Below are 72,089 nucleotides of genomic sequence, written 5' to 3'. Positions count from 1 at the left end.
TTGGTTGTTGATAAGCGCTCTCTCCATGGGCGTCGGTAGGTCAGTCGACCCCTCCTCCCCCCTCTGGAAATTGACATCCTTCATTTCATGCAGGAAGTTTGTTATTTTTATTATTAATAACAGAAATAATGTTCACTTGGTTAGTATTCAAACAGAGTAATCAATGTAAAATATGCATTAGATCGAAACAAAATGAGTGAAAAATACAGGAACTAGGATATTTTTTCATATTCTACCATTTAACTCAAAGAATAAATGGTTCCACAGTTTGCAGATTTCGAAAAATTGTAATTTTAGGTGAGGTCACACAATATAAACTTTGTATTTTTTTCTAACTTCTAAAGTCCTTTCTTGAACGACATTTGCAAAAGTTAATAACAAAATACAATAACTGTTCATTGCAGTATAGTGCCTCCCTGATGGCGCAGTGGTAGCGTCGTCGCCTTGTAATCAAGGGGTCCCGGGTTCGATACCGGTTGGAATCACATAGTGGTTCGGATCCCACTTTAACCTGTAGGTCCAGTCCCGATTAGCCTTACTGTGCATAAAGTGGACTTAAAACACCAAATCAATCAATCAATCATTTCAGTATAGTAAATATGAAATGTAAAACTATTATTGGAAAATAGTTGTGTTGCGCATTCACTCGGCTTGTGGATCGAATAGCATGATAATAATAAACAACAACAATAATAATAAAATTCGAATGAAATTTATTTTATTAGGAATATATAATTAGAGTAGTAATTATTATTATTTCTTTTACTGTTGTGATCGAAGTATTTCAATGTTTATAATTAATGTAAGCTTCATTTCAACATGGAGAAGTCTTTTCAAAAACGAAACTGATGGTAGAAGATTAACATTGCCTTGGAAAATATTAGAATTGTCCCTTATATCTGCATCCAAACGATCCGGGAAATTGCCAATCTTTTCTAGGTACCTTTGTTTCGCCAAACCGGAAGTTCTTTCCCCGCCATAAATAGTCGAATTGTTTGATCGATCATTTTTTTTGTTTACTCAGGAATAACCCCCATATAAGTATCTCGGAGGACCTGGCCTGTGTCGCTTGTCACTTCGGTGTGAACCACCGCTGTCGTGTGTCGCTTAGACTTGAAACCTCACTAAGAGATGTACTTTTCACCACAACACAATACGCAGATAAACGATCAACATGCTTGTAACAAAATGCAAGTTTGGGGTGTAAGGGGTGCTCCTTCCACGTGGTGCACCCAATAGTCAACCTCACTTCCACGTAGTACACCCTGGACTTGACTAACGAGGCTCTGGCGACTGGCCCCATGGCCAGTATAATTTTGTTTGTGTTGTCCTTATTTGTGCTGAGTGCTCCTTTACAGTCTCAGCTTTTAACGAAAGTCAGAAGATTTTAATATTTTATGATTTTAGTTATGCAACGTTAGAGTTGTTATGTGTAACGATAAGGGGCTGGACCCCGTATAATGTGACGGGTGCAAAATAGCCTTAGTGCTGACGCACCCAAAATTTTAAAGTCAAATTCAAAATGCAAGCCGTACAAATCCTTTCCGGGTACCAATCCTTTCTTCGTTCAACTTGTATCCACATGTTTCGTCTCTCTACGTCCTTCGGAAACTAGTGTTGCCCACGGGACGAGACGGGACAGGCTTTTAAAAATTCGAGACGAGACGAGATTGACCATGTGTCATAAGACAAACGAATATTTTCGAGACGAGACAGCATTTCCACGAGACTCCACGAGAGGAGACAGGCCAAAGTCTCGTCTCGTGGGCAACACTATCGGAAACCTATGAAGTGATACTAACTTGACTCAATAAATTTGTTCCCGATCGATCTGTGCAACCATATGCTACACAGCTGACACCCTATTTCCTTGTAAAAGAATCTCCACTTTGCCTTTTCATATTAACGTCCATAGCACAGTAAGGGTAACAGGATGTTCGAGGGAAACCAGACGAGTGCGCATGCTCCGCAGTAGCTCCGCCTTTAACACCGTCTATATGCACTGCAAGAGATAACCATACCGAGCTCTCCAGCTCTCCGGTGGACGCGCTGGCGCACCGCTGATGCACTCTTCGGCTTTCCGTATTCCACCGGGGCGCACCAAAGCTTTCACCAGGATAAATCATGACGTCATCAATTTACACCAGCCTCAAGAGCTGGTGCGGTGGTGAATCAAAATGGCGTCGTCTGCACTGAAAGGTGTTCTGTTTATTGATATGCGTCCTGTAGGCAATAGTACGGAATGACACGCTGATTTTGTTGCAGGGAGGGCGAATAAAGTGGATGCAGGCATAAACTGTCGACATTTTAAATACTACTGCTCCTTCACTTGCACGCAAAGTGAAATGAAGTATGCCAATGCATCAAAACATGCATCCATCTTCTGCTGCAACATGCAGAAAGACATCCATTTGCAAAATTCGACATTTTTACAAAAGAATACCACTGAAATTCGTAGTGCACATTCAAAATAAGATGTCGTTAAGTGAAAATATAAAATATTAATGAAATATCTTCTGTGATTTAGTCACCATCAGTGATTTCTTCCTTATAAACGTGAATATGCGCGCGCATTCCGAATCTAGATTTCATTTGCTGCAGCATGAAGCTTTCCGTATTTCACCAAATTTGACGTCATTTTGACCAGTCTGATGCACGCTGGTGAAATCTGGAAAGCCGGCTACCGCGCATACAGCCAACGGGTCCTTGCCGTACACCACACGTAGACCTCCTGTGTGGCTTCAGCTGTCCGCGGCGAGTCAGCTATCTAGCTTCTATATATATCATTGGCCTAACCTAACCACCACAGATTATTTACTACCCCAAAAAGCTACCAGCCAAACGCAATGCTTAAAACAGTTGTAGCAGCAGCCAGCAATCACTATTTAATATTGCAACCACCTGCAATCGTGTGTTTAAAAAGTGGCTTGGTTGATTGGTTGTTTTAAGTCCAGTGTTTGGAAGTAACTAGTTACATGTAACTCAGTTACAAGTAACAGTTACTTTTTTTTGAGAAAATGTAACTGTAACTAGTTACTTTTAAAAGTGAGTAACTGTAACTGAGTTACTTTTTTACGATGGAAGTAACGTTTTAACAGTTACTTCTACAGTTACTTTGCGATACTTAAATTGCTATATTAGTGTCATAAATTATTGGCGATTTTGGACTCAGTGAGCCGGAATTTAGTTTCTACTGTGATATAAAAACACATTCTTTGATACATTAATTCTTGCAAACAATATGTTCTATGTGAGTGATATCTCTCTCTCTCTCTTTCTATACAGTTTCTAGAATAACCCCCCACTCCATAGGACATTTCTTAAGAACAAAAATGATAATAAACACAAATGTTTAAGTTGCAGTAGCTCAGGTCAACCTCCGTGGCGAAGTGGTTAGCACAACGCACTATATGTCAGGGGTCCCGGATTCTATTTCGTTTCGGACATGGATGTTTGTGTTTGTTCCAATGAGAATACAGAAAACAGGAAATTGACATACGACAAAACTGAGAAAATGTTAATAACGGGGATACTACCGCATAGTGGTATTCCTTTTAAAAAAATCGTTTGGGTGCACGACTACCATGCGAGAGACCTCGGTGGGGGAGAACCGAGATTTGTTCCCACCTGTTGAAGCGCCTCCAGCGCCCACCCAGCGTCGTATAAAGTGGGTATCTGGAGGAAACTGGGGGGTAAAGGATGCCAGAGACGTGGTGCTCATCACATCACCCCCACCTTCGGCCATGATCAAGAAAGTGTGGGGCTCTAACTCCACACCCCCTATACGCCTTCATGGCGTCGCGCAAAGCACTGGAGAGCACTTTATTTTGTAATAAATATAAATATACGAAGATTTATACGTATTATGTACCAGTAACATAAGTAAAAGACATGTTAATCTTCACAAAATATTTTATTACAATTAATGATTGATTCGTGTAATTTGGTTGCAAGAAAATTTTCAGAGAGAAAGTAACTGTAAAAGTAACTTACAGTTACTTTTGAAGTACATTTAACTGTAACTGGGTTACTTTTTAAAACGTGTAACTGTAACTGTAACTGTAACTAGTTACCTTTTTAAAAGTAACTTTCCGAACATTGTTTAAGTCCACTTTATGCACAGTAAAACTAATCGGGACTGGACCTACAGTTTAAAGTGTGATCCGAACCACTTGTGTCTCCACCGTTTAAAAGTGGCACTCGACTTCAAACACAATTTAACTTCTTTTGAATAAGATGACGTGAGGGATCACCTGTTTTTCAAGGAGATTGTCCGTCATGATGGATAATGGATTTCGCAATGGATAAAAAAATCATGAAAAATTTAGCTCCAGTTAGCACCTCCCCCCTCCCACCCCCCCCCCCCCCAGTGAACGGACGAAATTCCGACTATGATGATACGCTTAGCAGTGAATGTGGAGATCATTTCTGAAACTGAATTAATCAAAATAAAAACATCATCAGTTGTTATAAAGATAAAATTACTAAATTTTGCAGACTGCAGACAGGGTGGCTACAAACAAGCAGAAATTAAATTCCCTGACTTTTCCAGGTTTTCCAGGACAAAATTTACATTTTTCCCTGACAATTACAAACTAAACTAAATCGATTTTTTTTGCAAGTGGAAATAATAAACTCATACAGATCAAGGTATGGATTTCTTAAGTACCAATATTATCTTCTATGAAATTGACTTAAAATCTCTATTTTCTATGATTTGAATTCAAACAGCAGAATCGTGAATTTGGAAAATTATTACAATTCACAAGCTAGGGAAGGATTACGGAATTTTATCATACGCATTAAGTTTAAAACAAAATACTTGATTATTTTTAAAGTTACGACTAAATGAGATAAGAGTGAAGAGTGATTGATTAAGAAATACAATTTGTAATTTATCAGTCTCCTTATACATTCTCGTATTATATGTTGATATTTCCACTGAGGTTTGGAACCCTCTGCTTGCAAGAACTATGAGTGTGGACTCATTTTTCGATGCATAAAGCTACTTCTCTTTTCTCTGTAAAGCAAACATCCTAACTCTTGCATATAAGTGAAACAATTGAATTAAACCAAAGAAAGTGTCATATTTCCTTACATTATCAATGGGATTTCTGTTTCAGTACAGTATATCCAAGTGAAGTACTGCGAAACTGACAACATGCAGTTATACCGTTATTGCTGAAGAAAAGGGTATGTAGGTATTAGAAATTTAACGCAAGGAATTTATAGAATTGCATTGTATACGTACCTGATTTAGCTAACCACACATTAAAACAGAAAGTTCATATACGAGGGGCGTTCTTAAAAAAGCTCCAATGGTGCCTATACGCAGCACTAGTGGTCGGAGAGTAACACACATACATGCAGGCAGGAAGAAGTGGCATGTAGCTGTAATCTGGTACAGTTGCAATGCAGCCGTTTTAGGACAGTTCGAGGTTAAAGATTGTAGCTCTCATACTGCGATGTAGCCTACGTGTAGTAATCAGATTTTTGCACACTCAGAATTTTGCACAGAACCACCAGCAAACGTGTAAGGTGTGCAGACCGGACGTTGTGAGTGATAGTATGGTCAGACGATGGAGAAGACAATCCACGGACGGCCAATAGAATGTGCCCAACCTCATACAGATGAGTACATGCGGGCCCTTTGCATCACTTCCGGTGAGAGATCTTGGACCACTCCTTGTACAGTCCTGGCCTTGCAAGTACCGACTTTCATATCTTTGTTCAACTGAAGAGGTTTCTGGCATTACAAGGATTTGACAGCTGCACTGCGGTGGAGATAGTTCCAGTCTTTGCTGTCAGACACATATGCCATGGGCATACTAAATTTAGTGCCATGCTACGACAAAAGCCAGAACAACGGTGGTGATTATGCCGAAAATCAAGTTAGGACTCACTGTTGCTAATGCAATAAATTACAAATAATATTCTTGTTTTATTTATGCTTAATCGGTAGGGACCTTGATTTTTTTTTCAAATTGGTATATTTTTAATTTTTTTTTACTATTCAGTGTTATTTTACCCAAAATTCACATTTTCATTTTAGCACACTTTCTGGCAAATATCCGAAATGATACCCTCATGGTGTTTTTAAACTACTGTTTTCAATTGTAAGTCACATGGCCTACGCATCTTCGTGAGAGTTTGATATCTTGAAAGTTATTTTGGGAAAGTTATTTTCCATACCCCCTTTTTAATTTTAAAGTAAGCTTTATAGATAGAGGAATTTTCCTCATATATACTGAAGGGTGCATAATGAGCATCGTATCAATCCATAGTATTATTCTTTATTTTTTACTTTAACTTTCTCTAAGCTTCATTTCACCTAAGTTCATTCACTTGTTTACACGAGCTGTCCAGTCCTCTCAGGTATTTGCATTATGCACAGTCGTGTGTTACGCAGACTTCCACTTCCTGATATATTGGGGCTGCAAGGTTTACATCAGGTAAACAAGAAGCAGCTGACTGATCAGCGGATAGGAAGTCTGCAGTGTGAGGTGTTGAGAGGGACGGACAGACTGGGAAGAGTCTGACTTTAGGTTTTTTGATTAGAGACAGGCAACATGACTTTGGAAAGGAGAGAAGGAGCAGTCTGACTGACTTAGGTGAACTACCTACGAAGCCTAGAGAGAGCTTAGTTTATTTTACTCTACGTTTCCTTAAAATTCATCATCGTTCTTCTAAGTGTAGACAGGTAATTATCCTAACCATAACATGCATGATTCAAGTTCAAAGGTTCACTAAATCGAACAAGTGACAATTTGTCATTTCTAGTAGTATAATTAGGTATTGTATTTCAGTTGTACCTTTCGCAGCCAAGCATTCAAATTGTCATGAGGACAAGTGGTCTCATCATGAACGAGGATGAATGGTGAATTGCTACATCTTCCATTAATCTATTGGGAGTGGTTGGTTCGATCCCATCATTCAGTAGAATGATACGCCATAAGTGGCGACGCATCCAAAAAATTTAAATCAATCAATCTCACGTGACAGATACCGATATACGAGAGCTATTTTTTTTCAACGTCCAATGGTGCCGCCAGGAGGCCCGTGAAGCGCTAGGAAGCGGGGCGTCCCGCAGCGTGATTAGCATCCCCCTGCCACTACTACCACCACTGCCAAGGCCAATGCTTCAGTTGAAGCTGAGCGACGGGCACGTAGAGATGTCGGCTACAATCGACTCTCCCGCCAAGTGCGAGGTGCGTAGTGTGATACGATTTCTACAGGCAGAGGGGCACAATGCAGCGAAAATTCACCATCGAATGAGCTGTGTGCCGGAGAGGCATGTTTTGTTTCATGACAATGCCCGACCGCATGTTGCTGCATCAACCCAAGACCTTCTTCATCGAATCCACTGGGAAGTGTTTGATCACCCTCCCTACAACCCAGATCTGGTGCAGTGACTTCCCACCTTTTTCAGGCGATGAAGAAGTGATTCAGAGGACGGTGCTTCCACACCAATGCGGAGCTTCGGCAGACCTGGCTCAACAGACGGGCGGAACTATTCTATGCAGAGGATATTGGAAAGCTGGTGCATCGGTACGATAAATGTCTGAATCTTCTTGGTGATTACGTTGAAAAGTAGATTATACGTAATACGTAACTTTTGTCAATAAACCCATTTTGCTATTCATTGTGGTTGTGATTTCATGTCCTATCGGAGATTGAAGAAAAAAATAGCCCTCGTATTATGGCACCAAAAATTGGCATTATCTTTTTTTGACTTGTTAGTGTGACATTTCCCAAAAGTCGCGTTTTTGTTTTAGAACATTTTCCTGCCAAATATACCAAAACTTAACACTCCATTGTGCTTTTAAACTATTATTTTAAATTGTACGTAATTTCGTGACAGTTTGATATGTTGGAACAGATTTTTGAGGAAGTAAAAGTAAAGTGCTCCCTTGGACTTTGCCATGAAGGTATATAGGGGTGTGGAGTTAGGGCCCCGCACTTTCTTGATCACGGCTGAAGGCGGGGGTGATGTGATCAGCACCACGCTCCTGGCTACCTTTATCCCTCAAAGTTTCCTCCAGGTGCCCGCTTGATATGACGCTGGATGGGCGCTGGTGCAGTTTGAATACGTGGAAAAGATCCCGGTTCTCCCTCGCAGGGGATCGACCCCGGGTCTCTCACATGGTAGTCAGACGCCCTAACGACTGAGCTCCATTAATTTTCGCTCAACAAATGCCGATGGAGCGCACTTAGTTTGGTAATTCAAAACACATCTCGCGCGACAAATACTGAAGATGTGGCTCTCGTGTGACGGTAGATACGCACTCGATCTCCTGTTAGAACCCTGCCACTTTGCTCTGTGATCAGGGTTGGCATGTTTAAAACATAAGTGTTAAAACACCTTGTTTTAAACGTTTAAAACACGCGGCTTTGTTTTTTTTTACAAATGTTGTAAACGTTTAAAACAATGTGTTTTAAACATGTTTCTTCAGAAGTGTTTAAAACACATTTTGGTACTTGATATTTTATAGTCTGTGATAATTTTTTTGTTTGGCAAACCTGTCTTTTCATTGAATCTGTGTGAATTAATCCGTGCATTACAGGTCTCACTTATCGCACAACACTGGAGCAACCTTATGTTCTGACGTCACGGGAGAAAGCATTTTAATTGTAGGCTATATGCCTACGTTGTTAGGTTAGGCATGCTACCTATGTATGCACAAGGTAGCAAGACTGTTGTTCTACAAGAAAGACTCGTGCTTTACTGTAGAAATCGAAACTTCTCAGTTCTTTGATCGTACCGTCCTGTAAGTTTGAGACTGGTGGAAGCTGGAAACTAATATCTGAATACACAATGCGTGATTTTGATCATGACGTGAGTTTTTTCTCTTGCGATACAATTCATTGATTTGTATAACTGAATCAAGCGCAGATGCTTACTTTTGATAACATAATTTTGTACTTGGAAAGATAAATTGATCTTGAGAATCTACTATGTCACTGCAGGTTGTTTTCTGCTATATAAACTGTTCAGGCAGCAGGAAATATTTCACCCTGATTTTTCGAGGACGAGGATAATTCTATAATATTTAGTTTATTGAAATTTAGATGAATATGAATCCTAACCTACTTCAGCAGTAGCGCAAAAAAGGGGTGCTCTTACCACCAACTTTTGTCGCTGCAGTAGAGGTATGCGGGATCCCGAAAAGTCGGGATCGGGAAAAAATTTTCCGTCGACTTCGGGAAATGACTTCCCGACTTTTCGGGATCACAAGCAGTCGGGAAATACCGAATGATCATTTTTAAAAAGTATTCAATTCTCGACGTTTTCTGCATTGTAAATGTCTGGAACTTATTGAAAATTGTTTGTTTTTGTACCAGAAGTGCAAAATCAAGCACTTAAGATGGAAAGTACAGTGGGATCCATGAGTATTACCGTGCAAATTGTCCATGACTATTTTCATTAACTCTTCTCTTGCATCCTATATGTTTTTAAGCGATGGATTTTTATGTATGCTGGTGCAGAAGTTGTGAACAGCTTGTTTTGAGTTTTCTTTTAATTCTTGAAGCTCTTATTGGGTCAAATAAAGTGCACGAACATGGTGATGGACAATTTGCACGGTAATACTCATGGATCCCACTGTACGTGTAGAATTCGAGATTTCAAGAGCTTTGGGAAATTTCGAACATATCCCGTCCCGAAAATTTCCCGACTTTGTCGGGAAATTGAGAATTTTCCCCGTACCGAATGTCGGGATTTAAAGAATTTCCCGTCCCGAACCAAAAAATTCTGTACCGCACATTTTTCTTTAACGACTTTAACTATAATTTACTGGAAAAAGGTTGACTTTTTTGTTTAAAACATGTTTTTTAAAGTCATGTTTAAACCTATGTTTAAAACAAAAAAACATGTTTTAAACAAAAAACAGTTTGTTTTGTTCTTTTTAAAAACAAATTTTGCCAACCCTGTCTGTGATGCAAATGGTTTTGATTGAAGTTGAAAAAATCGTGGGAAATACATGATTTAATGTGGCTATCGGAATTATTCCATGTATAACAAGCATTATAGTTTACTCTTGAATAAAATATTGGAAAACTTGCACATTTTATGTACAGAAACATGGCCTAGAAAAAAAAAACAAGAATGTTGGATTTCATTGAATTTTTCGTTGTTTTAGGACATTTTTTTAAAAAAAATCGCTAAAAACACCAGCAATTCGCATTTAATGCCAAATCCGCATTATTTTGATATTTCGAACGGGAGAAAAATGTGTCCAGACATCACTGCACATTCATAAACACAAGTTCGCAGCAAGACATCGAACAAAAATCAATTCCATACGAGTGCCATGCATGCAAGTTCTGTCGCACTTTGTAGTGAGATACTTTGTCGGGTGGTGATATTCGACAAAAATCGTATGTATCAATGGAGCCTATTTGTTTCCATATTCTTTCAGTTTGTCCAACAAAATGCCTTACTACGACGTCCGACAACTATCGGGCAGCGCCACCCGCTCCCTTCCCCTCCATCTGTTGACAGTTCTGTCATCTTACTACTCCCATACGGAAAAGAAAAAAAATGATAATTCAATGCATTTTCCACGTACTATTTAGAGGCTTAACACATTTTTATGCCCCTCCGGAAATTTCTCTCTCTCTCCTGCTGCCATCACTGGTTTCTGGCGTCGTGATGGTGTTGTGCGCAAAAGGGACCTAAAGGTTGAGGCTGAAACTTAGCAACAAGATTTCCTGATCCCGTGCAGAGTTAAAGAAAAATGCAATCAAGACAAAATTCCTTGACTTTTTTTTTGAGACCTCAAATTCCCTGACTTTTCCAGGTTTTCCAGGTCTGTCGCCAACCTGTCAGACTTCTGGTGACTGGCTCTCTCCAGAAACAACTCATGACAAAAAAAACGTATATTCTTGTAAAATCTGAGAAGTCGTCAATGTTATTTTCGTAGGTTTGCATTTATATACTTCATAGTTTGAGGGGAACTATAAATCCTTTGGCTCTCTCTTGAGGCCTATTTTCATTAAGGCAGTGTCTGCTGCCACGTTCTTTTTCTGCTGGAACCTCAAAAAAGAAGCGCGTGGCAGTAGACTCGGTCTTTGTTTTATCGTGATTTCATCATGCTATGATTACTTTCACAAAAATGTTTTAAGTTTAGGTCCCTCAGCATTCTTCTAATAATAAACCTATATGCTCTCGTAGTTAGGTTAAGTTCTATTAGCATTAAAATAATATCGCTAAATGCTTTCTAAAGAAAAAGGTTCTAAATTACCTGTACATTCATTCCCACTAATCATAAACTTGCATTTCTCTCGTCTTAATCTGTTCTTAAGATTTGTAACATCCTCTTAGCAGACTAATTACGTGGCAGCAGCAAATTTGATGCTTATTCTTACTGCTGACACGTGCGTGGCAGCAGACTCGGCCTTTCTGCTGCTGAATGCGTGTGTGAGATCGTCAGATCAACAGAAATATTCTGTGCCTCGCGAAGCTGAACGAGAACTTGTATTCTGTGAGCGATCAGGCCAAGAAGCCGAAGAAATTGGCAAGGTACTAAGCAACAGAGGTCGAAATATTTTTTTAAAATTCTTGCATCCTTTACGGTAAGATTTTTTTTTAAAAAACAGATTTATTGTATTTGTAAATATTTTGGCATATTTTTTTTAAACACTACCAACTTGTTATGTCCTGGATATACCGCAGAACGGTATGTGTTATGACGTGGATTTCAATAGTCAACACGACCCTTCACTTGTGAAAGCTTAGATATGCCCCAGTTGTCATTAGGATATTAACTTGCGCTATTAATTTCGACCGTTCAACTTCCGTTATTTATTTGAATAAGATAGTGACTGAAATGTGCAAATAATGTAGCTAGAAATAAATTACAGCGACACTAAATTCATGGTAGGGTAGAGCACGGTTATTAAACCAACGTTTGTTGGAAGTGGAGCGAAAGCTATTTCGTAGAATGGCTTAAGCATACATTAAGTTAAGCATACATTAAAGAAGATTTTCGGTAACGGTTCCAATTGTTTTAAGATTTTTTCAAATTCTCCTAGCAGGAAGACTAATTATCGTAGAATTTTGGTAATCATTGTCACACGAAATTTGAACCTTCCTTAAAGTAATGAGCACTGTTTGGATTTCGAAAAAAGTTATTTATGTTGAAAAAATAACTTACGCAAGCGTGCACGCTTCCCATGGACAATGTATTTTCCATTGAAAAGCGGCTGTAAGCATCGTAGACTAGTGGGAATTAATGTAAAAGTAAATCGGAACCTTAGTAGAATTCATTTAGGGACTTTATTTTAATGCTAAGAAAACCAAACCAAACCTAGCCTGCCTAACCTAACTACGAAAGCATATATTGAACAAAATGTTAAGTAATCGTTAAAACTCCTCAGTATGTGATAACAGAAGTAAATCAAAATCGAACCATGTTAAAATTTAATTTGTAGCATGATGAAATCGCAATAAAACAAAAGGAACTTGGGCCCGGAAATGAGTTTCTGTGGCATTTTCAAAGTTCGTGAAGGTATTTTCTTTCATCGTCGAATCTATTCGACCTGGAATTCGTGTATTTTTGACGAGATATATATCTCCGACGTACAATTACCGTTTCTTCGTACGTTTCATGAGGTAACCCCCTGTCAGTGTTTCCAACCATGCCGTTGTTTTGCAAGAAGTGAAGGTGAATTTTTTTTTTGGAGCGAATGAAGAATATAGAGGAATGTCTCCAATTTCGTTAATATTTGGTAAGTATGCTAACTAAATTTGGCCTTCTAATCACAAATCTGTTGTTGAAATGCCGCAGTCACGTCTGCAATTATTTTTTAAAATCTGTATCGCATTGTTTTATGAACAAAATTATAACTATGCTTGCCTAACCTAACCTTGCCAGAAATGGTTTGTGGGGCTTTTCTTGAATGTTTTTTGGGGCTATCCGTCAATAGTTTGTTGGGCTACCCATTCATAATGTACTGATCAGAAGGCAAAAATTAGTTAATATACCAAATATTAACAAAATTCAAGATACTTATTTACTCTAACCTTACCGGAAAAAGTTTCTTGGAGATATCAGTTAAATCTTTTCGCAATGAGCACATGTTGTTACAAAGTTATAAGTTGTGTAGCACTACCTTCCTCACTGCGCAAAACACCATTTTTCGAGAAGAACGCTTGAACACCATTGCCAAACCTACCTCTAATCAAAGTCCGCATTACACATAATCATCTACCTCGTTCTCACTGTCGTCATCTTGCTCATTTTCCTCGCAGGTTGTTGGATTGTACAGCATTCCGGCTAGCTTGAAAAATTCCAACGTGTGATCCCATTTTAATTGAATACACCTTTTCAGGAACATATATTTCGCTAGATAACCGGAGAAGAATTTTTTTTTGTTCTGGACGAATTCAAAGTGTCTTTAGCCTGCCTCAATGTCGACTCAATACTGTTTGTATGAGCGCCAGTCTCCATATCCACAAAGTTGACACTGTGATTTACCTTAAGATGCTCATAACCTTCTTCCTTAAGTGTGTCGTATGCCTTCCAGCAGTCTGAAATGATCGTTGTACCCGGCAGAATCCATTCTTATATCAAAGTGTCTGCATTCTGCATCCCTTTTTTCGACTGGTACTAAGAAGCACCATCCGCTTCCTCTTTCGATACCTCCGAAAAGCCATTCTCCCTCCACACGATGACCACCGTGATACTTTATTTTCCCGAACTTCGATTCTGACTTTTCCAACACCTCCAATTTTCTGACGGTTCTTGTAAAATTAATATTCTAAGACCTCCCGACAGAAGGAAGCCCAGTCAACTCCAGTATGGTACGGAATTTCAGCCTCCTCACAAATATTCAAATCACAGTTGGAGACCCATAGTCGCACGAAAATGCAAACCTGTACAAGGGACAACTTAGAATTTCCGAAAAATGTTCCTTTCCTGAGGGACACTGAGTAATTAGATGGCTTTTTTTTGCTTTCTGTAAGTAACAGTTGTGGAACACTTCCATGCATAGTTATCAAAGGACGAACTGTTTCTGTACAATTTCAAAACGTGGCCGTGTGGACACATGTAAACCCCCTCATTCGGTAAAACACCGAAATCCATTAATTTCTTAATTAGCCCATGTCCATCCTCTGCACTCCACTTAAGTAAATCTTGCACATTAACAATTTTATCACTCCTCTGCTCCGCCATGTTCTTCAAGTGCAACTCAACTACTAATGCTCTGCAAGTAATGAAGAAACAGTGTGGCAATGCTGTAGACAGCGCAACGAATGTCGAACGTCACATTTTCATATCATCAAAGATGGATGTTATGTTCACTTATGGAGAATGAATGCGGTAATGAAGAACGTAATTTTGCAACATATATAAATGTAAGTATACAATTTTTACACGTGATTGCTGCATTTCAACAATTAGAAGGTCAAACGTAGTTAGTATACCAAATATTAAAGAAATTGGAGACATTCTCCTTATTTTTCATTCATTCTTCGTTTCGTCACTTTTAACATTCGTACTTACCTATCTGCTTCGCGGAACATTCTTGAAGTTGTAATCACGTTTTTTTGATGAAAGTAATTTCAATTTTTCACATTACGAGTACTTCTTTATTTGCATTGTTTCGTTTGCGTGAGAAACAGTATGGTGCTTACACCTTCGTAGATCATCGCACGTCGTGCTTGTTTTTTGTCGATGCAGTGTTTCCAACCATCATAACCCATAAAATACTCGTCAATGGAATTTTTTTTAAGCTTCGCATTATTTTACGAACAAATTTTTTACATGCTTGCCTAACCTAACCTTGCCGGAAATTGTTCGTGGGGCTATGCGTGAATGGTTTTTGGGGCTACCCATTTTTCAGATACCCAATTACAAAATCCAGTTGATCTTCCACACCCAGTATGAATTTCACCACTCATCCACGACACGTCATCTTTTCGGAAAGCAATGGTGTAATTGGAAACCCTGCAATCGACAAAACACAAGCATGACGCGCGATAATGTACGGAGGTGTACGCGCCAAAGGCTATTGTGTGTCAGAGAATTACTTTTCAACAAAAATAATGAATTTCCGCTATGATACATTCCCACATGACAGAAAACACCTTCCACATGTTAGACAATGTTACAGAAACTTATTACCGTAAGTAGTTTTGGTAATACTATCATATGAAGGAAATCGCTCTAACTCATTCATTCTCTACTTTTTTACATTCTTACTTACCTATTCTGCATTGTGAAACATTGTTTAACAAGGGATTTTGCTTTTTTTTAATGAAATTGGTATCTATTGTCGACATATCAAGCAATTATTGTTCGTTCTTTTCTCGCTTCCTGAACATGCAAAATGTCGGGCAAATCTTGACTAGCGTTGTGTTTCAACCTTCTGAACAGAAACATTCCTGTATAGTCCTGAAAACCATTCATGCATAGCCCCAAGAACCATTCCTGCATAGCCCCAAAAACCATTCACGCATATCCCCAAAAACCATTCTGGATTGTATAACCATCCACGAATAGCTCCAAAAACCATTCACGATAGCCCCACGCACCATTACGGTAAGGTTAGGTTGCTTTAGGTTGGGCAATATAGTGAAAAAACTGTGAGTTTGGAAACACTTGCTGGGGATTACGTCATCAGATGCTCGCAACATCCAGTTCAAGTACATGGATGGAAATGCAAGCAACAGCTTTCGTGCATCGGACGGACATTATTATAGAAAAATACATGATTTAGCGGCCAAATACATTGAAAAATGTGAGAAAACACTTCCATGACCTTCCAAAATTGCACAGAAAGTCAATTCCGTAAGTACTTGCTCCTGTAAATTTGAGGAAATCCATTTCCTGCGTATGACATTTTTACCGTAGTTTCTTGTGTAAAAATGAAGAAATCTGTTTGTGGAATAGTAAATTAGTACCCAAAATTTTAACTATGCTTACCTAACCTAACCTTGCCGGAAATGGTTCATGGGTTTTAGGGGCTATCCGTCAATGGTTTTTGGTGCTATCCGTGAATGGTTTTTGGGATTATCCGTCAATGGTTTGTGGGGCTATTCAGGTATTTTTTGGTTACGAAGGTTGGAAACACTGCATACCCACATGATCCATGATGCGACTCAAGCTGTGCTCGCCATATTGTGTGTTATGGAAGCAGAAAAAGGAAGAACAATAATTACTGTTAATGTGAAAAATTGAAATTATTTTCGTGAAAAAAAACAAAACAAATTGCCACCTTAAACAATGTTTCACATTTCAGAATAGGTAATTATGAATGTTAAAAATGACTAAAGAAACGCATGAGAGGTGTTTTGCGGAGATGGAACAGGTAATCAAAGTAATTGTAGCCTTCAGTTTGTGAAGTAGTTAAGTCCAATTTTGATTCGCAAACATTAGTGCTTGATTTATGAGCTGGTGTAGAAAGTATTCATACACCTCGAATTGACGATTTACAACATTTCACAGTAATTTTGATTACTTTTACCAGATAACACTATAAAATATCACAGCAATCAGTGTTATAACTTTAGCTGAAGAAAATATTTACAAACGACTATCATGTGGGATAAAATGACAAAATTCTTCCAAATGTGAGACACAAATAGTATTTATACATCCAGTATGTTTCGGTGTTTTTACTATTTTTAAATTTAAAAATTCAGTGGGTATCTCTCCTCGAAAACTACATTGAATTTTTTAATTATTAAATTTCTGTTTTATCTTAACATTTTTGTTTTAACCCTAGCATAGCCTAGTGGGCCTTGTAAAGCCCACTTTTTTTTTTTTTTTTTTCAATTTTTCAACAGAAAATTTTTATGAAAAATTGAACATAATTTACATTGTTCCGTAGGGTGTTCTGAATATTCTCTATTAAATTTGTTCATCAAAAAAACATAAATCTAATGTGAATAGGAGGCAAAATGCACTTTTAGGGTGTATCAGGTGCCATCTTTGAATGTGTGTCATTCAAGACATTCATGCCAGTGAGACTGTACAATTGGTTGGTAATGATGGTATTTTTTTGTAATTATTATAATTAATAAACAACTGTCCCTCTATAAACAAAAAAGCATTACTTAAAAATTAGGTAACAGTTCGGTATATCGTAAGCACATTTCTTCATTTGTACAGAAGAAACTACTTACGGAAATGAGTTTGTCCAAGCTTTCCAACATTCGTCGAGCTATTTTCTTTCATCGTGGAATCTATTTGACCGGGAAATCATGTATTTTTGAAGAGAGATATCTCACCGATGCACAATTCGCTACGTGAACTGCATGCTGCGTACGTTTGATGACATAAGCCCTTCTCAGTGTTTTCAACCCTTTTTTTCACTATGCTTGCCTAACCTTACTTAACCTTATCGGAAATGGGTCGTGGGGCTATCCGTCAGCTACCCGTGCATAATGTACAATTTGCACACGTGACAAACACGATAGTAGGTATTTTTTGGTGAAGAAGGTTGGAAACACTAATATTCGAAAACAAAAGGGTAAAAATTTACTATCCTTGGGACACCTCTAATTTTTTCGTTTCATCAATTTTTGACATTCGTACTTACGTATCTGCTTCGCGGAACATTCCTGAAGGTGTATCAACGTTGTTTTGATGAAATTAATTGCAATTTTTTCACATTACCAGTACGTCTTTCTGGTAGGCCTTTTCGCTTGCCTGAGACGAACTAACCTAGCCACGTGCCAGTGGTTCGCAATTATTTCCAATTTCTAGATCCTGATACTAACACGACACCAAATTTTAACTATGTTTCCTAACCTAACCGAACTAACCTAACACGTGCCAATGGTTCGTGGGGCTAGCAGCAATGGTTCGCAATTATTTCCAATTTCTAGATCCTGATACTAACACAACACCAAATTTTAACTATGTTTCCTAACCTAACCACGCGCCAATGATTTCCTTACTTCACAATCCCGTGTTCAATTAGAAAATCCACTGGATCCTCCACACCCGGTACAAACTTCACCACGCATCCAGGACACGTCATCCTTCTAACTCTCGTTGCAAACGCAGACAGTTCGAAACACTGGATACCCAATGAACATGAACAAAACACAATCACGACGCGTCATAATACAGTCACGACACGTGATGGTGTACGAAGGTGTACGCGCCAAACGCTATTCTCCGTCGGAGAATTAATTTTCAACGAACAACATGAATTTCAGCTATGAAACATTCCCACATCACACAAAACACCTTCCCGATGTTCGACAATGCTACAGGAACTTATTACGGTAAGTAGTTTCTTCTGTAAAAATAAATAAATGTGTCCGAAGGATAGTAAACAAGTACCAACAAAAGAAGCGATATCATTCGCAAAGTAAGCGATATCGCACCGTAACGTGCGTTCGGTAGCACTTAGAAAAATGCGTTATTTAAGTAGAAGAAGTGTTTGTTTTTGTGTAAAAAGCATAATGGCACCTTGAACTATGTTCTGCAATACACAATTGGTAAGTACGAACCATGCGAAACACAAAATATCCGATTTTAATGTGTTTCTGATATACGGAACTGTTACCATAAATTATTATGAATTTTGTGAGCTTCAGCCAATTATAAAACATGCGCTAGCCTAATTGGTTTTAATTTTTTAATAATGATGGTAATTTTTGTAATTATTATAATTAATAAATAGCTAAATATATGTGAACAAGGTCGAAGTTCCTTTTATTTTATTGCAATTTCATCATGCTATGAATGAAATTTTAACATTGTTCAATATCATACTGTGGAATTTTAGTAATTACTTAAGATTTGTTCAATATATGCTTTCATAGTTAGGTTAGGCAGGCTAGGTTTGGTTCTCTTAGCATTAAAACGTAGTCCCTAAATGCTTTCTACTAAGGTTCCTAATTACTCCTTCATTAATTCCCACTAGTTTACTACACTTACAGTCGCTTGTTAACTGAAAATACATTGTCCATGGGAAGCACGCATTCTTGCGTAAGGTAATTTTTTTTTCCTCAACATAAGTAACTTTTTTTCATATCAAAACGCTGCTCATTACTTTTAAGAAGGTACAAATTTCGTGTGATAAGTTCTACTGTAATTAGTCTTCCTGCTGGGAGAATTTGAACATAATCATAAAACAATTGGAACTTTTATCCCTGTGAGGCCTCCCCCTCAGGTAAGTAAGTTTCTCGTACTGTTACAACCTCTTAGTGACAAAATTTAATGCCTTTTTTTTATGTCAATTAAATTTACGGTCCCTAAAAAATACATTGTGCAAGCATCTGCACTTCCGATTGACAAGACATTCTTGTTGTCTTGTTTGAAGACTTACTTCATTCATAAAAGGAAAAAAAGCATGGGAGAATAGTGGAAATCATTGAGATAGTAAATTTGATCCTTGATGAAAGTTCCAAGTTCCGATTTCATCATAGTACATAGGCATTTTTACATTGTTTAATTTTTATTTACATGTGATGACTAAAGCCCGGATTTCTATGTAATTACATATTTTTTCCTTTATATGTACAAGCGTGGAATTAAAATATATTGACGAATTACGTCAGTAGAGATGTCACAGTGAAGTTTTATATTACATATTTTTACATATTTTACTAAATGTTACATATTCCTAAGATATGAAATATTTTTTTTACATAAAACAGTCCTTAAGAGGAAAATCCAATGAACTTTTGGCTTACTAGTTAAAAAAGTATCTTCTCACTTCCCCTCCCCATTTCCAGGTCTAAAAAAATATAGTAACTTAAAAGTGCGATTTGCCTTCGTTGTACGTACATAGCAGTTCGTTGATTCGCCGCATCGTAACAATTACATCAAGATTCGACAGTGTTTCAGTTTCCAGTTTGTAACATGGAGCGGCAAGCAACACACAGCGAACGAAGAGAACCAACAATGGAAGGCGGCAAGTACAACGCTGAGAGGCACTTACCTTTCATCCGTACATTGTTGTGATCGTTTTGATTTTTGCAGCCGGCGGCGACAAATCTTGAATGAAGTATTGTTAAATCAACCGTAGAATTTCGTATATATATTTCGTCGCCTTTTCATTTTAACCATTGGAGTTTTAAGAAGAGCTTGCCTCAGTATTTAAACAGTGTTTTAGCTGTAGAAAGCTGGAATGGCTCCGTCTACCTCCTCGTTATCTCAAAAGTTGGATAGTTCCAGCAGGACAAACTGTGAATAAAGAGTTTTATGTGACCATTATGAGGCGTCTGCATGAGAATGTTTGCTGGAAAAGACCAGAGTTATGGATAAACAATTCTTGGATTTTACACTACGATAATGCGTCGTCGCACATGTCGACTCTTGTTCGCAAGTTTTTGGCCAAAAACTCAACACATGTTCTTGCCCAAGCCCAATATTCTCCACATATGGCTCCGTGTGATTCTTTTCTCTTTCTGCGACTCAAGTTACCACTTCGGGGAAGGCATTTTGAATCAAGTGAATCCATTACAGGAAATTTGCAGGAGGAACTCAGGGTGATACCGTCTTCTGCATTTGAAAAGTGTTTCGAAGACTAGATTAAGCGTTGGCATATGTGTGTTACATATGATGAGACCTATTTTGAAGGCGACAAAATACGTGTTGATGATTAACCACATATTTTGTGTATATTCACAAATTCCTGGTAGTAGTGTAGTACATAATAAATACATACAATTTATAATTCTCAATCTTGGATAGCAGTCGATGATGCATTTACTACGGATGGTAAAGTTATTTTTTGTCGAGTGTGCGATAAAAAAGTTGGGTGCACTATGAAGTCTCAATTAGATCAACATGTTCGCACTTCACTTCATGTGAAAAACGAACAACTACGGAGTGAAAAGAAGCAAGTTTTACTAACCCAGATGCAAGAGGATTCTTCATTCAGTGTGTTTTACAAGGAAATGTGCGAAGCAATGATTGCAGCAAACATCCCTTGGTATAAAATTCAAGTACCGAAGTTCCGGGATTTTCTGGAAAAATATTGTGGCCGTAAACTTCCTGACGAGTCAACCCTTCGAAAGCGATATCTTCCACATTCCTACAAAGAAACTTTAGAATCAATTAGGGCAGAAGTAGGCAGTTCCTATGTGTGGATTTCCATCGACAAAACAACTGATGCTTTGGGACGGTATGTAAGTAATTTCATTGTTGGAATGCTAATTGCTGATTCTCCATCTACACCACATCTCATTGCATGCAAAGTTCTAGAGCGTACTAATCATTCCAACATAGCACGATTTCTGAATGATAGTCTTAAATTGTTGTATCCGGATGGCGTACAAGAAGAGAGAGTTCTTCTCATGTTCACAGACAGTGCATCATACATGTTAAAAGCTGCTACGGCACTTAAAGTGTTTTATCCTAACTTGATCCACTTTACTTGCTTGGCACATGCTCTCCAACGCATTGCTGAGGAGGTGAGAGGCAATTTCCCGGAAGTCAACCAACTTATTTCTTCCACGAAAAAGGTGTTTCTGAAGGCACCACAACGTGTGCAAGTTTACAAGGAACAATTGCCAGGTGTATCACTTCCTCCGGAACCTATTCTTACTAGATGAGGCACTTGGATCCGGGCAAGTAAGTTTTACAACGAACATTTTGAAGAAGTGAAATCTGTGCTTTACTCATTTTCGGCAGACTCAGCTGTATCGGTACGCACTGCTCAAAATCTCTTCAAGGACACCAAACTTGCTTGCGATATGACATACATAAACAGCAATTTTGGTTGGATTGATACAAGCATAAAAAAAACTTGAAACTGTTGGGCTTCCTCTCCTGGAAGCCATGGATATATATGAGGATGGAAGAAAGAAACTGTCTGCTGTTGGAGGAGATGTGGGAGAGAAATCTCGAAGAAAATTTGACGCAGTCACTGAAAGAAACCCAGGTTACATCAGCTTATTTACAGTGAGCCGCATTCTCAATGGTGAAACAGTTAATCCTCCCAATGATATTTCTCCCGACCACATTCACCTCCTGAAGTACGCTCCGGTTACTTCTTGTGACGTGGAGAGAAGTTTCTCTGCGTAGAAGAACATATTATCTGATCGGCGACAAACATTTACTTCTGAACATTTGGAAATGTACCTGGTAACATATTGTAAGTTAAATAATTAAATACAGTGCCTGCCCCAAGATCAAAGGTAACCTGAATTTTTGTAAGTGCTTTTTGAGTGAAAAATTTGGGCAACGAAAATTTACTACTGAACATTTTGAATGGTACCTGGTGACATTGTATATTAAATATTGAATATATTCAAATTGTGGTTAATATTTTTGTTCTATAAGAACATACAAAATACTTAATGTAAGCATTGTAATATTGTAACTTCAAGTTTTGTAAGTCTTTTTGAAATAAACATATCCCTTTGTGAGGAAAAAATGTAACAACAATAGAAAGTAACATTTGGAATAAATATTTATAGTACATATTTCATTATGAATTTACATATTTTTTACATATTTCAGACATTTTTATTACATATTTATGTACATATTTGAGGGGTTGATATTACATAAAAATCCGGGCTTTAGTGATGACACACACTTTGGGTTTTAGTGGTTACATACTGCATGTTTTCTTTAGAATGGATTTTCCCTTCCATGTACTCCTGTATGATTCTTCTTTTGCCAACAACCATTCGCGTACTGTTGCATTGGTTACAGACTGCTATTACCATCTATGTCACATGTGTGGGGTATGATGAGGTTTCATGAATTGGCCCATCCACCATTCCACCAAGTGGAATCTTTGCATTCTGTATCTTTTACATCTTCTTTCACAATACTTTCCAATGTTTTGCGATACTTTGTCTTTATCCTAGGTCGAAGAATGCACAGGAAAAGTGCAAGGTATTTTTTTACAGATAAATTGCACTTTTTGGAACTAAAAACAGTGGTGATTACTTTCACCAAAGTTCTAAATTACAGTATCAATCATTTCCGCAATTCTGCAATACCTCATCTTTTCACTTGTGAATCTTTGGGAAAGTCTGTTAAAAAACTGTTTTTACAGTTCCAGAAAGTCCTATTTATTGGCCAAAGATGATGTAAAGGTACCTTATGTAAACATTCCTGCTTCCTTTTCAGCAAGGTATTCCACAGACTACTGCTGGAGTTCACATGAAACTTGAAGAGATGTTTGAGACCAGCATCAACATGATAAAAGCATTTAGGGAAATTATTTTAAGGCCAAGAGCCCTGAACCTTGTCCACGTAACCTAACCACGAAAATATTTAGATATGCTATTTGAATATGAAGTGATGTAAACCTATGTAACCTAATGCACATGCTGTCCTAAAATGTAGAACACAAATCATTCTCAGTAAATACACATTACTAGGTCATGTTAGATAATAATGTAAAATTGATACATTGTCAGTTTAAAAAATAATGTTTTTTAATGATTTCTATACAAAATCCCCAAACTTGTAATCAAAGCTAAACATTTCACTTTTTACTAGAGTCCTGCAATGAGCGCTTTTCGTTTGAGCACTCACTAGTTTACACTGGTGACGCTAGATGGCATACAGATTTAATAGGGTTTCCCCTCGAGCTAAAAACGCTCGAAAGAGTGGGATTCACTGGAATCCTAAGACTACAGTGCCCCGTGCTATCAGCTGGTGTCCATAAATGAGTAATTTTCTAAAATCTATAAAAACCGAACATTTTATTTTTTCCAAAACCATTGTAGGGGTTTTAGATTAGGCACACACAGGAGATGTACTAAGTGTGCCTAATCTACAATAATTAACGTCTCTACGCTGGGAGGAAGCAGGCAATGTCGAAGTCTACTGTGTTTCAAAGGCAACTGATCCTGTTTGTTGTAGCACTGGCAGAGACTATTCCACGCAGGTAAAACAGTGATAGCGAACAATCAGGCCAGGCCGGCTCAGTAGCTCAGTGGTTAGAACAATGGCACGGTGTGCCAGAGACCTGGGTTCAAGTCCTGGTCGAGCCTGCATTTTTCGCTAAAAACTTCTACATTGTAGTGGTTGTTATAAAAATAGAACGCCACCCCACCCGTTCAACAAAAATTGGTCTTAATCTGTGAGAGGTCACTCAGACATACCTGTTGAAGATTTGCTGTCCATGTTATTTCAGTGCTTTCAGCAAACTTTTGCTTTGTTTGCTAATTAGCATGTGTTGTAATTCATGAGATATTGCATATATTTGACTGCCGTGCAATTGTATTCTCAAATCACTTTATATTTGGGATGTTATTAAAATGGCACGACCAGTTATGATTTTACAGCCTGTCTCTTTCAGTGGCATGCCCAGGATTTTGCAATTTTGCAATCTTTTCCTGCCTTTGACTTTTTTTGGTGGGGGATACTGCCCCAGCCATACTTCCTTTGTGTTAGTAAATTACTTTTTTTTGTCAGTCACACATTGACATTACATTTTAATTTAATCATTACAATTTAATGTAAATCATAGCACATGTGCTTCTTTTTTTACAAGCTAACATTTTCTTTTTATTTCAGATTTCGGAATGGCACGGGGTCAGCAAAAAGCACAGTCTCAACAAAAGGCTACTGAGAAGCAGGCCAAGATGAAGAAGCAGCAAGGGCACAATGCCAACGAGCAGAAGAAAGCTGCACAAAAAGCTCTCATTCATGCTTGCTCAGTGTGTAAGGTGGGTTGATGGTCTTATCTTTGTTCATACACGATAAGAGTTAATGGGTAAAATTGTGCAGTGCAGTATCTTTGTTTTCAATCAGTTAATGATTAACATAATAAATCACATGTTTTATACTATTCTGGAGAAGTGTGCATATTAGGCCACAAAAGTTTCTGAAATTAGTCATTTTTGTTTGTGCAGCAATTTTTCATTATGAAATATTTGTTTGTCAATGTGTGCAGACATAATTGAAGTATTACTCTTTATGATTATACCATAATTTATTTATTAATGTTTAATTTCAAAGGCACATATTAAGGCCACGGTGGCTCAGTCGGTAACGCGTCTGACTACCATGCTAAAGGTCTCGGGTTCAATCCCCGGCCGATTCAAATCTGGGAACTTTTCTAACGTTGGAAGCGGCCCCGGTGCCCTCCCAGTGTCAAATAACATGGGTACCTGGGGGTTCATTCCACGTCAATTCATCCAGGCCATGTCACCCACTATCCCCGATTTTGATGAAATTCGGTATACTTATAGAACTTTTGATGCTTATTACAAAAATGACAACTTTTTAAAAATTGTTCAAGGGGTTCAGAAGTTACGCGCTTTTTAAGATCTCCGTGTACGCCACATGCGGCTCCACTTTGAATGACACGCATTAGGCTATAAACAATCGTATCTTCCCTCGGGTTTGCCGTAGAAACTTCAAGTTTGTTTTCTTTTGTTCAGAATAGTGTAAGCTTTTATTTAAATAACGTTTCAGATAAATGCATCAATAAAGATGTATTTTTATATATAGTTTTATGTATTTTTTTAGAAAAATAAATGACCAACTTCAAGAGCGAATTTCATACAATGCCCCCCCTTCAATTTCCCCCCAATTTTATATGTAGGTAGCTCAGAGTGTGTACTAATGCCTGATGAAAAAATTAGGATGGGCGGTTCAGAGACAGGGTGATAAAAAAATCATATGCATAAAATGACATTAAAAGTAAATCTTCTTAAAAATTAGCACAAAACCTGAAGTACAATATGTTTCAAGCTACAATATTCAAAATTTATGTTCACTATATGTGAATGTAAGCATAGGCGTAACCTGGCAGGGGCAAAGGGAAGCTCTTGCCCTCTCTCAAATTTATCGATTAATTTAAAATTTGCAAGTAATAATTACAGTGGAACTCCGATTGAAGTTCCTCGATTTTACATTTTCCTTCCAATCTTGGTGGTCCCAACATAGTAAATTGTTTAGAAATTTTCCAAGATTTTACATTTTCCCGCGTATTAATTTTTTTGAGCTTGGTCTCCTGGATAACGTAAAATCGAGGTTCCACTGTATCTAAGTTAGTTTCAACAGTCTTCATTTTTTTAAAAAAATATATATTATATATATATAATCATTATTAACATTCCCAAGTTTAGCAAATTTATCTTCGAGAACATTCTTTTTGTGCATTTTATCTCAATATGGAAGTTCTTTTTTGGCTACTCTTCATGGGGATACGTAATATGAAGTAAGAATTAATACTACACATTTGTGCTGATTGAAGTTTTTTTCAAATTGAGCTTTTTCGCCACATACCTCAGAAAATATCCTTGTGACGGGATGGTTCGAACAGAAAAAAATACTTGTATAGACTTCTATAGTATAAAGCAACAAGTACGGTAATTATGTACCAATTCCGTAGAAATAGTATTCAAGGCATACATTTCTTAGTAATCATCTAGGGTGAAATGACAACAACCCACAGTACAATGTGTCAGCGATTGCAAAGTACTACAACAGTACCAGGAAGTATGCACTATTTTGAACTTACAGGTTCCATAAGTTACTGTTTATAAGTAACTGGGTTTCTTTTACAGTTACTGTAACAGTAACTTACTGTTAATGATCATTGATTTGTGTAAAAGTTACACAAAATCAATGATCATGAAGACTTCCTTGTTTTACTTATGTTTCTAGTACATAATATGTATTCATATATTTACATTATTACTGCTAATAAATGATGGAAAACACAGTCAGCTTTGCTTGAACGATTATAATTTAAAAAATCATTTGTATGCTGACCATGGTATTTTGAATATGGTGTCATTGATTCCACTTGCACCTATTCCTTTCTCCTCCATTCCAAGTTCAACCAGATCCAAAGATCCACTCCCTCGACAATGACTTTTTCCTAGCTGGACAACAACATTCCAAACGAACGCAGCAGTCTACCAAAAACAATGGAGTTTTCACATACAATTAGAAATAAATTACAGTAAAGCGTGGATGTTCTAAATTTAGCGTGCAACAAAGCATAGCTTCCTTGCCAGCAATTCCAAGAAAATCCTTTGACGTAGCATCCGGAGAAGGTACATATTTTAATTTTATAGTCTTGAACAGAATTGCCCAATTTAGCTATTCCCCTACTGCAAAAAGTAACTCTGTTGCCATTGTTAACGTTACAGGTACTTACTTTTAAAAGTAGCTAGTTACAGTTAGAATTCCTAAATAAAAAGTAACTGTACTTGTAACTTTGTAACTATTTACTTCGAAACACTAGTTGTTTAACAGTCAGAGCAAAATAGTATGTGCTGATGTAATATGTTTTGTATAACTGTATGGTTTCACTTTTGTGAAGAAGTGGCTTTCCGAATTCCAACTGTAAACAGTTATGTAGTAACATGTGTGTGCGTGACTCAAACTACTTTGTAGGATTGCTTCAAAAGTCCATGTGAAAATGGAGATGCAGCTATTAAATTCTCTCATCCACTTGGTCCATCAACTTCCTACTATTGGCCACAAAATATTCTGTGTCCTGTGGACATTAACAATACAAATGGATGGACATATGTACTTAGTGATAAGTCAAATACTTAAGTGTGTTTGGAATGGTCAAAATATCCATGTAAAATGTGAACGGCACAATTTATAGTACATGAAATTTTGGCAATGCATAGAGTACAATTTTTAGGTACTATCTCAATGGGTGTCACTTGGAAACTATCTTCGGGTTGAGATAATCACAAAGTTTTCCATCGCATAAAAATAGTGTCCAGGATTATTTATTTATTTATTTATTTACGACTTTGTTTACATGGCGAAGTTAAGGCATTAATGCCTTCTCTTCCACTTAACCATTAATTACAGGGATCATTTTTTTCTTTGCAGTAAATTGTATACAATTAAAAAATTAAAAAAGATAAATGAAAAATAAAATAATAAAAGAAAAGTAAAGTAGTGAAAGTAAAATGAAACTAAAAATGAAAGCAATACAGTTTGAATACGAGCAGTCAAGCCCTGGATTAACCATTAATTACGTACATTGCTCATTATTTTTACTAACACAATGAAAAAAAGTAGCTTAGAAGAAATTAAAAGTAAAAGCAATACAGTTTCTACATGCACACACACACACACAAACACACCTTCACACACAAGTACCTACATAGAAAGCATATTTCGTGGGCTAAATGTATAACGTATTTCTTTCTGGGAATTTAATCTAGGTCCAATTGTTTAGCATGTATAATTTTAATTGTCTTTTGAATGTTACAATTGAGGAGGAGGCTTGGATTTCGGGGGGCAGTCTGTTCCAGTGTCCTGCAGAGGTAACGGTAAACGAATTGGCGTAGAAGTTAGATCTGTGGATAGGGATGGATAACAGAGATTTTTTACGTGATCTGGTGTTGCGGGAGTGAAAGTCCGAAAGATATTGAAACCACCCGGAAAGGTATTTTGGATCTTTTATTTCTAGGGCTTTGTACAGTAGGACAAGGTTGTGGTAAATTCGTTTATCACTTAATTTCAGCCACTCGACCTTCGCATAATACGGTGTCAAATGTTCTGAATATTTTATGTCGAAAACGAAGCGGACACAGGCGTTCTGGATTCGCTGAAGGCGTTTAGCTTGCTCACAATTTACGTCCGAGTAAACAGTGTCACAGTAATCAATAATAGGGAAAACAAGAGATTGAACAAGTTTGGTTTTTATACGTTCGGGGAGGAAGTTTTTAAGCCGGTAAAGAGAGTGTAGTGCACCGAAAGCTCTTTTACACACGGAGTTTACGTGTTCTCTCCAGGTAAGATTATTGTTTAGTGTAATTCCCAGATTTTTAACCGTGGTAGAGAGAGGCAAGTGTTTATCGTTGACCGTAAGATTAGGGAGATTTAATTCGTCAATTCTGTTCAGAATCTTTGGGGAGCCTACGAGCATACACTGGGTTTTGGTCGGGTTGACGTGCAAGCCGTGGTCTACAGACCACTTGTTGATTTTTTTGAGGTCGTTGTTTATACGTTCGGTTGCATTCAATATTTCTTGAGGTGGGAAAGAAAAGTACAATTGAAAGTCGTCGGCATAGATGTGATACCTACAGTGATTAAGCACCGACGGGAGGTCGTTAATATACAGTGTAAACAGGAGGGGGCCCAGTACGGTGCCTTGAGGGACGCCACAGGGGATGCTTTTCCAGGATGATCTTCGATGTGGGTCGACGACACCTTGTTGACGTCCAGACAGGTAGGAACGGAACCAGTTAACCGTAGAGTTCGAGAAGCTGAATAGGGATGATAGTTTTGTGAGTAAAATTTCGTGATCAATGGTTTGGAAAGCTTTGGTAAAATCGAGAAGAACAAGGATTGTAAGTTGTCGATTGTCCATGGCTAACCTAATGTCGTCGGTTACGTTGACGAGAGCCGTGCATGTGCTGTGGTTGCTACGGAACCCAGATTGAAATTGGTTTATTAGGTTATTTCGTGCTAGGAAGTCACGGGTTTGATCACTAATAAGATGTTCTAGAGCCTTAGACAGAGCTGGGAGGATGCTGATTGGTCTAAAATTGTTTAAATTGATTTCGTTGCTTGTTTTAGGTATAGGGCGTACCTGGGCGAGTTTCCAAAGCGACGGAAATGTGTCAGAAAGCAAGGAGAAATTGAATATGTCCGTGATGGGAATAAGGACATGGTGGAGGATTTTTTTGATCATGAGAATGGAAACTTCATCTACTCCTACGGCCGACGATTTTATCTTAAGTAAAGATTTTCTAACGTCTTCCGGTGAAATCCAGGAAAAGCAAAATTTTGAAGCGTTTGTGGAGTGCGTTGCGATGTTCCGAATAGTTTCAATTTTAACATTATTTTCAATAGTCGGGAGGTAAATACATTTGAAAAACCACAATTATTACTCTTTATTCGTTTGTTCCTCAAGTGCCAGGAGGATCACAAAATATATTTAACTTGTAAATTTTAATTAATATATAAATTCGGTAGGGGCAAGTGTTTCCCTTTGCCCCCACCAGGTTACGCCTATGCTTACATTCACACATAGTGAACATAAATTTTGAATATTGTAGCTTGAAACATATTGTACTTCAGGTTTTGTGCTAATTTTTAAGATGATTTACTTTTAATGTCATTTTATGCAAATGATTTTTTTATCACCCTGTCTCTGAACCGCCCATCCCAATTTTTTCATCAGCCATTAGTACATACTCTGAGCTACCTACATAAAAAATTGGGGGGAAATTGAAGGGGGGGCATTGTATGAAATTCGCTCTTGAAGTTGGTCATTTATTTTTCTAAAAAAATACATAAAACTATATATAAAAATACATGTTTATTGATCCATTAATCTGAAACGTTATTTAAATGAAAGCCTATACTATTCTGAACAAAAGAAAACAAACTTGAAGTTTCTACGGCAAACCCGAGGGAAGATACAATCGTTTATAACCTAATGCGTGACATTCAAAGTGGAGCCGCATGTGGCGTACACGGAGATCTTAAAAAGCGCGTAACTTCTGAACCCCTTGACCAATTTTTGAAAAGTTGTCATTTTTGTAATCAGCATCAAAAGTTCTATAAGTATACCGAATTTCATCAAAATCGGGGATGGTGGGTGACATTTTCACAAAATTCTGGATGATTTGACATGGAATGACCCTGGGGGAAACCCTGGGGGGTAAAGGTGGTCAGGGGCGTGATGCTGATCACATCACCCCCACTCACGACCGGATTAAGAAAGTGTGGGGCATTACCCCCACACCCCCTATACGCCTTCATGGCGTGGTGCTAAGCACAGGGGAACACTTTTACCATATTAATTTAAATGAAAAAGGTAATGTAAAATTCTCCATGCAATTTGCACCATGCCATGAGACATATGTGGGGATAGGGCTCCACAAAGTGTATCGATCGCGGCCATGTTGGAGGTGATGTTATCAGCATCATGCTTTGGCCACTTTTACTCCCAGGTACCCATTTAGTTGAGGCCAGAGCTGCTTTATGTGGGGACAAGGCTGGAAAAATTAAGTCTTAGGTCACCCAACCCTGGAATCGAACCTGGGTCTTCCACCTGTTTGTTATGCATCCTACCGATTAGACCATCATGGCTCCTATTAATGTATGATGACGATCCATGTACAGAGAAGTGTTCAAGGGCTTCGTTATTTATGCACATGTGGTTTTATTAACTGCAAAACATTATTTTACACAATCTGTGCATTCACTATTCAATCACATTACCAACATCTTGCAAATCAACAAAACAGAATTTACCCTGACAACATGCAAGTTGTTGTCTTCTTCTTAAAATTCTAATGTACACCTGACATCCCTCCACGGTGTACAAAAAATATTTGAAATGTACTTTAACAAATTAAGTATGTAATATTCTCTTTGTCACTGCAATGTATAAAGTTTAAAATATTAGAAAGATATTTAAGAGTGAAATTGTTGTGATTGGGACATCGACTTTTAAAAAAGAATTTACTGGCCCGTGGTCTCAAGAAGGTTGACAATCACTGTTGTAGAGCAAGGATCTGCATTACATAGAATTGCTAAAAAAGAAACCTGAGAGTTATAGTGGACACATTTTTTTTACCCTAATGCTAATCACAATTCTCAAATTACGATGGGCTTGTAACTGAAGCTACACATAGTTCAAGGTGATATAATATGGGGCAGATGCATGTTTCTAATTGAGCCTGCAGAATGAATGGTTGCATATTTCTGCATTGAAACACCTTTCATATTACAGTGCATTCAGTTTTGCCTGGGCTGTGGCATTTGCAAAGCAGGAAAGGTTTCTCGTCTGTGGAAGACGTCACATGACTCATAGGAGCAGTGTTGCAATTTGCAGAAGTTACAATTCTACCAGACATGAAACTTCCAAAGGCTAACTGCTGTTGTTTCATTAAGAAAATTACTTCCGAATCTAGAGTAGGTGCTGTCCTTCATGATCGTGAAATTTGTTAATTGTTCTACGAATAACACACGTCAAATTCGTCCACGTCACTTTTAAATTTCTTTCTTCTGAATATTTTGTTAGGTGTTACTAATCCCTTCCCAGTTACGTTGTTGTGATCATTTTAGTTTAAGATGCATTTCAAAGTACTTACTGACACACCAGTAGCTGTGGAAACTATTTTGCACTTGTTTAGCATTCAACGCAAGACCACTGTCAGTTCTTTCTTCATAACCTTCTGCACGTTGAGATAATATCTCTGCTCTGTGTATCACTTTGCTTCCTCCAATCTCCTTTCCGGTTTTCACTTCAGCTTCTGTTGAGTAAAAACACCCTAAACAACGCAAGTCAATAATCACTTTCCTCATGGTAACATGATCTCATCCACCTTCCCCCAGAAGAGGAAGAGGAGGAGAGAGAGAGAATGCCTCTTTTGTCGAGGGGGTTTCACTGACACAAAGAATCCTGTCGTTGTTTTTTTTGAACTAACACCTTCTCAAACTATCATGTTTGGTTGTTTGCATGTGTTCTATTGACATTGAACTTTTTTAAAAACTAAATCGAGACACCAGCAAGTCCCACATGTCCCTACCAACAAGCTCTAAAGTGAGATTATGTATATGGGTAATTGTTAAAGCGGTTGGCAACTCTGATCTCTCTGGAACTCTTGCATCGTTGCGTTAAGCGACAGACTTCTCTGCAGCTAAAGGCCGAAGCTCAAGCTAAACCGAATGGCCTGTACCTATGTTAGTGTAAATTTATTTATTTGCAATTTATCGTAATTCTATTACTGATTAGCCACTATTTATAATAATTTAGTGTGCTCAAATTTGTGAAATGTAATTACATTATGCAGAAAATGTTACAAGTTCCTATCAGGCTTACAAGTTGTAAGGATGAAGAGAGTATTTAGAATACTAGAAATGAGTGTGCAAGTACGTTAATTGGCGAGAGTATTGTGAAAACTGCACTGCATAAGAGATGAACATTTTCAATGCTTGATTGCTAAATACGCAGAGTGATTGACCCACTACCTCTCCAAAGGTTCTGCTTCAGTCCTCGTCTCAGCATGTTTCTTAAGAGCCTTCTCATCAATTTCATCTAATTATTATTAATTTTCATTGCAACAATTCACCAAAAGTGACAGAAAAGCAGTGTAGAATAACAAAATTCAACAAATAAACATGAAAAAGATACATAAACTTACATAAAGGTGAGGGGAAGGATAATTATATTGTAACACCATGAGCATGCTGGTGCAGGATTTAAATCCTAATAGCACAAAACGTGACTAGAGTCGCAAGGAAAACTGTTTAGTTTGTAAGTTTGTTAATGCCATATTTTGCAACCAGCTAAATAATTTTACATACATAGTATAGCAGTCAGAAGACAGATATTGACTATTGCTTCTACTTACTAATTAAATTTACCCACTCGTGTGTGTGTGTGCCTGTCTAACCAGTGGCATAGTGGTAACACCATTATCTTGTGATCAAGGGGACCAGGTTCAATTCCTGCTGGATACTTTCACATGTTTGTGTCTCTTAACACTTTATCAACTGACGGGACTTTAGTCCCACGTCCTACAAACACTTGCTACGTGACACATTTGGTTTGTGTCTCGGCGGGACTTGTGTGTACCTGTTATGTGTAGTGCAAGCGCTGCTGGAAGAATATACAAGGGAGCAGTAAGCAATTTCTTAGACCTAAGCATCAGTAATGCAGCCACATTGGCCTCATAAAAGTGCAGTGGTCTTAGATTTATGAAAATTAGATATTAGAATAACTGTAAGTACCCACAGATATTTTTATAACTTATTTTTAGCTCACATGAATATGGTTATAAAATGATTTTGGCCAAATATGATCAGAAAGTTGATTTTGAGCAAAACATAATTTGGGACTGTGCAATCCCGACAAGCTTCTGTTGTCTACTTTCCTCGAAAAAGTATTAATAAAATTTTCGTACTTCTAAAGTAGTGTCGTGCCCCAGATTTTCAAAACTGGTGGTATATGCACTTTTTCTAAGCAGTCAGATCTCATTTTGCCGTTGTTCCTAATTTTGATATTATTTTTTTATGAATACTGGGCCAAATGTGGGCTTTGACACCCCCCCCCCCGCCTCCTTGCACACCCCAATGTTCTAGACAGCTCTTGTTGGTGTTGTAGGGCTATGGCACAAATATCGATATTGATGGGTGACTGGCAGAAAATATTTCTGATGTAGAGAAACGATTTGAGCATAATAGCAATGAATATAAGGTAGTACCGTTCCAAAGGGGTTGTTGGCAGGGGTAATAACACCCTTCCCCTTTGCCCTTTGGCCTAGTATATTTTAAAAAGACTGTCAAAAAGGAGGAAAAGACTGAAAATAAGGGCTGGCTAATAAAAAAAGTATATATAACTTACCCCCTTGCCAAAATCCAGGGCACACCACTGTTGGGAGGTCAATAGTGATGACTCTTTTTATTTACTCTTTCTTGTTCATTTGTCTTCTAATTTATATGTTTGTCTTCAGGATATGTTCTAAATGTGTAACAGGTAGGGTGTAGATCAGGGCATGAAATTTCAAGTTTGAAATCAGTCGCCGGACTAAAATCTTTGGCTGCCACTATTTTATATTGATAAATAATAAAAATATGAGCAATTATTAAAAAGTTAGGAATTAATGTTTGTGTAGCGCTGTCGTTCTGCACGGAAGTACCACTTATCAATCGCAGCTGCTGGATCAAACTCTGACAGGGAGGATGGGGGGGGGGGGGGGGTTCCGTTTACGGAAACTCTGAGCAAATCATCCAGTGTCTCAGTCTTCAGAGAGTTCCTGTAAGTAGTGTTGAGTCTGTTGTGACAGCTGAAACCTCCCTCACATGAGGCTGTGCTCACTGGTAGAACAGCACAAAATGTCAAAATCTGGAGCAAGTTGGGGAATCTTGCTGAACACTCTGCACTGTGGATCTTCTCCAGCGTCTGATTCAAAGCTGGAGAAGGAAACAAAAGTTTGTATTCTGTCCACTCTGCTGACAGAACATCCATTTTCTCATTACAAAGGATCGGGTTAAAGTATATGTAGATCTTTATTTCTTCTATCCCAAACTGAAGAATATTTTCTTTGGGAGGCCAACCCAAGGTGTCGAAAACATGCAGAGATGCAATCGCATCTGTTGACATAGACGGCAATGTTTCTGTGATGTACACCTTCGCATTGTTAATTAAGTTTCCTCTAACAGTCTGATACTCTTGCACATCCCTGATCTTCCCTGAAATGGATACATGGTCCAAGAAATCTTGTTCGCTTCTTCCAACCTTAGATTCCAGGTCAGCCAAAACTGAAATACAGTGTTCAATTCTTATTTTCAGAGATGAAATCAAAAGATTCTTATTTTGTAGTGCCACGCTTAAAGGGTTCAATTTCCCGTAGAAATCCAAAAGGAAGTACAGAAGCTTAACAAATTTAAATTGCTTCAAACTTTTCAGCAAATCCTTAACTTTAGCGCCATCATTGTCTTTTCTATGGGCCACCTGTTCAAGATGGGTCACAACAGCTTTGTATGATTGCAAGAGAGCTCCTTTTCCACGTTCTTTGCTGGCTAACCACCTAATAGTGTGGATATCACTCAGTGTTAGAATTTCTTCTATAACTTCTGCCGTTTCTCTCAAGAGGTGAAGTCTTGAGACATGTTTGACACACATTTCAAACAACGAAATTTTAGTCGCCAGCCCAAAACTTTTGGTCGCCAATGGCGACCTGGCGACCGGAAATTTTGCACCCTGGTGTAGATATTTTGCATTTAAGTGTTGAGGGAGTATATATTTCATAAGCACCATATGATATAAATCATTTTTCTGTTTATATACAACACCTTAATGGCCTGTCGGGACTTTCAGGTTCCATTAATTAATGCAAGTTACTGGGGCAGTAAACCCTCAAATTTGTCTGTCAGCTTCAACAAAAGAATCGTGAATGTACTTTCTCCAGAAAAAGTTTATGACTGGAAATCTGTACAAACTTTGATTCACAAATAGAGTAAATATGCCGCTTTTCGGTGTCTGACTGTCTGCGAATGTGAACTGCTAACCTAAAAAAGAAACAAAAGTGGCAAATGCAAACCCCCATTACCCCCCCCCCCCCTCATGTCTGAGTGGTTAGCACATCGCATCACGACGTCAGGGGTCCCAGCTTTGAATCCTGGTCTGAGCAAGGGTATTTGTGAGTGTCCATTCATCAATTTTGTCATATCGTCACTCATCCTCATCTTCGCAATTAGCCAAAACCCAAAAGTGGCAGAAAAGTGAAGTAAAATAAATCAATCCATGATAACACTTGAAGTACTGCAGGTGGTTTCAATCTCTCATCGAAGAAAATGGCATCAGTTTTCTTGATTCCATGTTTTTCACTGATGAAGCTTAGCTCCAATTGAATTGGCACGTAAACAGCCAAAAGAGCAGAATATGGTGTTTTGAAAATCTTCATGAGTTCCACGAGGTACCGCTGCATCCACAAAAACTAGGAGTATGGTGTGCTGTATCCTGACGATGTATTGTGAGTCCCATTTTCTTTGATGAACAGTGGATGGTGTTGTATACTGAGAAATCGTCACTCAATTTATTTCCTGCTTCAAGAGAATGAACGCGATTGCTGGTTTGTGCAAGATGGCGCTACCTGCCATACCTCCAATGAAACAATTTAATTTTTGTACGAGTTTTTGCATGAAAGGATTATTTTAAAAAATCACCAGATATATCCTCTCCAGATTTCTATCTTTGGGGTTACCTCAGAAGAATAGTTTACAGGCCACATCCAATCACCCTGCAAGTATTGAAGACAAACTTTGAAACTGCGATTTTGAACATTAAGGAAGAAACACTTCAAGTTTCAACCAACACTTCCAGCATCTGCTGTAAATGTAACATGTTTGCTATTGACTGTTTCTCTTTTCCGACTTGACAACAATCAACAATATCAAACACCAACAAATGAACCCCAAATTGTTAACAGTTGGTATTTAATGTTGATGATCAGTTCTCAAATGTTTTCAGCAATTAACAATGCTTATAAAATCTTGTAATTGCTTTTATTTGGATAAATGATAGCATAAATTTATTAACCCAGTGATATCCTACATGAATAGTGATTTAATCGGAACACTTAATGTCCAAATTGTAATAATAATAACAAAGGAGACATGTAGTAGCCACATTTATGACTCACCCTTACCATTTCGTAACAAGGTGCCATCAGCTGTGTTGGAATGGCAGTGTTACCAGGTGTGTAGAAATTTACACCTAAAAGTCAAATTTTGGTGCAAAATTATGATTTTGATTTTTCACATAAATGTTTGGATATTACTTAGGAACAGGCTGCGTGCATCTGGTGACAGAATTTCGACCTGCTAGTGTTGCCAGCTACGGAGATATGTCCCAAAAATGGCACTTTTTCACTCAACCCATAAAATCGCCAGTCATAAATCCATCAAATGCTGCACATGATCATTATTTGTTGCAAATGACAGATTGACATGGCATCAGACATCTAATTACGACTCTCCGGTAATTTCTTATATAGTTTTCTCACTAAAAAGTGCATTTCTGAAAAATTTTAACACTGCTTTCCAGCAGTTAGTAATTTATTTAACTTTCTGTATGGAATAAATTGATAATGTTAAGCATTGAAAAATATCTCAATGGATGCAGCTTTATAATGAAGCAAACATGGTGTAAATATCTCGTGCAGTTTTCATGATATAAATTTTCAAAACTTGGGTTGCATGACTTTTGAAACTCTCTGTACATTCATTCTTGATGGTCCCAGCATTGCAAAATGTTTTTTCCCCTCAATTTTACATTTTAAGATTGGTCTCCTGAAAAACATAAAATCAAGTTCCACCATATATTGTTTAGTCATTGTAATATGTCACACCTTCATATGTATATAAATGAACAAAAAACAGAAGTGCAATATCTGCAGTTTTCTAGAAATGACGTGTTAATTGCTGTCATGTGCTGCTTGTTTCATCCTTGAGTGCATAATTTGGGTCATTTCAATTAGAGGCCTGCATAGTCTGCCTTTTACCTACCCACTGCCCCCTTGCCTGCGAGGACAGGTATACCTGCTCGCCTGCCCACAGCAACGAGTCGACTTGCGTCTTTACCTGGGTTCTTGGTCTTCAAGGTGCTCTCCGCTTACAAGGTAACTGGGCATTCCACAAGACCCGGGTGCCTGCAAAACCTGCTGGAAGGAAACAGCCCTCCGGCAGCGTGTCGCTCCAGGTGTTTCATCACCACGTGGACGGCTGCAGCCAGTGTTGCCTACTTACGTAGCTCCTAAATCCTACGAAGTCCTAGGAGGAGCTCTCTCCTCCAAGGAGAATTTATATACTTAGCGATTTCAGTTCAACGTAAGCAGTTTTTATCTTATTGCCAGGAAATGCACGCAATATTACAGCTTCATTTATCTAAATGAATGATCGAGCAAACAAAAGTCTCCTCACTGAAAACTAATTGTTTTTCATTGCATGGTGCCTTAACCAGGCACGCAGTGGCGCAACCGGAGGGGAAGTTAAGTCTAGCGGAGGGGTCAGGGTGGGGGTCAAACATTAAAGTACAAGAAAAAACAGGCTGGCAGAATTAAAGAGTAGCAGGGCTAAAGGGTAACTTACGATGGAATTAATTTTCATATTTTTCTTGCATTTTCATTCCAGACGGCCAAGGGCACCTGCAGAAGGGGAATGGAGGGGTAATTGCAACCCCTTGATTTCAAATTTTATGAAAGTAGAAATATATTATAAAATATTATACAGTCTCAGCAAGTTCAATGCCGTAGGAAAGGGGTAGCGGGAGTCGGCCCTGAGCGCCGAACGAGAAGTGAGAATAGTTTTAAAACAGAATGCTATGGCGGCCCGTGATATTATTTGCTATTAATGTTGGTTTGTTACGAGTTGGATGAATTGATTATGTAATACGTCGCCCCATGTGAAAAGAAAATATTGTAGATGGAAATTTTTACATGCCATATGTATGTGCATTCGGAATGCATTTATCATGCACTTTCTTTCTTTCAAAAACAGTTTGTGTGCTTGTTATCCATTATTAGCTAATGTGAAATCGACGTGTTGAAAAAAAAAATATTTCTAATCCTCTGTTTCAACACAAATGCGTGAGAACCGACTTCTACCCCCTTTTTGCGTGATTTATGGGGATTATAATGCCTTTCATGCTACTTTATTACTATTATTGTGATTGTTTGCACGTTTATCCAAGTACTTGCCCCCCCCCCCCAAACGAGCGTAACGGCAGTAGAACAGTGTGTTGTTCGACTCGCGACCTCAGCGTCGAACGTGACATGTTTCAGTCCTGCCCTATATAACTATATATATGTATATTGGTTGTTTACGACATATACTTATGGATCCTGTGCCACGGAAAACCTATTTCAATGTGTGTGTGTGTGTGTGGGGGGGGGGGGGGGTGGTAGCAACATTCGTAAATCTCATTTCATTGGCGATGTGGCTTACGAAGCTTTGAGTTCCCTTTTTTAAGTAGTGAAAATCTATTGCAGTTGGCAACACTGCAGAACGGTGTGGGCCCGGTGCAGTTTCTACTCGAAGGAACTACGTCATGCAGAAGGAGGGGCCTGCAGTTGATGGAAAGAACGAACTGAGACCTACTAAATATCGTAAGACTGCAGGTACCCGGCGGGTCTACAATGCCTGCCAGGAACGATCTGGGCAGGTGGACATACAAGCTGCTCAAGCGAGGGTGTTGCGCAGGTTGCATGGCATTTCAGGAGCAATGTCTCGCGAATGAGTCTGCTCCAGGTCTTGTGCAGGCCTCTGATTTCAATTGAAACTGCTGCCTTCTAAAGGTTAAAGCTGCCTAACAGAATAACAGCAGCATTTCTTAGTATTTTGCCACAGATAACTGATAATTCACTGTAAAACTTCATAATTTCATATACTTCTGAATCTTCAGATGGAGCATAAATACTGAAAAATTTCAAATTATAATTTTTTCCTTTTATTCTGAGTCAACATATTCTATGTTATTGCCCCAAATTCCATAAAGACTTTGTTGGGCATAAATAATTACTAAAAATCCAGTTTTATTCTGTTCTCCCACTGTACATAAGAATGTAGTCTCTCTTCATTATCCACCCATCATCTGGCCATCTTGTTTCTTGTAAAGGCAGTTATTTATGTTTTATTAACTCTTTGGTGATTTCAATAATTTTCCTGTCTTGGAGCATAGTGTGAATATTCCATGTAGCATCAATTGCCATGTCATTTCTTCAAAATTACACGTGATATATCAGTTCTGTCTTTTTTGTTCATTTGCATACATATGATGGTATGACATACCTGAACCATAAAGCAATATACAAGTGATTTCATGTTCATAATGGTTTACTTATTGATTTGGTTCATTTTACATTGCTTTTCTGCCATTTTAGGCTAATCGCAAAGACAAGGATGAATGATAACACAGGGCCGCAAATTAAATTCAATTTAATGTTGTTTTTTGTTTAATAGGTGAACTTTATTATTTGTGCCATGCTGATCACGAATATGAAATTCGTTTTTCTCTATCATGCAAGGTTTTCTTACAAATCAAATTTCAAAATTTGGGCTTTGTCCAATATTGCATACTGTTTTATTATAATTTTTCTTTTCTTCAATCAGAATAAGTAGCTTATCACACTAAACGCATCAACATGTTTATTTTAAAATGAATATAGACAGACACAAAGGACCCATATAATATAGAAAATGACATATAGCAGTATATAATATACACACAAGAAAATCATTACACAATACATATTTTTTAGTTCTGTTTAGCATGCTTTCTTCTGTAAGCTTTCCTAACTTTCTTGTGATTTTCTTCTGGCGTTTCTCTGTACAATGCCCAACAGTAGTCAGCCATCATGCTAACACTCCAATGTCCTTGATACCTTTTCTCCATATCCCTCATGTCCTGATGAAACCGTTCGGCTTAATTCACAGAGATTTTGTGGATAGTTATCAAGGTGTGAATGCAAAAAATGTATGTAATTTGAGATTCCTCGAAGTATTTATCATTCATTAATTTCCTAATGTCTGGTCCAACAAAAACACCTTCTTTCACTTTGCCGTATGACAGGGATGGAAATTTGTTGCATATGAACTGGAAACATTGTCCTTCCTTGTTAAGTGCCTTCACAAATTGTTTAATCAGCTCTAATTTGATATGAAGAGGAGGAAGTACAACTTTCTCAGGACTGACTAAATGTTGTTGTACGATGTTCTTTGAACCCGGGTTCAACGTTTTCCGTATTGGCCATTCTTTTCTTTCCCAGTGGTAATATAGTGCCCTACTATCCCACTCACAGATGTAACATGGCATTTTCGTATATATCCACATTGTAGTCCAAGTAAAATGCTCGAAACTTTAAGATCCCCACACAGCAACCAACCATGGTCTTCATATTTAATTTTATTAAGAACAAGTTGCATATTGCTGTAGGTTTCTTTTAGTAACACAGAATTAGCAATATTACATATTCCATTATGTAACAGAACAAATTTTAAACTTGTTTTATTCGAGTCAATTAATAGCCTCCAATCAGTTCAAAGACAAGGAAAATTTAACTTAGTCAGCAAACCGGACACATCACAACAAAACACGAGAAAATCTTGTTTCGAGAAATAAGGCACAAACTCTTTTTCTCGGTGTGTACCAGGAAAATGTTGTTCCACGAACCAGCAAGTTCTTTTTGTTAAGTCTGGAACCAAGAAGCTCAGCTGATTCTTTAGATAAATTTAGGTCTCTAACTAAATCATCAAATTTTTCTTTGAGTGAAGGGTATAGGGTCACAAGATCCGTGAGGGGGATCATAAATGTCATCTTCCATTTCACTTCCTTCCACTGAATCACTTAGTGAACCAGGATCACTTACACACTCAAGACTTGATGGAGGTGTCGGTACAGGCAAGTCTGGACCATGCAACACAGGTCTCATTGCAGAGGGAATATTGGGATACACTATCCTTTTCTTGTTTCTAATATTTCGACCTACAATTTCACAGGAACAGAAGTAACAATCATTACTGTGATCCTGAGGCTCCCTCCACACCATGGGTATTGCAAATGGCATAGATGGCCGCTTTCCTGTGCTTCAGTTTCGTAAAAATTCCACACATGATCTATATACCTTGTGTGGGGCCCACAATTTATCTTGATCTCCTAGTTTAATTTTAAAGTATGCGTAATATGCTCTTCTTACAAAATCTGTAATTTCCTGTCTCTGTACCCGGGGAACACATTCACCGCAGATGTAGCAAAACATATCTGGGCTATTCAGACAACCACGAGATGCCATGGCCACACCATGCAAATTAGGACTTTTGAGAGTTACATATAAAATTAATTTCAAATGATATATCAATGTTTTACATAGTATTATTTTCAGCATTTAGGCAAGGAACATATTAATTAATTTAAATAATACAAAACTTATCTGTATTTAAAGCTTGTTCGTCTTTATTACTTGTTGAATAATTTTGAAGCATACCAGTGACATCTAGCGACAATCACTTCAATTGCACTGAAATGTGCATACCACAACCCACATATAAAAATCGTGAATTGTAAAAAATTCTTGCGTGATGTGAGAAAACTAATGCCAGTTTCAGCATCAGCAAGTTCAAATGCATGTAAAACACCCAAAATTATAAAAATAACAGAACCCATGTGGCCCTGTGTAATGTGATGGAATTGATGAAGGGACACTCATAAAGAACACCCGTGCCCAGTCCAGGACCCCTGGAGTTGTAGCATGCTGTGCTAACCACTCTGGCATGGAGATCAGCAACTATCTACTTATATTATTGTGGAGGACAAAGTTATGGCATTCCTTCGTAATAGTCTCCGACCAAGTATAGAAAGTCTTGCCAACTTTCTGGCAAGTTTTTCATGTCATCAGCGGAATCATTTTTCCATACATCGCTATCAGACTGTCCTAATGTCTGCACTGTGACATTGATGGTCTTGAAGCGACGTAATGGATCTTTTTATCTTCCAAATTAAGTCATAGTTGCAAATGTCCAAACTATTAAAAATCAAAATCCTGTAGTCTAACTTATATTAAACTGAACAAACCCACGCACTGCGAACCATCAAACAAATATTACACGACCGTCTTCACCCATCAAAAATTGACTAAATATATTTACCTCTCTTTAATAAATACATATGTGAATTTTAATTAAGGAGATTTAAGCCAGAATAAAACTTTAATTTAAGCTGTAAAGAGAGGTTCTCGTTATTACATAAAATGTATTATATTAAATAAAATTATTATTAGAAATCATCTCACGAAAATTTCCCCCCAAATTAATTATTCTCGCTCTCCCATATTATGTAGCACTTCCCATCCCCACTGAATTTGCAGATTGCACCTTGCGTTGTGGTACAGCACAATCAATTTTTTTCCTGTAAGCTGGCTACACTGCTTTCCTTATACATTGTTACATTTTCCCCAAGAAGTATCGACATATTTTACAATGCATCTTTGCATGGTTGTAGCAATATGCTACTAGTATATGTTTTCCATTCACTTTGCACTATTGTGGTGGCCACTTGGATCAACAATTTTTTTTTGTAAAATTTTGATTTTCTTCTTCCTTTAATATTCATTATTTTGTTTGTACAATGTATAAATTCTCTAGGACAATTAGTTCTCAAGCTACAATTTTTTTGTACTTTGCACCAAGTTTGAAAAACACACCTGGAAAGTGCTTGTCCAGAAGAGGCTAAAAAGGATAAATCTTTTCTCATTATCATTGGATCTTGCATGAGTCTGTATATTGATATCCTGTGGTCTTTTCATTGCCCAGTCTTCTCCTTGGTAAAAGTTTTATTGTGTAAGGTTGCTGGTCTTGTGGCTAACCCTAAAGCTTTGAGGCCGGGAATTGTTTAAAGTTTATTTCCCTAGGTGGCTGGTTTTGTTATGCTTGAAGTATCTACAGTTGGTCAAGGCTTCCTTTCCTTAGCCTTTTGGAATCCCTTCACTCCATTTGTAAGTTAACCGTATCAATCAATTATACTATGTGCTATCTAAGCTATTATCAACCTGTGTTGAAGTACCATCTATTGAGGACCTTCAAGTGTACTAGCTACCATCATCAACTGTTGACTGACTAATGTGGGTGTTGGGTATGAAGTTTTACAGAGGATGTAATTGTCATGCAATTACCAATAAATTTCCCTGCACCACTGTCAATACATACTTCATTATCTTTGTTATAATTTTTGATATTGGGCAGTGGCATAGCATTATAGAATGCCTATACACCTGGCGTTCTCTGATTTAAAATTGGGGAAAAAAGTGCATGAATGCTGTAAATAAAAAGTAAAACATTACTAATTATACATGTGTTTGAGCTGTGGCATTATAATAGCTATTTATCTCAATATGCCTACAATGTTCCACTAACAGCTCTCATTGTAGCATTTTTCTAGTGCCTTTGCTGGTTGCATGCTGGGTAGGTTTGGCATAAAGGACTCTACTGTCTGGAGAGAAAGATTGGATCTCTACAGCATGCACGAAAGGCTCCCTTGTACACCAGCATAAGGAGCTACCTGATTGGTTCTAGGGCTCATGTGCCCCTTCATGCCTTCCGACGCAGACAACATGAGTAGAATTCCTACCTGGTTCTTTATGCTCGTATAGTGTGAAGCTATATCACGTACTATGACTGACGTAACTTTACTGAACTCAATTATAGGACTTCTTAATGACCACTTCTTTGTTTAATTTATTGCACGAACAGCTATGTGCATTAAAAACTTTAAAAACACCAGTTTTTGTCTGAGTTTTCAGTCCTCGTGGTATGAAAGGTTAGAAATAAGATTATTTATTATAGGGCGAAGTTCTGCCTGTGCCTGCTTCACCACTTGACCCACAAAATTAATATATCATTAAGAAAGCTTATTTATTCGATACAAAACTCTTAACATCGATTGATCTAGATGAAATTATTTTGAAATGTTTATTAGGTTTTTAAGATGCAATGTGATGTAAGTCAGACAGTGGTCTGAATTACTAATTGGCACTGTTACATCAGTTGCGTGTACAATAGTTGGATCATCCCCCGACCTCCATGACGGAGTGTTTAGGATGGTTGTCCCTTCAACTTCATCAATATTATCACCCATATTCATCTTCACGACTAATCAAAAACTGGCAGAAAAGCGAAGTAGAATAAATTCAATCAATCAATAGTTAGATCATCTACAATGATAATGCGTCTATTATTGTCCTAAAAGCCCTTGTGATTCTGGTAGGCTTTTTAATGATTATGTCATGCCTAAAGGTTTCCTTGGTTAGCTGGATGTGCTGAAAGAAGCAGAATATACTTTTGTTATACATTTATGGATTGGGCAAAAGACTGCGAATGGCATAAAGTGTTCGGACTTGAGCAACCTAATTTAAAAAGCTATAAAATACCAGTCTTCCAAACCTTTGTTGCATAGTGAGGCATCTCATTTGCCAGCTATTAATAAAGGGTGTTTCATAAAGTGTGCAGTTTTTGAAAATGCAATAACTCAGCCTAAATTGCATGAAAATTGAAGTTTATGTTTTTATTATTTTCCACATTCACTATGATTTCATAGTGAAAATGAGAAAATGTCTGGCATATGCCCAGCCAATTTAAAAGTGAAAAATGATATCTGGCATATGCCCACCTCCATTTTCTAGGCAGGCAGTAACTCGATCTGTAAAGTTCACGATGACTTTTACAGAGGTCTCTCTTGATTTCGCCAATTACCCGTTGAATTTCCCTCTTCAGTTCGGGGATTGTGTGAGGTTTGTTCATGTACACTTGTGACTTCACATAACCCCATAAAAATAAATCACGTGGGGTGAGGTCACAAAACCTTGGGAGGCCACTCCTGGTCACCACGAAGTGAGATCACGTGGCCAGGGAATTTTTCTTGAATTAAGGTTATTGTCTCGTTGGATGTGTGGCAGGTAGCCCAGTTCTGCTGAAACCACATATTCATGGTATATTCATCCATAGCAGGCCACAAAATTTCTGATCATGTCCCGATAACAATGACCGTTTACCGTAACTGCATTTTCATTTCCATCTTCAAAAAGAAGGTACCAATCACACCTCCTAACCAAAACCACACCAAACTGTGGTTCATAGCGAATGCAATTGTTCTTCGTGTATCAATCTGGGGTTTTCTTGACCCCAAATGTTGCAATTCTGTTTGTTCACAAAACCTGAGAGGTGGAAATGTGCCTCGTCCCTGAAGATTATTATTCTTGCAAAATTCCCGTCCTCTTCTTGTTTTGTCAAAATCCACTGTGCAAAATTTCTTTGTTTCGCATGATTGGTTGCTTTGATCTTGTACGTCAACTGAACCTTGCATGGGTGCATATGAAGGTCTTTTTTCAGTATTCGTTGCAATCAGGATACCGATATTCCCAACTGTTGTGAATGGCTGTGAAGTAACTTCGCAGGGGTAACATTCACACTGTCTTGCAATACTGCAATGTTTTCTTCTGTGCGACGACTATGTTTCCACCCAGGCAAATTTATGGTAGCAACTGACCCGGATATCTCAAATTTCTTCACCAACCTCCAATTGTTGTTGCACTCTTATACATTATTACTTTTTACCCAAAGAAGTATCAGCTAATTTTTCATTGAAACTTTGCATGGTTGTAGGAATGAATGTACCACTACTACATACTACATTTTTCATTCACTTTAGTCTATTTTGGTGGCCTTCCTGAGCAAGATCTATATATTATTTTCCATTCCTACTCATTTCCTTTAGGTCCATCTCAACATTATCCCTCCATCTTTGTCTTGGTCTTCCTACTGGTCTCTTACCATCAAGTTTCCCAACAAGAATCCTGTAAACTCTTCTTTCCTCTCCCATTCATGCCACATGGCCTGCCCACCTAAGTCTTCTTGATTCAATCATTCTAATAATATCTGGATTATTGGAAGGTAAAATTTATAAATTCCACCTTCGCTTAACCTATGTTCCTCTTTTAACCTTTTGGTGCCCAAGAATCTCGATCGAGATACCCAAAAGTAACCCTCACGGGACCAAGCATCTCGATCGAGACTCTGTGTCAAGGTCGTAGTTTTTACGTTATAACTTTTCTATTTTTGACTAGAATTTCGATTTTATTTTTTTATATTGTTCCTAACACAAGTATTTAACAGAAATATTTTTTTGCATTTTTTTTTGTCTTCATGAACATGGAGGGGGAAAGGTGGGAAAAGGGACTTCTCTTTTGCATCTCTTTTCAAGTTCAATTTTTTGCCGACACAAGAAGACCGGCTTTGTTGTTCTAAAGCAATGCTTTTCACTCCCTCCAGCTAAGTGCATTCGAAGGAAGCTTGTTTATCAGTATCCAATGTCAAAATGAAAGTTTTCCGAGAGGGTGCAAGCAATGGGTGGGGGGAGGGGAGGGGGGAGACTGGTTGTTGAATCTGCGTTGTGAGAATGGAATTTCGAAGCGCGCTGAAGGAAACCTTTGTTTTTTTAGCACAAGTGTCCACAAGTGGCAACAGGGGTTACCCAGCATTGTCTGAAAATAGAATTTCAAGCAGCTGCAAGAATTGGCGCTCATTTGTCACTACGTTCTAGCTTTTCGTCCGTGAATGTTGTGCGTAGGTGTCGTTTTGTGCCCAAGTGCGAGGACATTTTTTGGGTGAAGTGACAATTTTTTAAAATAATTTTTGGGGGCTTTCTCCCTTCCCCCTCCATATATACACCAAATTTGCATAAATTTTGCATTTTGTGCATATTTACATTTTTTTTCGGGGCGGGGGAAACACAATTTTTTTTAAGAAAAGTATTTTTGAGGGGATTTCCCCCCCTTTCCCCCTCCATATGTACGCCGAATGAGCATAAATTATATATCGTCTGAATCTGTGATTCATTCTGCATACAACGGTATATCTTTCATATCTCTAGGGCATTTAGTTTCTGAGCTATAGTCATTTCAAGGTACCGCTGCATTTTGAAGCTTGAATCAGTGGCGTGCCGACAATTCCTTTTGGGGGACAACTCAAGTTACATTGGTCATATGACAATGATGCAAATATTTTTCTGTTTCTTACATGCCAGCAATAATTTCTATGTGCATTTTGAACTTTTCATATCCTTTTTTCGGGGGGCGGGGGAGATCCCTTTTTTTTAAAAAAAAAGTATTTTCAGGGGATTTCCCCCCTTTCCCCCTCCATATATACGCCGAATGTGCATAAATTACATATCGTCTAAATCTGTGATTCATTCTGCGCACAACGGTATATCTTTCATATCTCTAGGGCATAGTCATTTCAAAGTACCGCTGCATTTTGAAGCTTGAATCAGTGACATCCCGACCATTCCTTTTGGGGGTATAACTCAAGTTACATTGGTCATATGATAATAATGCAAATATTTTTGTGTTCCTTACATGTTAGCGATCATTTCCATGTGCATGTCGACACTGTCATGTACTTTTTGCTTGAGGGGAGGGGGGGGAACAAAATGTTTTTTCCCGAAATTTTGGAATTTTGATAGCCCCCTCCCCCTGCCACATATATGCCAAATTTGCAAAAATTTCATATAGTCTGAATCTCTGGTTCATTCCGCGTACAACGGTATATCACTCATCTCTCGAGGGCAATTAGCTTCCGATCTACACTCATTTAATTGAAACTGTGCATTTTGCTCAAAATCGGCTTGGGCAACCGAGGCTTACTTCTGAAAAAGGCCTTGGGCGGCAAATGGTTAAAGCCTTGTCATTCTGGGGCTCAAGTTCTCGAGCTATGATTTTTTTTTTGTACCTTGAAGCAAGCTTAAAGCCCACACTTGACATGTATAGACAACGAAGTTAGTAATATGGTGTGTTTTATACAGAGTATATCGATACACTTGTGGGTTTAATTGTATCTTCTGCAAACATGCTGTATAAAGAAACAAACTGCCGGTGTACTAAGTGAGGTGAGTGTACCACCCAGAGTGGCTAGCCATGTGCACGAGGCTCCATCCACTAAAGTGCATTCTGGAAGGTCAATGAATTTGTTGGTGTTTTTTATCCTGAATTACAGGTTTAATTGATTGATTTGCTTTATTTTACTTTGCTTTTTATGCCACTTTTGGCTAATTTGCGAAGATGGGGATTAGTTGTGATATGATGAAATTGATGAATGGACACTCACAAAATTCAAACATCCGTGTTCAGGGCTTGGATTCGAACCTGGGACCCCTGGTGTCATAGTGTGATGTGCTAATCACTCTGCCATGAAATTACAGGTTTAAATGTGAAATGACATTGTATTAACCCCTATATATAGACTCTCTAAAATAGGGCCTTTTTTGCAGAGCAGACTGTATTTGAAAATTAACGGTTCTTGTATTGCGGCAAATCATTTTTATAGATTCTACTTTTTCATTCTATTATTAGTCTGTGTGCTATTGGCAATAAAAAAATCGATTGTTGATGCCTTCTCAGTTCCTGAAAAAATATTTTTTTGCTAACTGGAATTAGAGCCGCTGTGGCCTAGTTGGTATGGTGTCAGACTACCATGTGGAAGACCGGGGTTAGATTCCTGAGGTGGGTGTTCTGGGTTTGAAATTTTACTGGCATAGTCCCTGCACAAAGTGGCTCTGAGGCTCGCTCAGCCTCAAATCAATGTGTAACTGGGAACAACCCTGGAGGGTAAAAGTGGCCAGAGCATGATGCTCATCACATCACCTCCAAAATGGCCGAGATCGAGAATATGTAGTTGGGGGTGTGGGACCCAACCACCAAATCCCCTAACTGTGCCTTCATGGCATGGTGCTGCTTGGAGGGGCAACTTTACCTTACCTAATATGGAATGTTTATGTGCAGCAGAGTCTATATACAGGGTGTTTCTGGGCTGATGATTCAAACTTTCAGGGATGATGGAGAAGGAAGGGCACATGTATCAAATAAGGAACCCTGGTCCGGAAACAACTTAGTCAAAAGTGATAAGTGAAAATCCATGTATTAAGATGTAATATTTTTATAACCTGCACAAGTTTCACAACAGTTGTTCAAAGTGGCATGACATCGTCGCACAAAGTTCTGGCATACCCGTTGGAACAACCCCAGGGACGTTCGAACAATGTCACAGGCAGTGAGAATTCTTGCCAGGGGATCCTCTTCAATCTACTACAGGTGTCTTGTACACAATCAAGGGTGGGGACAGGAAACTCCACTACTGCACTGCAGATGGCGTGATGTGTATGTCTCAGACATGGTGGTCAGTCCCGATGTGAAGGTCGGTCGACTGCAGTCTGTGTTTACAAGTTGAAGTGTAACAGTTGATCAGCTGTAGTGAAATGGAATGCCATTGTACAATTCATCCCTGATGGGACTGAAATTTTCACATTTGGATTCTGATTGTGACTGTTGCAAATTACTTAATATGACTGAATGCTGGTAAAATTTCACAGGATTCCCACTGAAATGAAAAAAATCTGGGAAATCCACCTGTAAGTGCAAAGGTCAGGGAAATCAGGTTTGGAAATGAAGATGCCACTTTTATCTTAAGCCAACTTTGTGATTGTTACATGTATATTATTTTTATTTATTTTGAACAATGTTGAACAAACTTAACCTTTAGATGGCCGAGCAGGTTTATGTCGGGGAATTTTAAATTCGAACACTCTTTGGTACTATGGGAGCAATCTACTTCGGATAACTTTTGTTTTCCAGCTAAAACATCAGCGCATGCAACCGTGTACAATTCAAAATGCTGGACCGAGGAAGAGTGGTTGGGGGCACGACCCCCGAATTTCAATGGAAGAAAACAAAAATCTGGAGTTTGCCCCCTCTTCTCCCACTATTTTGGGGAGAGGGTGCGAACTTTAGTATTCTTTTCAAAGAATGGACGTTTCCAAAGAGAATGAAACATGTTTCATATTCCTGGGTGCCATACCCCTTGAAACAAGTTGAATAATTAGCCAAAATGTGAAACTGTTTTTTTTATGAAAAATAGGTAATTTGCATATTGCTTAGAAAATTGTTATAACTCTGGCACTATGGGAGCAATCTACTTCGGATAACTTTTGTTTTGCAGCTAAAACATCAGAGCATGCAACTTTGTACAATTCAGAACGCCGAACCGAGGAAGGGGTGGGGGGGAGTGGCATGCCCCCCGAATTTCAATGGAAAAAAACAAAAAAATCTGGAGTTTGCGCCTTTCCTCTTCTCCCGCTATTTTGGGGAGAAGGCACAAACCTTAGTATTCTTTTCAAAGAATGGACGTTTCTCAAGACAATGAAACATGTTTCATGTTCCTGGGTGCCATACAAGTTGAATAATGAGCCAAAATGTGAAACTCTGTTCGGAAATGTGGCATGGATATGTTGCGGAGGGGGAGAGGGGAGGAGTTGGTCATCAATGTGAATTTCCCAGGCTTGCTCCAGACCTGTGTCAGAGCTTCCACCCAAACATAAAAGTATGAAGGTCCAAAAAGCACATTAATTTCATAATGAGCACTATGATACCATATGGTATAATCGGGCCAGTACAACCTTACTTTTGATGATACCATATGGTATCATCGGGCCAGTAACCTAGTGTACATGCTGTACAAGAAGCTTATTAACCTGAGGGGGAGCCTCAAAGGCCCACTCTCTTATTTAACACTAACATTTAAGAAAACATTTTTGCTATTGAATCGCTACTTCCTTTGGTGTTTATTTGGTGGTTATATAATAATTACAAAATTAGCATCATTAATAACAAAACAAGAACCAATTATTACATGAGTGCCTGACACATTTTTTTATCGTTGATTAAAACTAAAAAAAAAATCATTAATTTTGCATCGTTGCATTTTTGGTTTATGTCTGTGCAGTTATATGGTAGTTATAATAATAATTACAAAAATTAACATCATTAATAAAAAAAACAAGAAACCGTTATTCGCTGCCAACCTCCGTGGCAGAATGGTTATCACAGCATGCTATGATGCCAAGGGTCCCAGCATGGGTGTTCTTTGTGAGCGTCCCTTCATCATATCGTTGCTCATCCTCAACCGGCAGTAAAACGAGAGTTAATAAAAATAGTGTTTGCTGTCACCTGCATGAGTGTCATGTCAGAACACACATCCCAAGGGAAGGGGGTGGATTTGGTGTTGGACACATCCAGCTACTAAGACTTTGCAAAAATTGGTTTCTCAAACATGTTGACAGCACCAAATGTAACCCTCCTAACCAACTTACATGCATTATTTTTAACAATTAAAATCTAATAATACCTTATGTGTTAGGTTAGAATGGCAGGTTTAGGGTTGTTATGCCACTCTTACACAGCACTTAGGTCCATCCATTAGGCTCACTTCCTGATTGACTTCTAGCTTCCTTACTTAAAGATAGTGATAATATCCTGTGTCCCTCGGTGATGTTGGGTTCAGCTAGTCCTGACTTTTCTGGTTGACCTATGTATGGTGTCCCACACTAACATGTTATACAGCATCACTGAGGGTTTTATTTGCAGACACCAAAATAATGGCCAAATTTGCCAGTTACTGGGACCGACAAGTAAAGAAAGCCATAGCCTTTCACGAGGAGCACCAATCTCAACAAGGATGTGAGACTCCAGCTCAGTCATGACTGAAACCCACTTCTCTGTAAAAGCACAGCACAGAACACCAGGATCCAGAGCGAACCAATAGTAAGACTACATCCAAGCTCTGCCCCATCATAGTCATATATATATATATATATATATATATATATAACCCTACACTGGTCTCCATTTTTACATTTCTTGAAGATGAGAGCAATGTATGCACTCGAAATGTTGCAAGCTAACGCCGATTTAACCTGGCTGGTAACACTTGTTTGAATCACGTCGCCAGGAAAGCTACAATTCCTATTTGGTTATTAGTGGCATGTTAAAGCACCATAGTACAGTCTGGAAATTTGTTTTACCAAAATAGTTACCTGGAGGAAACAGTGGGGAGTAAAAGTGGCCAGGGGTGTGGTGCTGATCACATCACCCCTACCTTCGGGCATGATCAAGAAAGTGTGGAGCCCTAACTACACCCCCCTGTATGCCAAAGCACAGGGGAACACTTTACTTTTGCTTTACTTTTCAAAAATATGTTTTATTTATACTGCAATTTATGTTAGTGTTATTATGACCTGTGTGTTTAGAAAATGTACTATAAATGTATCTATAAATCATGAGTGTACTGATACACTCACATATTTATTTCTATGTGCACACATACATGCAAATGTGTGGGTGTGTTAACACTAGGCTATTTATATGCTTATTAATCACATGACCATCTGCAATTGTAGGCACAAATGCCGGATCCCAAGACCTACAAGCAGCATTTTGAGAACAAGCACCCAAAGAACCCTCTCCCGGAAGACCTGAAGGATATCTGACGTCCTCTACAATGAAGTCAGCAGACCATTACTGGAGAAGCAAGCTGTGCGGTCGTGACAAGACATTTTCTTTAATCAAGAGAGAGATTGGATGCCAAGTGTTGAAAATAACATGTGAATTTTGCAGAGGTGTTGGTCATATTTTCCGTGCTCAGAAATGAATGATTATGTTCTTGCAAGTGCGAACTATCCTTCAAGAATGTGATTGGATTCAAAGAAAACCTAAAATATTCACAGCTTTTCCACATGCACGTATAATAGTAGAAGGTCACAAGAATGCTTAACTCTTCTGGAAAATTCAACAGTTGGCTGGACAAGATGTGTTTTCTCTTTTTCTTCTCTGGTTTCTGTGTAACGCTTCATTGGATTTCTATCTAGCCGCTTGCTTGCATGTCTGTACAAGGGAATTAAACAGTTGATTTCATTTGAAGTGAATAAATAAGATGGAACAGTAAAATGCTTATGTTTGTAAAGTTGAAGAGTCTTTTTAATTGTTTCAAATGTATTGGCACCTTATACTTTGGTAAAAGTAATTGCTTTACCTAGTGGTGTGTGAATGAAGTAATTTTATAGCAAATACATATTAATAAAAATGGAATGTTCTTTCTTTCTAATGTCCATGTAACTATCTCTACCTTATAAAATCAATGTAGTAATGGGTTATTAGATGAAAAGATTTTTACTATTGCTGAACTGATAACCGATACTCTTAACCGATTCCCACCAATCCGATACCGATACTTGAAAATTGAAATAATTAAACTTTGTTCAAAATATTGATCAATATTGCTGTGTAAATATTCTTGCCCAATTATATGCATCAATTTACCAGGAAATTTGCTTCCGAATATTCATGAATTACATCTGAATATAAAAATAGATGTTATGTAATAAAAAATACAATTTTTCGTGTAAAATTTATGCAAAATGAAAGGAAAGTTTGGATTTTGCATAATTTCCAGGATAATTACACTCCACAAAAATGTCATGAAAGACCAATAAGCTGGATAAAGTATCAGCTGGCATCGGTGATGAATTCCAACTGATACATTAGCATCAGTATCTTCTCAGTCCTAGTTTTTACCTATACCACATTGAGTCATATAGAATAAGAAATGTATTTTTATAAAATAAGAATTAAAGATAAAAAGATTTTAAATGCAGTACTTATTTTTCAATTTACTTTAGTTTTTCAGATTTCAGATATATCATAGAAAATGTACCAAATCAACTTTCCCACTTGAAAATATATTGTTGGCAGAAAGTATAATATACATTAAAAGATTTTGGAAGTATTCAGTTTATATATTTTTAGTGCAGATGACTCATGAATACAACTCAATTAAAGATCCACAAGTTTTTCAACACTGAATTGATTGTTAATAACATGAAAACACTATAGTGGATATTCATGCTGGTTTTTAAGTTATAAAATTTTGTGATGTATATTAGATTTAAATAAGAAATCTTTATAATCTAGACGGACCCATAGAAATTAATTCATTTGAGAGTCCAATCATATTCTTTAATGACCAAATGGAAAAGTATAGCTTCCTTCCATTTACCCTTAAACGCATAGCATTACCATATGGTAATGCTGAACATTCAGACACTTTCATGCTAGAAGCTTGCCTACAATGAGTGTAGGTATTTCTAGTGCCAGGAGTGCTCTAGGAAGCATAAAGCTTGTGTTTGAGACAATTAGTTTCGATCCGGATAATGGCATTGTTGTGAGAGGATGGATTTGCTTTGACCTTCACTTTTTTTATTCAAAATGTCATATGCTGGAAAGTAAATGTGTTTTTATCTGATTGTCTTTCATTATGGAGTTCTGAATGTTTTCAGCATTTAGTAAACACATGTAATGTAAAAGTTATCATGTTTCATGTTCAAGAATTTGAATAACTTGTTCGAATTTTACTCATAATGGTGGTGTTACCGTATGGTAATGCTATGCAGATACAGTAGCTACAGGCTTTTCAACAATTAATTTAATTTATTTTATTGTTATTGCATGTAAAGCAAGAAATTTATGTTGTAAAACCTTTTGTCGTCTTATTATTGTCATTTACATTTTATAGGGCTGAGCCGATACCGATATCACTGTATCGGTATATGCTGATACCAGTGGTATCGGTATTGGCAAGTATTGGTTCAATATTTTTCGCCGATACCATCCAATACCAAAGATTTTGAGTGACTAGAGCATCCAAGAGGGATAACTTATTTGTCAAGGTTTGTCCATTTGAAAGGTTCGTTCACCCTTCTTTGTGACAGGTTGGGGTCCTGCACAAGAATTCCATGTACATTTCTGAAAATGATACACCTTCTGGGAAGCAGATGACAAGATCAAAGGCAGGACTAAAGTGAAAGCGCTGTGCCCAAATGTGACATTGATGGCATGTAACTGCCTGGTGGTCAACGCTATGTAGAAATAAAAGAAACAATTCATTGCCAATTCTTGCTCGCAAACTCGTGGGTTAAGAACGTAATGTTTTCAAAACCAGCATTATTATAATGCTAGGCTAATTCCGGAGTTCCTGGGAAAGGGATGAATGTCGCTGTGGGAGGGAGGGTTGTGGATTTTCTTCTTGTGCTCTACCCTTCTGTGTGACTGTTGCCGGATACCGACATTGTAGTGACACAGCAGGACATTTACAGAACTGCAAAATGAGCAGTTGTGTATAGTTTTCAGTCATTTTCCTTCCTTACAGGTTAATCTAAGGCATAAGAATGATGTTTACATTTGTATTTATTTTGCATTCCTTGTGCAAGATGTACGCTATATGTACTACATAAATTTTATATTACACGCTATAACTTTGTCTCCCCTTAACAACATGTATAATGAAATTGGAGATCATGAAATGAAGCAGGGACACTTATAATAATCCACCGATTTTTTTGGTGTATCTGCAACATTTAAAAAACTTATTTTTTTGCATCCTTTGAGAGTAGAAAGTGATATAATGCTATATGGTAATAATTTGGGAGTATTTGATATCATTAATAGAATGTGATGTGATGAGTTTTGGGACTTAATAACTAGCCTTTGTTATTTTAAACTGAAATTATACAAGTATCGGTATTGGTTAAGATATCGGTATCGGCTCAGCCCTAATATTTTATGTTAATAATAATAAAATAATAATAAAGTGCTCCCCTGTGCTTTGCACCACACCATGAAATGGGCGCGTATAGGGGGTGTGTAGTTAGGGCCACACTTTCTTGATCACGGCCGAAGGTGGGGATGATGTGATCAGCATCATAACCCTGGCCACCTTTACCCACTCCCCCCAGAGTTTTATCCAGGTACCCACTTTATAGGATGCTAGGTGGGGTGCTGGAACAGCTTGAACAGGGCAAAATCTGTGTTCTGCACAGCCGGGGATTGAACCTGGGTCTCGCATGGTAGTCGGACAATAATAATAATAAATTACAATTTCATGGAACATTTTGTACCTGTTCAGTGGCTCAGCTTTGTTGATTCTGTAATCCAGCATTGTGGAAAACATTCTTCCAAGCAATTTATTAGAAGTAAACCTACAAGATTTGGTTACAAAGCCTGCCTGGTGCTTGAAAACCTTCCGTGCATACCTCATTTATTTTGACATCTATCAAGGCAAGAGTATAACAAGATTCCACTGAAAGCAAATTTAGAAAAGCTTCAGCCCCTCTTATCCATACGATACATGAATTTCATAGGCAAAAATTCTCCCAACTTGAATTTATATGGGAAATTGCTCTATGCTACAAGACATCATTTCGTTTTACACCTAAGGGAGCTTGGCAACTAATTACAACACACAGATAAGTTTTTTAAAAAAGTGCAGTGTGCTGGTGGTCCACCAGTAGTGTTCCTATTGGACGTGTCAAATATGTTGTTGGACATCCCGTTCCACGTTTCATACATTTCTATGATAAGTGAATATTTAAGAGTAATAAACAATATGTGGATAGAGTATTAATTATGTTAGCTGAGCGTGTTTAGCTTGGAGAATGTGAGATTAATGTATGAGGTGTGTCAGGAAAGTAAAGATACAACTGATATATATCTTAGGGAAAATATGTAAGGCATGAGTTGGCAACACTGACAGTAACCTTGATCCTTACTCTTTCCAGTAGCGTTCATTCTCAGTGCTGTGCTGAGTCTTGTGGGAGTCTCATGTGCTGGAAATGGCTGTGATGATAAAGAATCTCGCCAAATGCGAAGTGCATGCTGTGATGTGGTTTCTCCAGGCAAATGGCGAATGTCCAGCAAATTGACTCAGTTTATGGGAACATTATCTATCCTACCTCCTGCGAAGGCACATTTTGACGATTCATAATGTTCCCATAAACTGCTGCAATTTGCTGGACATTCGCCTTTTTTTAAAAAAAATTAAAGTGTTCCCCTGTGCGTAGCACAACACCATGAAGGCGTATAGGAGGTGTGGGGGTAACGCCCCACACTTTCTTGATCCGGTCGTGAGTGGGGATGATGTGATCAGCATCACGCCCCTGACTGCCTTTACCCCCCAGAGTTTCCCCCAGGTACCCATGTTATTCGATGCTGGGTGGGCACCGGGGCCGCTTCCATCGTTAGAAAAGTTCCCGGATTCGAACCGGCCGGGGATCGAACCCGGGACCTTTACCTTGGTAGTCAGACGCGTTACCGACTGAGCCACCGCGGGACATTCGCCTTTTGCCCGGAGGAACCACATCACAGCCTGCACTTCACATTTGGCGGGATTCTTTATCGTCACAGCCATTTCCAGCATGTGTGTCTCTCACAAGATTCAACGCAGCACTGAGAATGAACGCTACTGGAAAGAGTAAGGATCAAGGCCACTGTTAGTGTTGCCAGCTCATGCCTTACATATTTTCCCTAAGATATATATCAGTTGTATCTTTACTTTCCTGACATGCCTCGTACAATGGATCCATGATATTTGTATTTTTAAAAAAATAACGAAATTTTGAAAGCAATTTTAAAGTTAATTTAATAATTTCCAAATTTTAAATAAATAATCAATTTCTAGGGGTGAACATAGCATTACCATGTGGTAACGGGGCATAATTCGAAAAGGGCAAATGAACATTTTCTAAAAATGATTCAAAATCGCTTATTAGTACATAACAAATGATATTAGACTAAAAATAAGAAAAAAAAATGACAAAATAATTCATGCGTTTAGGAGTTAACCACGACAAAGTAAGTTTCGGTTGCAAATATATGACTTTTTTGGTAGGAACTGAAGGGTAAATTTTTCTTCCAGCTTTGCAACTGTATTAATGAGGCTTGAACTGATTTACAGGATAACCTGTAGGACCGTGCATTTCACATATGTGTAAGTGCTCCTTCACATCCTGTGTTCCTTGACTCCACTGTAGGGCTACCAAACATTTTTTGTTTCCCACACTTATTCTTATAATCCTATATCCACAAATATTTTAATAATATTGTAAAGGTTTTATATTTTGAGCATCACTATTTCTAGGCTGTTCAGTTGTTATTGTTGAGTTTTCAAGTCCACTTTTATGCAAAGACTGAGACTGGACTTGCAGCTTAAAGTAGGATCTGAACCATTATGTGCCTTCACCATGTATTGAAGCCAGGACCCCTTGAATACAAGGCAGCAACATTACCACTACACCACCGAGAAGGTACTAGGCTGTTTGAGAAAAAGCACTAAAGTCAAAATGTGCAATTTTTCATTGGACAGTTATTTATGTTTATTTTTTTAATAACAAACATTAGAGACATGATATACATGTTGGATCATTGCTGTTTGGAATCTGCATACATATTCAATATAATATGAGTCATTCCATGCCAAATCAACACAGATATGTACAATTTCCAACCTGACCATCTCCGATTTTCATGAAATTTGGGGAGTTGAAACTATGCATGAAACGTAGTAACTATGAAATTTTTTTAGTTTCGTTTGTCTTGTAATTGTTAGATTATTGAAGGTCAAAGTTTGCTTAAATTGTTCCTTGTTGAGCCTGCTTAGCTGTACTAAATGTGCTGTAACTCCATCCCTATTTTGCCTAGGAAGCTCAAATAAAGCTTATTGTACAGGAAATTGAACAAGCTTTCCAGTGATATATAACAAGCATACCTTTGGATAAAAATATAATTTTGTCACATGATCTTGATCTTTGACCTTGAATATCTCAAAACATGTCATCACCAAAAATCGTGAAAAAAATATATTTGGTACCTCATGCCATACTCTAAAACATATCAAAAAATCATTCTGGGACTGCAAGGGGATCAGAAGATACAAATAATATGTGTAACTATGTGACTGATAAAAACCTCATTACATGAAATATGACGAGTCAAAAGTCCCTTAACACCACCTACAAAATGTAAAGGAGTTATCCTGGTCATGAAAGAAATAGGTTAGGCACAGGGAGATCCCTAGCTGTGTGTGTCAAGCGAAGGTCTGGCATATTGCTGACCGCCATATTGAATTAAACGCAAAAAATTCAAATGAAAGGAGGTGATGTGATATATCAAATCAGGCTAGAATTTCACAAGAAATGAAGCAGTGAAGGTCTTTCCAACATATATTTAACCAGCAAAAAGTTATACGCATATCTTTTTTCACTTACGATATATGCACATTATAATGTTGTCAATGTTCCTCTGAGCACACTCGTTGATGTCTCTTACACTCACATAGAACATTTGGCAATGTAGCAGGTGCAACATCATTGAACGCAGCAACTATGCCTTCTCTCAGATGGTTAATATCATGGACTTTTAGTGCATGCACCATTCTCTTCAAATGTTTCTGAAGGTAAAAGTCCTCCTAAGATGTTAGATCTGAGGAATGTGCATGCCTTTTAATAGATCCCCGTCTGCCCATCAATCTACCTAGAAATTTACCATGAAGCAATTGCCACAATGTTCACATAGTGTGGTCACGCTCTGTCCTGTTTCAAAACTCTCGAAAAATGCCATATCCCATAAGCAAGGATGAAAAACCTGTTCACTTAACAGATCCAAGAAGCCCTCATCATTTAAGGTTCCGTTGTTGAATATGGACCAACCATTCCAGTTCTCCATACACTATACCACATCATTCGCTTACCAGCAACAACCATTCGGCTGGGATCTGTCTACTGTATATTATCAAACCACAGGTATTGCATATTCTTTTTATTAACTTCACCGTGAACATAAAAACACTGAAGAATTTTTCATTCCAAAGGAAGTGTCACGTAATTGTTTGAGATACTTTTCCCAATATTCTTCACAATTCAACTATTTGGTGAATGTCGTTGATTAAAATCATATGCAATGGTGCGTATACTTCTTTCTCTCCAGATATGTCGTCATTGCCTTGTAATCGAGGGGTCCCGGGTTCGATACCCGGTGGAGGCATAAGTGGTTCGGATCCCACTTTAAACTATAGGTCCAGTCCCAATTAGCCTTACTGTGCATAAAGTGGACTTAAAACATCAACTCATACAAACTCATACTCTCCAGAGATGTCAGCGTGATCTCGACGAGTTCCTAAGACGTTAGAAGCATTCTAATGCTTTGTTTTAACACCTCGAAAAGGAGAAAATGGTTACAAGCATGCAGTAATAACTTTTTGCTGGCTAAAGATACGTTGGAAAAACCTTCGCCGCTTCATTTCTCGTGAAATTCTAGCCTGATTTGATATATCACATCACCCCCTTTCCTTTGAAATTTTTTGCTTTGAATTCAATATGGCGGTCAACAATATGCCGAACCTGCGCTAGACACACATACAGCTAGGGATCTCCCTGTGCCTAACCTATTTCTTTCATGACCAATTATACCCAGGAAAACTCCTTTACATTTTGTAGGGGGTGTTAAGGAACATTTGACTCGTCATAGTTCATGTAATGAGGCTTTTATCAGTCACATAGTTACACATATTATTTTGTATCTTCTGATCCCATTGCAGTCCCAGAATGATTTTTTGATATGTTTTAGAGTATGGCATGAGGTACCAAATATATTTTTTTCACGATTTTTGGCGATGACATGTTTTGAGATATTCAAGGTCAAAGATCAAGATCAAGTGACAAAAACATATTTTTATCCAAAGGTATGCTTGTTACATGTCACTGGAAAGCTTGTTCAATTTCCTGTACAATAAGCTTTCTTTAAATAACTCTGATGATACAAATCTAAACAATTATAATAGAATAAAGCGAGAAGTTAACCGCACGTTTAGAAGTAAAAAAAGAGATTACTTGAAAAGCAAAATTAACGAAATTGAAACAAGCAGCAAAAATAAAAATATCAGAGATTTATATAAAGGTGTAAATGAGTTTAGAAAGGGGTGGCAACCTAAAGTAAACTTGATAAAAGATAAAGATGGTGATCTTCTAGCTGACCCAAACGATATTTTAAATAGATGGAAGAACTACTTTAATGACCTTTTAAATGTTCATATAGGAGATAAATCAGAAGTAAATGAAGTCCACACAGCAGAACCTTTAGTTCCAGAACCTAACTTGACTGAAGTTAAAGATGCAATTAAAAGGCTAAAGAATAACAAAGCACCTGGCATTGATTTAATACCAGCTGAGTTAATTAAATATGGTGGAAATTCATTAATATGTCAAATTCATAAATTAATTTGTTTAATATGGAATAAAGAAGAAATCCCTCAACAGTGGAAAGAATCCATAATTGTTCCTGTGTTTAAAAAAGGTGATAAAATGAACTGCAATAATTACCGTGGAATTTCTCTACTCTCAACAACATATAAAATATTGTCTAACATTATTTTAACAAGACTAACCCCATATGCTAATGAAATTATAGGTGATTATCAATGTGGATTTAAACGTAACAGATCAACTACAGATCAAATTTTTCACATCAGACAGACACTTGAAAAAAAATGGGAATATAATCAAAATGTCCATCAGCTATTCATTGATTTCAAGAAAGCATATGATTCGGTCAAAAGAGATAAATTATATAATATATTAGTAGAGTTTGGAATACCTAAGAAGCTTGTTAGTATGATAAAAATATGCACCAGTGAAACAGAAAGTAAAATTCGTGTGGGTATTACTATGTCTGACAAATTTACAATTCATGATGGGTTAAAACAAGGAGATGCATTATCTCCATTGCTCTTTAATTTTGCCCTGGAATATGCTGTTAGGAAGGTAAAAGAGACTAAAGAAGGACTAAAATTAAATGGTGTGACTCAGTTGTTAGCATATGCAGATGATGTAGACTTACTGGGGGATGATGTGAATACAATTAAGAATAATGCTAAAATATTTTTCAAAACTGCTAAAGAGATAGGTTTGGAAGTTAACAAAGACAAAACTAAATATATGCTTACAGGCCGAAACCAAGTGTTATGTAATAATCAAAATCTAATTATTGATAACAACTCGTTTGAACCAGTCTCCAAATTCAAATACTTAGGAGTAACATTAACAAATGAAAATTATATTAAAGAGGAAATAAAAAGTAGGCTTAATTCAGGAAATGCATGTTACTACTCTCTTCATAAACTTTTGTCTTCTCGTTTAATATCTAAGAAACTAAAAGTTAAAATATATAAAACAGTAATTTTGCCTGTAGTATTATATGGATGTGAAACTTGGTCCCTTACATTGAAAGAGGAACAGAAATTGAGGGTATTTGAAAATAAGATCCTTAGGAAAATCTTTGGACCTAAAAGGGATGAGGAGACAGGTGAGTGGAGAAGGTTATATAATTTAGAACTACATAATTTGTATTCATGTCCAGATATTATTAGAATAATTAAATCAAGAAGACTTAGGTGGGCAGGCCATGTGGCACGAATGGGAGAGGAAAGAGGAGTTTACAGGATTCTTGTTGGGAAACCTGATGGTAAGAGACCTGTAGGAAGGCCAAGACGAAGATGGAGGGACAACATTGAGATGGACCTAATAGAAATCGGTAGGGATGGAAAAGAGTATATAGATCTTGCTGAAGATAGGGAAAGATGGAAGGCCTATGTTGCTGCAGCCATGAACCTTCGGGTTTAAGAAGGCTAGGGAGTTAGTTAGTTAGTTAGTTAGTTATAAGCTTTCTTTGAGCTTCCTAGGCAAAATAGAGGCGGAATTACAGCACATTTAGTACAGCTAAGGGGGCTCAGAAAGGGCAATTTATGCGAACTTTGACCTTGAATAATTTAACAGTTACAAGACAAACGAAACTAAAAATTTTCATAGTTACTACGTTTTATGCATAGTTTCAACTCCCCAAATTTCATGGAAATCAAAGATGGTTAGGTTGTGGGCTGTGTTGATTTCATATGGAATGACTCATATATACTTTTAACATTTTCTTCAATTGTTTAACTGAGAGCAACAGAAAATGGCAGTTTGTGACTTAAGCATATTTTACTTTTCCATAAACACCCTAGATTCGTAAAATACATCTTTTACTTTGTAGAAAGATAGGCACATTGAAAATATATTTTTCTCCTCCTTACTTTTTAACGGGTAATTCCCAAACTTCTTCGTTTCATGGCACCCTTAGTGTTTCAAGATTGTTCCGTGGTGCTCAAATCAGAATGTAGGCCTATCTAACACTTGCAATGCTCAGTTAATGTGGTTAGTTTGCTTGCCTTAAGTTAAAAACACACATTTCAAATTCAGAAACATTTTAGATGTAAAAGAAAAGTACTAAATAAGCACATATTAGATTGATTGATTGATTTGTTGGTTTAAGTCCACTTTATGCACAGTAAGGCTAATCTGGACTGGACCTACAGTTTAAAGTGGGATCCGAACCACTTGTGCCTCCATCGGGTATCCAAGCCAGAACCCCTTGATTACAAGGCGACGACGCTACAACTGCACCATCGTAGAGGCCCCAAGCACATATTTGGAATAATCATGTCATTGTACTTCACAATGTACAATTGTAAAAATATTGGAACATTTCAAGGTGTCTCTGTGAGCCAGTCATGGCACCCCAGGACACTGCAGCATACACTTTGGGAACCACTGCTCTATAAAATGAACAGTCGGTGAGGTCACAACACAATTTTTGAAAGAAATTTACTCTTTCTTTTTGCTTTTCTATAAAAAGTGAGAAGTGGATAACAAGGGTGGTGCCATTCAAAGTTAGTTTCTGTGAATTGAAATATTTTTTAAGATCACAATTTTACTAGCTTTAGCATTAGGGTTCTTTGTCAAGAGAAAATAGTATGGTATTTTTTTTCATAATTTTTATAAAAGTTTTAGGGGTCGCTACCACATCATGAAGTTTTGTATTACAAAAGACTTAATACGGCTGTTCGTAACTTTATTATAAGCAACTTGACAACAATATTAAAGATTATTTGTGAGTTAAATCAGTAAAATCATCAGAATTTAAACTTAAACTTACTGGAACTGTTACGTACAAAACTCTAAACTTAAAATATATGTATATAATAATCATAATATGTAGATGTACATACATTTCAATAGCTAGGTGGATTTACGCGCATCAGGGTATTTTTGTCTGTACTGTTTCACCAGCAACAACAAGTACTGCTTTTGTTCTTCATCTGTTGTATGCAATTTATTGTATTCTTCCATCAACGCCACTCACCGCTCTGCAATATCTATGAGATCGACATCTAGTGTTATACGCTTTGGATGATGATCGAGTCCTTCGCCATGCAAGGCATCCACCTAACTTCATCATCGAAAAAAGCAAGTGCAACCAACTCTTTTGACAAGTACCACAGATGGCCTGTAAACTTCTTTAGAACAAATTTGGCCATTGCTTGATTGATTTTTTCATACTCTTTTAAATATTTTAGAAGCTGCAGGTCATTTCTAGGTGCCCAACAACTAGAGGCAGCTTGAAACCAGTATCTCAGGTAAATTTTTACTGTAAATACACAAATATCACAAACTCCCTGCTCTTCTTTTCTTGTAAGCTTGAACTGATCTCTATATAAATAAATCTTCAAGGAATAGATCGCATTAGCCATCCACCTTGCATGATGTAGTCCCGCAGGTGCTCTAAAAGATATTCCTTCTTTAGGGATCCCTCCAAGGAATATAATCATAAGGCTTAATAGTTCCTTGTAGTCATCTCGTGGCTGGAACCGTTCAAGCTGATTCTGGGCAAAGGAGATCATATCTGTGGTAATATTTCTAATCTGTTTTATGGCAGAAGTATCAGTGGTAACAGTTCACTATTGTGCTCTAAGTTTTCTTAAATCTTTTGAAAATTAATGTTTCTGGACCAGTGGATGTGCCAAGCGCCTGAAGAACTATTGCTTCTAGCATAATTTCCATAATGCGGTGGCGACAAGCCAACCATAACATGTCCTTTTCCATCTTCTGCTCCAACAAAATACAGCTGATCGATACTCTTACCTGCCACTAGAATTGGAAGACGATCTACAGTTTCATGTCCAAAAATATCTATCATTTTTCCGTCCCAGTGAATAAATAGTAAGTGGCACGTTTGGCTTGAACACATTTTTTAAAGACTCAGCAATCTTCTGTTGAAACTTTTAATACTCTGCCCCTCTCTGTCCAGCATTTTTTTTTCAAATGATCCTTTTTCTTTTGAGCCTTAACTTCTTTCGTTGCGAGTGCTTTAAGGTAATCGATTGAAAATAATATATGGTTATTTTAGGTATTTTTTATTTTATTTTTCATGCAATAATTTATCCTGGTTTTCCAGAACTTTACATGTGTGTGTGTGGTTACTTGGCTTGGAAAAGTTCTTGGAAACCAGAACAAAACATCTCATGAAAAATAAAATAAAAACCATTTGAAATAACCATATATAATTTTGCATCTACAAAAAGTGGTTATGCAAACCTTCCAAGAAGAACCTAGTTAATGTAATTGCATTAGAAAATGTATTCAGTGTAAATGTTTAATGACTGAAGGCAAAGATGGGTTCATAAATTTAATTTTCATTTGATAATTTGAAACTAATTATTTCATTACCTATACATTTTCAAAGCTGTGTACTTTTCTAAACAACTTTTGAGATTTTATTTTAAAGAATAAGGAGGCAGAATAGGGGAATTGAATGTGGGGAAAGGGAGTTTTAGAGTGGGGATTTCTTGGTATCCATTAGAAGAAATATGTGTGGTGAATCTGGAACATTCCAGGTATAGGGTTCTTTCTTTTGTTGTTTCTTGAGAGTGTTGTGCATCAGTGTTTGTTGTGTTCATGTGTGTATTTATGTATTTGAGTGTGCATAATAGTTCTACGGGATGTCATGTTCAGTGTGGGTGTGCTATCGAGGATGTGCTTGAAAGACAATTTAGTTTTAGAGATATTGCACAAGAGCAGGCAGACCAATCCCAGATGTACCAGAGCTCTTTGTGTTATGGAAAGTCAGAAACTGGGAATATATGAGACATTTCTGTGCTTTCACATAAACTGGAAGCTCATTCACCTAACAGGATATCTAAGTTAAACTTTTCTGCTGCCCTTCAGCAAGGAAGGTGTCCGCATCATTGATTTTGGATATATTGTTATTTGTACAGACAAGAAAATTCAGTTTTGTACCTTTTCTGTCCACACAAAATCCTTTAAAGGAAGTTTGCATTTACCACTTTTGTTTTTTTGTGAGTTCTTTACTGCTTTCATTTGAAAATTTTGATTTTCTCAAAAGTTTTGGGATGACTTAGGCACTATCAGCTCTCCTCTCCTCTGCATACGTCAGTGAGTGCAACAAGAACAAAATTTGAATGTCAGTTTTGTAACTCATAAGTTCAAACTTCAAATGTTTTGAACAGTTTTATACTCTGTGTAAAAGGTTCAAGAGAAATTTGATCCATCTATCAGGTTGTGAAATCAGTAAAAAACTGGAGGGTAGATCTTAATTTACTCTCTCTCTCTCTCTCTCTCTCTCTCTCTCTCTCTCTCACACACACACACACACACACACACACACACACACACACACACACACCCCTGTTTTCCCACCCTCCATTAAGAGGAAGCTGGACTTTTCACGCCAAAGCGAGGAAGTTTTAAAAGTGCTCTGATTGGACTGAGATTTTTATACGTAATAGAGGTACTCCCGAGGATAGCGGGAATCTGGGTGTGGCTGCTATACACTCCATGGAAGTTGAGATATTGACAATGAATGGGCGGACAAGCACAGCACCCCCAAGAGAGGAAGGTGCAAACTTAAGAGGATTGCGAGGAATCGTTATTCATTTGTTATTTCTTAGGTCACACACTGCGTTGACGAAACGTTATGTAAGAGGAAGCCACAAGCACCAAACCCCGAAGCGAGGAACCAACTAAACACAATAGTGTCCGTAAAACGTGAATAGAGAGGAACTACGTGTCACGTTATGATGAGTGACGGGTGATTCGAAGCGCGCGCTGGTGTTTGACGTTCCTAACTCGGCCCCCATTGGCTGCGCTACCTGTCAGCAATCTGCCGTCGATCACGCGGCAACCCAAGCGCCGCCCTCCATACCAAATCATATGGGAATAAATGTTGCAACAATGTGCGAGAGCGTCTCCGCGCCAAAAGGGGTGGAACAAGCTGGTTTCGGATGGCTTAGTAACGGTGCAAGCGGTACGACAGGCGAGGAACGTACGTACGGTGGCCATTTTCTACCTCGCGCAATTAGTCGACGTAAGGTGAAAGGACATAAATGGGGAGTTGTATCTTAGGGAGATAGACTAAATTGTGGTAGAATGAAAAATTATTCTTATAAAAAGAATATATTTGAATTTTCATCACATGGAATTGTTACTTGTTTGGGTTAGTTCTTAACACCGCTTTATGCACAGAAAAGCTAATCGGGACTGGACCTACAGTTTAAAGTGGAAACCGAACCACCGTGCAATGTGCATCTACCACTACCATTGCATGGCATCAGATAATATTATTTAGATGGATATTGTGATGCGTTGGAGGCTGATCGCTGTTAGTATTGTCAGTTGGGATGTCTAGATAAAACTGTTTTTTCTTAACTTCCATTAGAACGCCGTTAAGTCATGTTGATATTTACTTATATTTATTTATTTAACATAAAATATGTGTACCGTCACGTTGACCTAGAAGATGGTCGGCCCCCGTTGCGGAGTGGTTAGCACATCGCGCTGCAACGCCAGGGGTCCCAGGTTCGAATCCTGGCTTGGGCATGAACGTTTGTGATGTCTATTCATCAATTTCATCATATCATCACTCATCCCCATCTTCGCAAATTAGACAAAAGTGGCACAAGAAGCGAAGTAAAATAAATTTTGCTTTCTAGTGTCCTTTCGGGAGGCACTCGCTTCACTTTCACCGGCAAATGTTCTCACGTAGGACGCTGCTCCTCAGTCCTCAATACTCAGTGGTGGCGATTGGGTTCCAAAACAAGGGGTCAAGGTACCAAAACTGGGTGGGGGGGCAAAGACAGTATATTTCCCTTTGTAGATAAGATTTAGCATAGTGTGAGGGCAAAAGTGGCGAGAAGTGGAAGGCAAATGCCCCCCCCTCGCCTCCTTCCTAATCGTAACCAAATAGCCCTTTCACAAAACAACATCGAAAACGAAATCAACCGCAAACGTACGGTCGCGGACACTTGTCGGTTGTAATGATTTAATTGAAAGTCAATGGTATTGTTATAATCCAGAAGTGTCCCTGACTGTACAACGTGCAAAGTGTCAACTTAACAGCTTAGAACAAGCGAGGCAACCCTAGAGGGCCAGGGATGTGGAGGAGGCAAGGGGAAACTCCGAAAGCGAGTGACCTTGACTGGAGTATACTTGGCGTCAGTATTGCCAACAACTTGAACGTAAAAGTCGCTAAAAGTCCTTAGAAAATCCGCTAGAAAGTCGCTAAATGAAATGCAAATGCTCTAGAAAAAGTCGCTAAATCAAATGTACTTTTAAAAAATAGCAAAAAGGTGAAAAAATCGAGTACTTGCCTATAAAAGCAACATTTCCTCGTTACTTTCCTCTTCCTCTGAACACTGCACTTCACACTGATTACCGATGTCAGATACTAAATCATCGAGAAAATGCACTGCAAGAACGTTGTTTATTATTTCTGTGCACTTGGTTTTATGCAGGCGAATGCATGGTGCACTGCAGCTGTCAGTCACCAAACCTTTTCATACATAATTCGGACAAGTGATTCACGGTTAGCAAAGAACAGTGTTCGGCAATGAATAAAGCTAAAATAGCTTCAGCAGTAGAAGTATTTAAATTTTCCGGTTTGAACTGTTTTTCTTCTGTTTTGCAGAACAGAAGTAACCAGATCTGACTTTATGTATCTGTGTTTCGAAAGTTTTTTTCAGATCAGTAGTTTGGGCATACAGATAGTTCTACTTTGCAGTACTTACAATACGCTTTCGCCGTGTCACTATCGACAGGGGTTAACCATTTGTAGTTTTCCCACTCCTTCCGATAATGTTTCTTGTATTGCGGTTTTCCCCACACTGGACACTGCCCTGCCCTGGGCTGACCTGCGCACAAACACACACGAACTTTATAATTTACACTAGCACTTCCTTTGTCACCACACACTACCCAAAAAACTCCAATCTGAACCCACGCACGACGCGACCGCGAAGTCAAACGTTCTGTTTCATAATAAGGCAGCCTCAATGGCGCCAGGAGGAGTGTCTGATAACAATGAGCTGTGAACAGTGATGTTTACAAACATCACAAACCATACTGGAAAAGGGGGTACGCTTTGCTTCAGTTTCTCTTTGTGCATCAGAAGTGAATTACGAGGGTATTTCCTTATTTAATAACTATAAAACGGACATTTTTAAGCATTTAGACGTACCTACGCAGATATTTTGTGAATTCTCCAAATTAGTCGCTAAAGAGCACACGAAGTAGCCAGAAAAGTCGCTCGTCACTTTTTCACGTCTTTTGTCGCCAGCTAGCCAGATCCGCCAGATTTAGCGACTTCTCGCTAGAGTTGAAAACACTGCTTGGCTTCAGCTTTAGTAAAGTGTAATATCATTAATTTAGAATTCATGAATACCTTAAAAATTAATTGTTCAAAGAATGATGAAGTAACTTTCTTTGTAAACAAGAATTACACTTACAGGCTGTATTATCGATGTATATAAATGTCTGAATTATTGACAATCCATTTGTATTTTGCATGAAAAGTGTTCACAATTTAGATCCCCTGCTGTCAAAAACTCTTCGCCATAAATCGGCACGACAAAAATGTTAATTAAATGAATTTCACTGTTTTAATGCGACGTAATATCCAGAAAAGAATATTCCCTCTTGTTTCTCTGCACTTGATTTTTATTTCACTAGCTTTGTTGCTGCTTAGGCTATATCAGAGAAGAAGCCTCATGATTTATTTTTTTTCAGAATAATACACGAGCTTAATAAATTCCGTGGCGTAACAGTTCTGCACATGGTCTACAAAGATGTCAACGGAAAGTTAAAAGAAAGCGTCAAGAATGATAAATAGAAAAAAAATCGACTTTGGTAGTTTTTGTTCCTTTTGTGCGGTCCTGGAAGACAATATGTGTAGTCATAGTTAAAGCCCGCTTATTCCTCTTTCGGTGGAGCCCTATTTCAAATCCGTGGGTTTAGCTGCTTGCACGTAACATTCATTCCAGTGATAACTTGCACTTCTCCAGCATTCAGCATTCAAAGTTTACCACCGCCTGGAATTTCAGGATGCGGAAAGGGCTGTTGATATGTTGTTTTGACATCAAATAGAACAGATGTGCAAATTTTCAGATTCACACAATTTTTGCAAGATTAAAACCTAAATTGACGGTCTGTAAGTTTAAATGGAAAGTTAGTCTCTTTGGCTGCCCCAGTCGTTACAAAGCTATCAAGGCGCGAAAGAAGAATCCCTTTTAATTTTATTTTTTTATTTTGTGCGAGACATGAGAGTGTATAGTTGTGTTTGTCCCATTGTACACTCGTAAATGCATTCTCATCGTCACCGCAAGAGATAAAAAACAACGAAAGTAACTGAAGAAAAAGAGAGTGAGTGTCGAGAAGTTTCTACCTATACAATCGTTGAGGACGCGGTGCAACCTAAAAAGACCAATACTGTTAATTGTGTGCATTACCTTGTTTTCGCTGATCGCTGATTACATTGTTTTTTTACATACTTGTAAAATATGCATTGCACATTGAAAACACTTGTTTTGTAAATATAAAACCAATCGAACGCAGGCTTAGGGTTGTCCGACCTGTCATGATATGCTGGAACTGCTGTTGTCGTCGTGAAGAGATTCCTTCCTAGAGTTTTCTCACTAGCCACTGGATTAACTGTGATCCTATATATTTTATACCCTGAGTCCCTTACCGTTGGAAAGAAGTATGCACACAAAAATTACAAAGCAATTCGAACTTTCAGGATTCGTGATATTGTTTATTTCCCTTCGCTCTTGTGCCACTTTTGGCTAATCGCGAAGATGAGGATGAGTGGCGATACAATGAAATTGATGAAGGAACACTCCTCACACACCCATGACGAGGCCGCGGGATTCGAACGCCGAGACCCTTGGCGACGTAGCGTGCTGTGCTAACCATCCACCACGAAGGCCAGCCTTTCAGAATTCGTCCATTACAGTGCGGCGAGGGAGTTTAAGCTTTCACGTTTAAACGTACGTTCCTGTCGCCAGGAAAGAGATGAGCAGGCAAGCAATGTTCGTTTTTTTTCACCCATCCTACTGGTATAAATCATGGTTGCAGTTTAGTGTTGCTATGCGAAGGTAAACTTCCCTCAGGGCAGGAGAATTGAGACAAAATTTTAGGCGAAAAGCAGTGGCGGCGCCAGGGGTGCGTGAGTGAGTGCTTGCGCGCCCCTTAAATTTCTTCCGCACCCCTTCAGCACACCCTACGTTCAACTGAAAACATTAATATGTAATATTATGTCATGTCATATTGAGGGCCGAATGATA

At 38.0% G+C, this 72,089-nt stretch overlaps 1 protein-coding gene across 2 annotated transcripts; it reads left to right on the top strand.

The window, feature by feature from the left end:
• The first annotated feature begins 11,438 nt into the window (after window positions 1-11,438).
• LOC145996905 (zinc finger protein 706-like) lies at window positions 11,439-53,842 on the top strand. 2 transcript variants are annotated; one of them, XM_083133471.1, is made up of 3 exons: window positions 11,439-11,574; window positions 24,453-24,604; window positions 53,155-53,842. In XM_083133471.1, the coding sequence occupies exons 2-3, from the start codon at window positions 24,461-24,463 to the stop codon at window positions 53,242-53,244; spliced, it is 234 nt and encodes a 77-aa protein (XP_082989597.1). In that variant the 5' UTR covers window positions 11,439-11,574; window positions 24,453-24,460; the 3' UTR covers window positions 53,245-53,842. The 2 variants fall into 2 exon arrangements, with proteins under 2 accessions (XP_082989597.1, XP_082989598.1); XM_083133472.1 differs by having other exon boundaries at window positions 11,456-11,521.
• Window positions 53,843-72,089: the final 18,247 nt, after the last annotated feature.

This window comes from Lepisma saccharinum, chromosome 13 (assembly GCF_977018435.1).
Source record: "Lepisma saccharinum chromosome 13, izLepSacc3.1, whole genome shotgun sequence".
NCBI lineage: Eukaryota > Metazoa > Arthropoda > Insecta > Zygentoma > Lepismatidae > Lepisma > Lepisma saccharinum.
This window is presented reverse-complemented; position numbering and strand designations above follow the sequence as displayed.

What these genes read in the sequence shown, in the direction of transcription:
- LOC145996905 (XM_083133471.1), top strand. Translation starts at nt 24,461, where the DNA reads ATGGCACGGGGTCAGCAAAAAGCACAGTCTCAACAAAAGGCTACTGAG. An exon ending in ATGCTTGCTCAGTGTGTAAG is followed by an intron (nt 24,605 to 53,154) that starts GTGGGTTGATGG and finishes CTGCAATTGTAG; the next exon opens with GCACAAATGCCGGATCCCAA.